Source organism: Pelmatolapia mariae, linkage group LG1, assembly GCF_036321145.2.
Source record: "Pelmatolapia mariae isolate MD_Pm_ZW linkage group LG1, Pm_UMD_F_2, whole genome shotgun sequence".
In the NCBI taxonomy this organism is placed as follows: domain Eukaryota; kingdom Metazoa; phylum Chordata; class Actinopteri; order Cichliformes; family Cichlidae; genus Pelmatolapia; species Pelmatolapia mariae.
In genome coordinates, this window is record NC_086227.1 from 21,825,485 (window position 1) to 21,897,402 (window position 71,918).

At 39.8% G+C, this 71,918-nt stretch overlaps 3 protein-coding genes across 5 annotated transcripts; 2 read left to right on the plus strand and 1 right to left on the minus strand.

The window, feature by feature from the left end:
- Positions 1-13,424: 13,424 nt before the first annotated feature.
- On the plus strand, positions 13,425-15,674 carry zgc:162592 (uncharacterized protein LOC561993 homolog). The gene is made up of 2 exons (XM_063497035.1): positions 13,425-14,226; positions 15,379-15,674. The coding sequence occupies exons 1-2, from the start codon at positions 13,425-13,427 to the stop codon at positions 15,672-15,674; spliced, it is 1,098 nt and encodes a 365-aa protein (XP_063353105.1).
- A 6,487-nt stretch (positions 15,675-22,161) lies between these two features.
- LOC134644261 (cytochrome b5) lies at positions 22,162-26,850 on the minus strand. 2 transcript variants are annotated; one of them, XM_063497256.1, is made up of 5 exons: positions 26,391-26,850; positions 25,307-25,435; positions 23,985-24,011; positions 23,848-23,879; positions 22,162-23,715 (listed from the first exon to the last, which is right to left on the minus strand). In XM_063497256.1, the coding sequence occupies exons 1-5, from the start codon at positions 26,586-26,588 to the stop codon at positions 23,625-23,627; spliced, it is 477 nt and encodes a 158-aa protein (XP_063353326.1). In that variant the 5' UTR covers positions 26,589-26,850; the 3' UTR covers positions 22,162-23,624. The 2 variants fall into 2 exon arrangements, with proteins under 2 accessions (XP_063353326.1, XP_063353236.1); XM_063497166.1 differs by having other exon boundaries at positions 22,162-23,718.
- A 1,312-nt stretch (positions 26,851-28,162) lies between these two features.
- dhx38 (DEAH (Asp-Glu-Ala-His) box polypeptide 38) lies at positions 28,163-46,349 on the plus strand. 2 transcript variants are annotated; one of them, XM_063475593.1, is made up of 27 exons: positions 28,163-28,424; positions 29,300-29,628; positions 29,875-30,068; positions 30,330-30,491; positions 30,584-30,746; positions 31,106-31,227; positions 31,317-31,393; positions 31,477-31,632; positions 31,809-31,970; positions 32,090-32,197; positions 32,907-33,031; positions 33,135-33,272; positions 33,518-33,704; positions 34,058-34,243; positions 34,324-34,464; positions 34,653-34,763; positions 35,009-35,125; positions 35,214-35,321; positions 35,421-35,533; positions 37,432-37,640; positions 39,310-39,464; positions 40,112-40,267; positions 40,550-40,684; positions 41,077-41,202; positions 41,290-41,385; positions 42,990-43,111; positions 45,125-46,349. In XM_063475593.1, exons 2-27 carry the CDS (start codon positions 29,303-29,305, stop codon positions 45,204-45,206), a joined length of 3,777 nt encoding a protein of 1,258 aa, XP_063331663.1. In that variant the 5' UTR covers positions 28,163-28,424; positions 29,300-29,302; the 3' UTR covers positions 45,207-46,349. The 2 variants fall into 2 exon arrangements, with proteins under 2 accessions (XP_063331663.1, XP_063331654.1); XM_063475584.1 differs by having other exon boundaries at positions 29,872-30,068; positions 45,125-46,348.
- Positions 46,350-71,918: the final 25,569 nt, after the last annotated feature.

Consider the following 71,918-nt stretch of genomic DNA (forward strand, 5'->3'; position numbering starts at 1 on the left):
TGTCTAGTCCAGTGGTCTAAGAAATAAGAGGTCTTCATTCAAGTGTTTTATCCTTGTCTCCTTCACTTTATTACCCAGCTCCGCTATACTTTGCTCGCTAGCTTAAGTTCCCTTTCAATCTAATCAGCAAGGTAAACCAGCATATGTATTTGTTTAATCTCATATTCATTTTTCCTGCCACTGCTATGATAAATCACAGGTGCTGGGTGAGTGGAAATGACAGTAAATGGAGGGAATGAAAGAGAGTTGTCAAGTCTGTGACACATGGGATGCAGCAGTCAGAAACACATTTCTCTCTGTGTGCCAGCATGTCCATATTGAAGCCTCCACTTGACAGAAGTGATGTTGCAAACATCCATATTTATCAGCACCACTGCTGCCATGTTAATGATTCATAGATGGAGTCATTGTTAGAATATCAGCCCATATAAGACATTTGTGAGCGCTTTGAGTGCTCAAACAAGTAGAAAGGCGCTATATAAGCACCAGTCCATTTTAGATTGTTTTTTGTTTAGCTTTTCATTCATCATTATTATTTTTTATTATTTTTAAATAGATTTAGTGACTTAGTAAGCTGATCAAGACATGACTGATTGTAAACATGAATTATAAATAGTTAAATTTTCCAAAATCATAAAATCACATCAAATTTAGTCTAGATTTTTTAAAGTTTTATTTCATACATCACTTTATATCTTTTGATAAAGTCAAATTTCTGATCCTTTAGCATTTATGTATGCATAATTATGTTATGTTTTCTCTTGTTTTTTGTTTTGTTTTTTATCATTAGTAGCAGTAACTAGTGTTTCTGTTGTGTTTCCCTTGGGCTTGTTTGTGTCTTGGCTTCTCTCTGTTCCCTTATTAAGTGTTAAGACTCATGCTGTTCATCTCCTTTTGGCTCCTTTGTCTTTTAGTTTGAAGGTTAGTGTTCCTGTGATGTCCTGTGATAGTATTGCTTCCTGTCTGCCATTCCCCACTTCCCTGGTTGTTTTTACCTGTAGGTGATTGCGTGCCTCTGTTTTTCAGTTCCCTCCTGTGTCCAGTCCTTAATCAGCCCTTAATATATACATAAAGTCCTGTCTTTAATTGTTGTGTTGTACCGTTTATGGTCCTTGCTTTGTTTCTCTGTGTTTTCTTCTTTATTTGTCCCATGTGTTTATGAATTTTACCCTTTTTGGATCATTTGTTGTTTAAACGTAGAAATCAGCTTTTATAAAGAGCTTGATTTTTGTTTGCGCCCTCCTACATTCTGTGTCCACTGCTTAACTGTCCACATGGTTACATTGTGACACTGCTACTCATTTATCAGATCCCAAAATTTTATTCAGAAGAATTGTATTTAATAAATTCATGTATATTAGAGGTAAGAAGGACCAACCAGAACTAAAATTCTAGACTGACAAATAACACCTTTGCTAAGATTTATTGTCATTTATTGTACTGCCGTAAAATACAGCATGCTTCAACCCTGTCTTCCCCATGTCTTGGAGAACCCAGAGAGAACACAAGCACAGGGAGACCCAGCCAACTCAAGTCATATTATACTGCTCAAAAACAAAAAAAATAAAAAACCAAGGGAAGACTTGAATAACACATCTGATCTTTACAAATAAAACATTCAAGTTAAAAGTCTTTACTGACATAACTTGTGTAATTAACAGTCAGTGTAAGCCAAAATCATCAAATCTTTAAAGATTTGAGTCAAAATTTCACCAGAAATCAAATATAAAAGTGCTCTTTTAAATTCCTTTGTAAATTTTATACACCCCAAAAAAGTCATGCAGCTTACCATCTGATTAGGCAAATTAGTTTCCAAACCTGAGGGCTGAATAATACTGTGAAACTTTTATTATTTCACACGATGCTCCAGTAATGAAGGAGCACTGCCTCTGTCTGAACTAAATCCTAATCTGATCATTAATTCTACTATTTTATCTTCTTCCTCAGTAACACTTGGTCACTGCCATTATTCATTATTTTTCACGGAAATCTGAAAAATTCTTTTAAATTGTGATTTAAATTTTAACCAGTTTAAGTCATTTCTGTTGTTAACAAGCTATTCTTAAGCCTGCAGGTTCTTAGGTTTGCCATTTATGCCATTTGTCAGCTTATTGGAACAGGACAGGCAGGAAAAATAAACAAAGATAGGAAGTACAAATAAAATAAAATCTGAAATATACTCAATAAAATTATAAATGGTTAAACAGGAACACAAAATTTTACAAAATTTAAATAGAGAAAGATATAGACAAGGATGTAGAGTATGTCAATAATTTCTCCACGAAAATAAGAGTCACTGAATGGTTTACGCATTTGCCTAACAAGCGATCAATCCTGGGAGGAGGTTGTATCAGGGAAGGCATAAAAATGTGCCAAATCAAACATGCAGCGCTACCTGCTGTGGTGACCCCATTTTGAATAAGGGAGCGACTGAAAGTATTTTTTTAAGGCCTTATTTTTCTTATTAGACAAATTGCTGACGTCATGTTTACCTCTGGAACTGTCTTCATTCTGTTGTACACGTCTTATATGTGGATTTTAAATGAAAATGACTAAGTGGGTGTATTCAAAGGTGATATGACTGTACAACTCCCCATCCGGTAAAGCTATGTTTTCACAAAACACAAACAGTGGCATATTTGTGAATATTAACATCTGCATTCAAGTGAAGATTATACCAGTCTGTGAGTCTTTGAAAATAAAAAAGCATAAATATTTCAAGTCTGCATCCACACATTTTTGTTAGTGATTATGCTAAATGGTTTGGCCAGACCCTCTCATACAATAAAGACATATTCATTCTGAAAGGTCTTCTCATCCACTACACCTCTGTTTAGTCATATTTTTCGAATATTGTTTTGGGGGAGGGGGACTAGGAAGACAGTATATATTTTGCATGTCGACTGATGCAAACCTCTGAGATTAGAAAAATTCCTATGAATTAAGAACATCAGTGTACACAGAATCCTTGTGTTACCTATGGTGCTTTCAGATAAAATGTGGTCTGTGATTCACCGTCTCATAAGGTAAGACACAGACTCCTTGTACCTGTGGTTTTTATGCAGCCTGACAGTCAAAGATAGCGGTAATATAGCGGTTATGAAAGAAACAGTAGAGAACGGAAGCATGGCAGTAAAAGAAATGAATAAATGAAACCGAATGTCATTTATCAAGCAACAAGGTAGATTGTAGTTTCACACCAGCAAGCTGTAGTGCACTATTTGTACTGTTCTAGTGTTCCTTTTATTCTTTTTTCAGCGATAAAATATGCTGTGTTTGTGATGTTTGGATAATAGATACCCATCTTTTCCTGTTCTTCCATTTAGTTACACCGAGAGAGAAACCGAGAGCACAGGGCACCAATATGTGAATGGTAAACAAGCTTCATATGAGGATGAAATCCTGGGGGATTCTATGGCAAGTAACTGCCTCTACTTAGATAAACAGCAGTGAATCCAGAACAGGAGGGAATGTAGACTGAGGGGGAGGGAAGCAAGCATGGGGAGAGATGTAAGCTCTCCAAGTCCAGTGCTCCATTATTCAACAATGATAGTTGTCACATGTAAAACGGCCAGTTAAAGAGCTAAACATCAGATCATTGAAGATTTTCAATGTGCAAAAATTGGCTGTTATGATGAGCCAATGAGCTGCCTGTTGTCTCAGTTACAACTTTAAAAAAAAAAAAAAAAAAAAAAAGATCTTATTTTTTATTCAATAAAGCTGCATTGTCAGACGGCACCATTTGTTAGTCTTGACAACAGCCGGGATCATAATAAAGCAAAAACATTTGTGCATGTGAGCCCGACGGTGGCTGTCTTGTGCTGAAGACGATTGTGTCAGATGAGCATTGTTCTGCTCATTCATAGGCTTTTAAATGCATCCTTGTTTTCCTCAATAAGATTTCATCTGTGGCACCTATCAACTGATGTTGCCTAACCTATTGTTAAGCTTGATAGAAGTCAGACTACAAATTACAGTCTGTACAGTAATTCTGTTTTCTTTTTCTTCCAGCTGCCCCCTTTAGGGTTCGCCACAGTGGATCATCTGCCTCCATCGTACCCCATCACCTGATCCTCCTTCATCACACCAGCCGTCTGCAGGTTCTCTTTCACTAAATCCATGAATCTTATTTGAGATTTTCCACTTTTCCTTCTGGCTGGCAGCTTCATATTCAGCATACTTTTTCCAATATATCCACTACCCCTCCTCTGCACATGTCTAACTGTCTCAAAACTGCTGAGCCTGAGCTGTGTCTCTGATATATTCATTTCTAATCTGATCTGACCATCTTCAACTCTGCCAACTTCATATTCAGCTCTGGTCTCTTTATGTGGTTCAAAATACAAGATAAATATAAGCTATAGGATGATTCTGTGTCTGCAGCTCTATGTGTGAGGGTCTGCTTTCTGCATAATGGCAGGGCCAACAATGCCAAAATCATGACAGTATTAGTATAATAATTAGTATATGCACTTATAAGCATGCTGTATCTGTATACATAAAAATACATAATGAGCTTTTCTCATTATACTTACAGTGTTGATTTTATTACATTCATTTTAATGCATAATTGTAGTAATGGACTGGCTATAATTGGATTTTATGGTCTACTAAATGTATTACACTGTCAGTGTAGCCAATCCTCCTGCATCACTCCAGAAATGGCAGTGCCAAGCAGCTGAATGATCCACCAGCACCACTTTGATTGAAAAGGCTCTTCTGGATAGAAACCTTGTAAGATATATCCTAAGGACACAATCTACCCCAATTTTTTTTCACTAGCAGCACCATGAGGTTGAGGTTTTAATTTGTAAAAATGCTTCGATATGTAACCAAAATTGTACAAAATAACAAATAGGCCTCCAATTTAGGATCCAGCTCGAAGCAATTCTCAGCCAAAATGCATTCTCAAAGAGCCAATCTTCCTCTTTTTCTTTTTTCCCCCCAATTATTCCTTCAGCCAAAGTTGCTTTTCTTTAATTTATCCATGTACTATTTTGTGTTTTGCTGGCATTCTTGTGGAAAACATAGACTTTATAAGAAATCAAAACCACTGATGTTTCCATTAAGACCTTGAATGTGACGTGAGCCATACAAAACTCCACTGTACATCAGTATCTGCTCTACTATTTTGTTTTTCCAAAGACCTGAATTCATAAGTAACTTCATCAAAAACCAGCATTTTAAAATGAAGAGTGTTTGGCGCTGGTTGCCGGATGCCCAGAGAACTTTTTTTTAAAAACCACTTGTGTTATGAATGCTGAATGTCGGCATATCTGGCTGCTAATAAGCTGCATTTTCTGAGGTAAGTACAACTGCAGGAGGAGGAGAAAAATGCTGCCATAACTGTAATTGCCAGGCTTTTCAGGCACAGTTTTCCCCAGTTGGCTCATTCTTATTCAACCCATGTTACTCAGCATCAAAGGTTTGACGCACAAATAGATGACGTCACATAATAAACATTTCTCTGCACAATCAACAGGAACCAACTGATAAGAGAAAGTCAGCTATGCTTGCAGACACACAAGCCAAGGAGACTTTGATTAAAACTGGCCAGTTTTAATCAAAACATGTGACCTGAATTGTGGACTTTTCACACAACATGTAAATAATGTTCAGGTCTTATATTATATTATTTACTGTTTGGGGGATGCCTTAGTTTTTTAATTGTTGCACTTGTATCTCTCTTATCTGCCTGACCACTCGGCCACATCTGAATAAAATACCGGAGGCCCGCTGATGTCTAGAGCAACAAATATTGGGAATGTAAAAGCAATAAAAGATTAATAGTTTATCCTGGATTTTCCCATTTGTATGCTTTTAACAAGACTGGTACACACTCCATTTGATTGGCTTATTGGCCTTACAAATAATTTTGTCATCCTGCCAAGCTTTACCATGGTGAATAATCTTATGATGGTTTAAAGCCTTTGTGGCCAAGGATGTGCTATAAAGATGAAAGCACAATAATTCTGAGACCTTACTTGCTATTTCAGCTTTCACAATTACTCAACCACACAAGGGTAGTTAGTGCAGTTATATAACTGTAATTCTGTCAGAACTTAGTCTGGAGTAGAATGAACTAAGCTTTAGAGCGAGCACAGGTGACCTCATCTAACACAAAGACATCAATTATTTAAATTTATGATATTCTTGGAATTGAGCACATAAGTGTTTTAATTTCAGTTTCCAAGAAATACCGTTCACTGGCAGATTTCACAAAAACTGTGGAGTAAAAAACATAACATTATACTGTGCAAAAGTCTTGAGCTAAACCTCTTTTTTTATATATATATATATTTTGCTTCCAAAAAGGCTAATTTGTTATTTTTAAACTAGCCCCGAGGAATAGTTTTCCATTTCTGAATAATTTAAAAGTTTCCCTTTGGAAATTGGCTGCTTTTTCACTCATTTTCAGTCCAGTTCTCATGCCTGACCCTTTTTAGAGAAATGTGTTTCTATGTTAAGCCACCTAATACTGATGTGTGAATCACTCCATAAAAAAGGCACCTAAATCAAGGGATGAACCAGTATTCTGTCTACATATAACATATAAATCCCAATTTTAAACTGTATCTTTTAGCACTTTGTTGCTAGCAGATGTTTTTAAGTGTTTATTTAGTTGAATCTACTAAAAATGTCAAAGGTATCACAGTTTCATAGGCATAAAATAATATTTTTGCACCAACAAAGTGGTGTGCTATTGGTGCATATCCCAGGATGGTGTACAGTAAGTGCTTAAAAAAATCTGAGCAAACTGGACAAGAGGAGGACAAAAGAAGAACTGGCAGGTATAGTTTTAGAGGGATATCTATAGCAGATGAACAGAATCTGAAATTCATGTTCTTAAGAAGGAGAAAATATCCGGCAAAGACCTGACACGGGTCCTGTTGGATGGATCTGGACCTTCAGTTAATCCATCTACTGCTCAATTTTAATCAGTTATTTTAATTTATTTATATAGCACCAAATCACAACAGATGCTACAAGGCCCTTTGTATTGAAAGATAAAGACTCTACAATAATAAAGAGAAACCCCAACAATCAAACGACATTGACGCCTCATCAGAAATGGCCTCAGAGGAAGGGTGGCTGTCAAGAAACCTTTTTAAAGAAGGGAAATGGGAGAAAGGGATGTGGTATGCTAAATTACACAAGACCTGTGTTGAAAATCAGTGGCAACAGGTTAATCCAAATTAATCCAAATTTGAAATTTTCGGTTCAAATCATCATCTGTAAGGACGGGGTCAGGAAAGAAGTATAATGTGGAGTATCTACAGTAATCTGTAAAACTTTGTGGAGGCTCAGTGAAGCATAAGATTTTGATCCACAATGCAGATGTCCAACCCAACTGATTGGAAACTGATTCATTTTTCAGCATGACAATGATCCCAAACACACTGTCAGTGCAGAAAAAGCATGCCTGGATAGAAAACACACAGTGCAACACTATCAGTCATGGACTGGCCGTCACCAGAGCCCAGACCTCAACATTACTGAAGCAGTGTGGGATCATCTTGATAGAGAACAGAACAAAAGACAAGAAATGCAAAAGCCAACATCTAGAGAAAAGCTTTGAATGTCCTTCATGAAACCTGGAAATCTATTACTGAAGAATACTTACAGATATTGCAAGAAAGCTTGCCTAGGGAAGTTCAGGCTGTGTTGAAAAGTAAACAAATAAGTGACTTTCAAATTCATTAGAATTGTACAAACTCAGTTTTTGCTTCATATACTGTGATTCCACGGATGACTGCCTAGCTCAACATAAAGAAATGAAGGGTGGGTCAAGCTTTTGCAGACTATTGTATTTATTCCTGATAGATCTATGCTACTGATTATTTCTTGTTTGCTAAAGTTTTATAGCGTATAACAAGAAACTCCTAAGAAGTATGTATCTGCTTTCTAACCAAAATTTGTAACAAGAAAAAAAGAACATGCCACGTTGACCCAGTGTGCTGATGTTTTGCTGCACTATCTAACAATATGCTTGAAATCTCTTCCAGATATTTCTAATGTCATTCTTAAATGTCATATCACAACAGAGGAAAAAATACCAAATAAATAAAACTACTTCTTTAATTTACTGAGATATAAGTCAGGAAATGTCAGTATTTATTCAACACTAATATCTAATTTGGTGCCTTATCTTTGACCCAAGGAATGGAAATGGCAGCCCAGATAAGCTACAGAGAAAGGTTCACATTTTGGTCCACGATAAATATGATTCAAAGGTTAAAATATTTATTTGATTTCCATTGTTTAGCTTTGATCTTTTTACCAAAGAGTTCTCTATGACTGAAAAAAATGTAAAAATGTAAATAGCTCAATATTATTTAATCTGTTGTTCCTAGCCAGTTCTGAAGCTAACTTATCATTCTATACAGAACTTAATAGTAATTAGAGACTTCAGTATGGTTACAATATGATGTATGATTCCTAAAAGGCTGCTGTATATAACAAAAGCAGCCTTAAATACCTTAGAATCTGGTCAGGTCAGTGGAAAGCAGCTGGATTCAAAATAAAGCTCCCTTACAGAAAATCAGCAAGGCTACCAAGGGACTGTGTGGTTTTCTGCTTGTGTGGTTCTGTGTAAGTTGCAACCACTGGTGAAAAATTAAAGGTCAACACCAAAGCATAATATACCCTCTTAGATATTCTTTTCTTTTTTTTTTCAATGTCTGAAAGACCTTTTTCAAAAAGAGAATGAGACCCCTGTTGTGTAAGACTGGCTGCAAATGCAACATAGTTGAATTCAGCTATGATTCTGGGAAAACAACTGAAAGCAAAAAGAGCTTCAATGATATTCAATAGTCAGGCTTTTTAAATGGGAGGAGAAAGGCTCTTATGCGAGGCTGAAATTCTAGCCTCACTGTAGGTATTTTTGTACATGGGAGTGAAGCAGAGGCACTATGACATACAAACATTGTGTAACCGGGTCAAAATGTGCTGCTTAAATTGCAAAGGATTGTTTTGGGTTTTTGTTTATTTTTATTATTTCTTTAGGAATCTATAGCACCCGATTTCTGTCTTTCACTTCATGCACAATAAAAGATGTTTCTCAGATCATTATATTTGTACTAATAAGTCAGACTTTATTAATAGACTCTCTCCAATGTGTATTTCAGTGCCCATGAAACACAAAGGAAACCTCATAAATACGGTCCTCATTTTATAGTGTTTAAATCACTTGTTATATTAAAGCATTTTGTTCATGAATGGGAATATTATGAACAAGCAGAGCCATATAAATACCATTTCAATGATATTTGTATTTAATTTGCAGTATGATTCATCTACACTTTTTCTCTTGCGATTTGGTTTCTGCACTTCTTTCTCTGCACTGTCCTTCTTATTTGAGTCTAAAGGGGGAATGCATTGATGTGTAGGTCCAACAAGAATATACTGTATGTCTGACACCGCTTTAATAACGTCCAACCTGCCAGGTTGGTTGTGTCAGTGCTGGCGAAACCTTGTTATCAGTTAGACACGGTCAAGACAGACATGAAGTTTTCACACAATCGCTCATCAAACCTCGTGCTATACTATCTCCCCTAAACATCATCCTTGCTGGTAGAATTAGATAGCTTTGCAGCCCACACAAACACCCTCTCTCTCACACACACACATACACACACATGCACAGACAGATCAAATCAATGGCTACTTTCCCCTACATCAGGAAGTACTGTACAGTAGGTGGCCAATGGAGGAGTCCGCCCACTCACAGGATATTCAATTGCACACATGTAGAAACTCATCCTCTCTGTATCTCACTCATGTTCGCCTGAGATCAACTACATTTACAGATACAGCTTTGGGCAAGAAGTGCTTGCGTGTGCACGCCCACACATGTAGACCCGACATCGAAACACGCACACAAACCCTCTCTCTCTGTCACATGAAAACACTTTAGGATTTGACCCACGCAGAGATGCTCCAAAGACACAGATAGATTTATGAATGAACTGTGAGGATATGTGCATTTCTGTCTTTTCTCAAAAATGTGCACTGAATATTTTACTGCTAGCTCAGCGAAAGATTTCATGTGATAAATATATGGATCTGATATTTGCAGATGTGGTAAATAAATAAAGTGCATTTAATTGAGTACTGTACTGAATTCACTCAAGTAAATCTATTATAGGCTACTTTGCACTACCTCTTGACAGCTGAACATTTCAAGGGCCCATATTACTACATGCATTAACAAGAAGTACTCTGAGAGCACAAACCTACCTCAAGGTAACTCACTCTCTTTGCAGTATTTATTTTTAAAGGAATAATACTGTGTTTTGTATATATCGTTTTATTTTCTTTGTTCTTTTTAAATGTACTTTAAGAGGTTTGCAGTGCGGTAAAAACAAGCACAAAGTGCAGACTTTTGCTATGTAGGAGTTGGTAATGGATATTAGGTATTGATTTGCAAATGAGTGGACATGAATAACTTAAGTTTATTATATAATGCAGCATATTTCTAACTAACTAGGCAGCTCATCCTCGTCCTCTTGACAACACATTTTTAAAGATATGATATATTTTGGGGTCAGCTTGAAAGAAAGACAGATGTGAAATGTAAAAGTGAGATCAGACTTCAAATGTGACATAACATTTGGATATGGCCTAAAATGTGATATTTAGAATCCCCATACAAGAGTATCATTTGGTAAATGTTGCCAATAGAAACAAAGGCAGTAGAATTTTAATTTTAAAAATAAAAGATAATTTATGAAAGTTTGACCTTAGTTTCCTTTGAAGAAGCAGTCGGAGGTCCAAAGGAACATGATGTTTAGAATCCCCATATGTCTATATACTGTCAGTACAAATGTTAGCAGTATGAAACATATTTTTAAACGGCTATAGCATTATTATCACTTTGACCTTCAGATCAATCTATTGCCCTTGAAGGAGAGGTCAGAGGTCAAATATGGCATGATGTTTACAATATTTATGTTGACAATCCACAACACACTCCTAGTTGACCTTGAACACCTCAGTGGATGTAAGTCAAATTTTAATGAATTGTTAACATGACCCAACTTTTTCTAGAATTCATTCAAAACTTTTAATGCTATCATGTTTCCAGGCAGACAGAATAACATGCACGCATGCAAATGATACCAGTTCGCATTGTTTCTGCTTTGTAAATAGATGCTTCATCGCTAACAATTCATATTATACTAAAATTAACAAATAAACGATTAAGCTTTATTTTTATATCTACATCAAATGCCACTTTAAAGCAATGTTGCTTTTTTGTTGTACTTTATTTTGAATATTATATTCTTTTGATTCCACTGAGATAAAATGTTAATACAGAGAGACAGACTACAGTCACGTTCACATCAATTTAGAATCACCAGTTAACCTAATCAAACTAAATGTATCTCTTTGGACTGTTGAAGGAAGCTGAAGTACCTGGAGAGAGAGAGTCCAGGGAAACATGGGGAGAACATGCAAACTCCACACACCAAGGCCCGGGCCAGATGGTGGAGTCAGACGCATGACCTTTTGCTATTAGACAACAGTGCTAACCACAGTGCCACTGTGCTGCAGTAGAAGAGAATGGATGGATGGATAGACTTTTACCCATAACAGAACACCTGTATAAAGTGACATTGCTCTTTTTAAAGATCTGAGAGCTTGCACCCATTGATATTGGAATTCTACATCCTTTGAAAATAAGAAAGCATCAGGTAAAAAGCATGCAGTCGAGGGTGCAATGAATATGAAGGAGTGAAAAGGGAGGAAAAATGAGGTAGAATATTAATCACAGACCCTCAGTCCATCTCCTCCTCCAGGCTTTGCATTAAATAGAGAGAAATATTCTCATTAGGACAATGAGAAATACATATATCAAATATAGCTGTCACTTCTACTGTGGAGGATCTGTAGGGGAAAAAGTGTGTCACAGGCAGTTCGTCTTGTAGATGTGCTGTGTAGCTATTGCAGAACAGATTTATCCCATGTGCAGCAGCTTCTCTTCAAAATTAATAACATGTAATGGATTCTTAGGAGAGGAAGAGGATTGATGACTGTAAAGCCAGTGTAAGAAAATTCATTGTGTAGTGTATTTTTAGAAGTCTACATTACAAATATCGCATCTTAGTTCCTACTCTAGTTTCACATAGCAGAGATTCACACAGAAGAATGTTGCTGAAACAGATGGTTACCTAAGTGGGAAAGGTCGGTGACACTCTTTCCAGCCCTTTTCTTAGCCTTGTGTCATGTAGTTGCTGTATGTCTATTTATTTATTTGAAGAAGAGACGATGGCACAGATTTGAGCTTGAAAAGGAGGTGAAGGAATGCTTGACACTAATGGTGTGTGATGGTGAAAATTGGACCATGATTGGTAGTGAGACGTCAGGCTGACAGTGTGTATGTCTTCTGTGGGACCTTTCTGGTAGTGATGAATTGTTGTCTGACTCATTGTTATTTCAGGTGATGAAACCTGCCAAGATGGGGTGGCCTGGAAGCTAGACGGAACAAGTTGACGGAATAGGCTGTGAATAGAGTCAGAAGTGATATTTTTACTTTCTTCCACCTTAGTGTACAACAAATGGGGACAGTCACTGGTGGAAAGATGCATACCTGTTTTACAGGCTATTTTGTAGTACAGTGTTGCTGTCATGTTAACTCAGTTCTTTTCAGTTTGATTCACATATAGTGCCAATTCAGGACAATAGTTGCTTTATATTATATTATATTATATTATATTATATTATATTATATTATATTATATTATAGGATTAGGACATAGAACAGGAAATGTGTTTTTTGACCTGCTGTGCTAATGTTAAGTGGTTTCCTGGTATTTTGCCCTAATGTGTAGGAGAAATATCTCTGCACATAACACTCAATATGTGCACACATATTAATAGATATTAGGAAAATTAGCTCACTTAAATAGAATATAATAGAAATGTAAAGGTTAGATGGTTTTGGGCTGATAAAGGAATCTTTCACTTTATGTTCCTGAATATTTAGATTTATGCTAACACTAGTAAGAATTCCATTTTTAGATCACTTTAAGTTACAGGGTATAGCAATGATGTGGGCAATACCTGATCATGTTGAAGAAACACAATAATTTCAGCTAAACCACCTATGATTAATATAAAAAAAATTAGATGAGAATAATAATAAAAAATAATAAAAATCCACTTAGTTCAAAAAATATTGAAAAGGAAACCGTGATTAGCCTGCTTCTGTACTGAAGCATCGCTGCAGTAAATGTTACCACCCAGCGCTAATTGTCCCAGGTGTGCTGCTGCTGATTGTTGAGTTAGCCTAGCAGCGAACGGCCACATATTTTGCTCATATTTTTGATTTCTTTAGAAAATTTCGTCAACTTTTTTCCTTTTCTTTTGTGTGTCTGTGGTTTACTTATGATTTGTTTCCACTTGTATCACCGTGTAGAGCAATGTACACAGCCCTTAACCTCTCGACTTCGGACGACTTCAACATGTCAGAGTTTGACTCTCAGAGACAGCAGGAGCTCTCCCACCGCTCCGTCAAAATAAGCATAATAATCGTTTTGGGCGTCGTGGTCACGTTGGGAAACATTGCAGTTCTCCTGGCTATTACTTCCTCGGTGTCCGGCTGGTCGAGAAACTCTCGGTACTTTCTCCTCTCCCTCACTGCAGCAGACTCTGCGTTCGGACTGCTGGTCATGCCCTTGAATCTCTGGGTGAGTCTGCTAAAGGACTACACTGAAGGTCCAGATGCTCTTTGTCACGTTGTGGCCTTTTGCAATGCCACCGTCTACTCCACCTGCATGTACACAGTGGTCACGATAAGCCTGGAGAGGTACATTGCGGTGTTTTACCCGCTGCAGTACTCATCTCTGCTGACAAGGAAAAGGACGCTGTTTCTGATTGCCTTCGCCTGGTGCTTCCCTCCCATTTTACTGTCGCCGATATCATTACCAGATGGCATCATCCAAGTTCATTTTTCCACCGCATCACTGGTCTGCAACCCATCTTACTCTACAAATGTTGGATACTCCCTAAGCTTGACATGTGTAATATTTTTCCCTTGCTCCATCATCATGACATTTGCAAACCTAAAAGTCTGGTGTGCAGCCAAGAGACAGAGGTTAAAACTGCGCAAATATGACAGTGCGCGGCGCAGTAGGCTCAATGTGCCTTCCAGAGTGCTTGTGCCTGTGATGGGAGCCTACTACATCTGCTGGACTCCCTGCATGGCAGCAGTGATCTACAATGGTAAGCAAAACATCACTCGATATGTAAAGTGAGTGTGTGAGGATGGTGGATGATTTTCTTCCACCATCCTCATTTCATATATGAATATATCCCATGTAATATAGTCTGTTTATGTCTATAATTGTGGCACTTACTGTCACAAAATATCTGAGAACTACTCATATAACTGGCTTATTTTGTAGCAAGTATGCTTTGCTTTTTTAGGTTTAGATAGTTTTTGATTATATAAGCTTAACTGGAAGAGGTAAACTTCACAGGTACTTGTTTGTCTTGGTGTATTTCTTATTTGTGGTTTCAAAGGCAGTAAGAGAATTCAAAAGTAAGTATTTGATTGTGTTTATTAAAAATTGTATTAGATGGCTATTGATAGGTCCATTTCCCTTTAAAAAACAACAACAACTTTTTTCTTGTTATTATTATTGTTGTTGTTGTGTTAGTATTTTTATTAGTAGTGTTATTATTATTAATCCAGGACAGTGCTGAAAGAAATAGCTCTGAGTCATTTATGTAATTCTGGGCATGAAAAGCTGATTTGGGGCCAGTTATATGACTCAGACCTTTTTTGACGTTTCTCATTTACCCCAGCCATGTGCTGTCTTGGAGTAGTCAAGACTGAAAAGTCACAGCTGAATATTTTTAGAAGTGAAGACCTTTTCCAAAGAGTGCTGTAAATGATCTGATATTGGATGAATATCCTGCGAAACGAAGCCGACGGTTTAGCTTAATCTTTAAAGTGTGCGGCTGTCTAAATGCTAGTTTCACTGCCGTTTCCACCTGATCAGTGAACTTTGTATTTTCAGGTCAAGACTACAAATGTTAGTTTGATGGGTTATATCATTGCTTTCAGGGGTAAGGCAAGCACCTCCAAAGCAGATTTTTGTTTAGTTTCTCTCATAATGCCAAGTGAAATATCCCCGGCTCAGTCTCAGGAGGTTCCTTTTGCAGTTATACTAACACTAATTATACTAACACTTTTAGGAATTTGTGTCACGCCATGAAGGGCCTCTGGCGTGAAAATCAGACAAAGAAAACATGCAGAGCTACTTGCTCTGTAAAAAGGGAGCAGGTCAAAGTAGCCGCTGTCTTTTGCTAGGTACGTTGTTTTCACTTTGTTGATACTTGCCTTAACACTCATTGTTTTCTGCCTTACAGCAGTCACAGGTAGCAGTGTACCAGAGTGGATTGAGTTTGTAGTGGTCTGGCTACCAACTTCCAATGGTTTCCTCAACTGCATCTTCTATTTCTGGATAAACCGATGCTTTCGCGAGAAATTCTATCTAGTCCTTCAAAAACTAGCTCTGGCCCTCTGCCCTGAATTGGCCAGCACCTTTGGGTGTTGTACCACATCAAAGATGCAGTTTGCATCAGGTATTTTGGATAACAACAACAGTGTCCATGGGCGTTCCTCCAGTGTATCATCTACCTGCACCCTGCTGTCTGTGGCGTAAGACCTAAAGAGCACCACCGGCATGGTAACAAACATGGCCAGCAACCTCTGTACTGTGCTGCATTGTCTGACTGAGCTAGACAACTGAAGCCATGTTTTGACATAGTTCCATACAAGGTAATGAGGGTGAGAACTAAGCTTTAAAAGGGTCGCATTACGAATGATTTGGTTATGATAGCAAGCATTTAAAATTTCCTCTCTGCAGATTAAATCCAAATTTTCGATATCTTGATTGTAATATATATTTTTATTTTTTATCAAACTTCAGAATCAGTATTCAGTTGATTGGAGCAAAGGATGAATTTAGAACAGCTTTGGATTTTTTTTTCTTTTACTTATTCACACTGCTGCAGAGATTTAATTTACAATTAGAGACAGTGTCTTAAAAACCATCTTTTAGTTGTTTTATAACCAACCATCAAAGTTCTCTGTGCTCCAAAAAATTGACATTACATACAATGATATAATCAGTCTTTCGGTGTCAACCTGTTTAAACCTGTTGCACAGGTCACGATTAGCGAATTAGTTCGTTTTAAATTCTTTCTATATGAAACATTTCTGAACATCAGTATCTGATAATAAGCACATTGAAGGACTGAAACCATCTACCTCTTCTTCAATTTAAACTGTGCGTCAAATACCTTGGCATATAACAGCTTGGAGAAACTAACCTTTAAGTCACAGCTTTTCAGTGGGTGCAAGGAGGAAAGTAATTAAGCATCTATACTGTAGAAAGGTCACCACATTTGTGCTGGGAAGAGATAACTTGGATAAGTTCTGAGGCTATGGTTGTTTACTTTGAGATATTAAGTCTAAGATCTTCCTGACACTATCTGCACTAAAGTTTTTGTCACGCTATCGGTTTATGTACATTTACAATGAATCGAGATTAGAATTCAGAAATTCCGTAACGTTTTATGCAGTTAATTTTAGCCTTTAGGTTTTCTGCTTGATTTACATCATTGAAGTTTGTGCAAGGGCAAATGGTGTTTAAGGATCAAAAGTGTCACAAAATTGTAAGTTAAAAAAAAAAAAAAAAAAATCTGAATAACGTAATATTAACCTTTTGTATGTATATTGTTTGTGATTTATAAATTCCTGATTATAAAAGAATTAATGTATTGATATATGGATAATCTATGAAATAAAGCATGATGCCTGTGAGTTGTTTCTTTTCGAATCTTCAGTTTGAGTTTGATATTTACAGATGTATCATTGCAGAACTGAAATAAAGTTGAAGTGAAAAATGTTTGCTGATCCTTTAGCATATTTTTTTTCTAGCTATGCTTCGTCTGATGCTCTACATATAGTCAGCATTGTTAGCTTCCAGTTAACATCTCTATGCTGTGGTATATAATAAATGCTAAACTGTACTATATGCTGTCAATGTTTTACCTGTTAATGTTTTTGTTTCAACTTATTGAAGTAGAGTAGCATTTTGCACTCGCTAGCTGTCTCACTCTCTCGCCCTGTGACAGCTGGGGTAGGCTCCAACGCCCCCGCTCTGCTCCCCCCACCCCTAAAAAGGATCAGCGGAAGACAATGGATGGATGGATGCATGGATAACTAGCTTTCCTCAGTAAGAGGACTAACTAATGAAGATACAAGTTTGGTTTGTTTGATATAAATTATGCAGATCTTTTTTTTTTTTTTTTGAGGATTAAAACAAATTAATGATGATTATGTATAGCCTAGTCTATTATTTCAGTGTGAATTCCTTGTTTTGAAGCGGTAATATTAAAGCAGGATAGCAAACGTGGATGATTAACAAGCTCAAAATGAAAATTCTTGTTTGTGGTCATTAGATAAACGTTCTTTTCACCCAGAGAAGAACTCAGCAAGTTAGTCTATGCATGAAAAAATGACATGTCATTCTATTTTGGTAATATTTTCACTCTGTTTTATACTTCTGGGCAAATTTTTGAATAATATGAGATGGATTATGCTAATTGCTACCTACCAGTGTCATGTTAGATAACAGGTTGAGCCGTAGATACGGAGCTTTAAAAAAACACGATCAAAAATAAGCAGAAAATGATCCTTTGGCTTATGCATAATAGATGGATACAAGTTCGACTGATATCGTGCCCAGTATTGCTCATGACAAAGGGCACAATAATGAAACAACAGCTCGATACATGCATAATGAAGGGAGCAAACTGTGAGGCAGCTGCAAGTGGTCCCATAAGTAGTTTTGCAAAGAATGATATTAGAAAAAAAACCTGATGAAACATGACCTGATGAATCTCATGTCATGTGAAACCATCTCAGCATCTCAGACTTTGTCTCCATACGGCTCAACCTGAGCTGTCCTTCTGATATACACATTTCTAATCTTGTCGATTTTGGTCGCTCCTAAGGAAAATCTTAACGTCTTCAACTTCACCGAATCCTGCTCGGTGTCTTTTTTACAGCACCGCTGAATCTAAAACATACATGATGGAGTCTCACTACCATCTCATATTGCTGTATAATACATAAACTCAGGCTTGGGTGAATTTAGTGGTTTCATCAGCAGGTGTCCTTCACAAAAGAATTAAGTTGTTCTTCAGCTAGAGTTGAATGTTTTTGATGATTTTTAACATTTAAAAATTCTTTCTGACATTGGTTCTCCGCATGTTTTTGTCACTCATCTCTCTTTGCACAAGAACAAGATTTTAATGTCCTTCTTTGTTAAGTCACACTAAAAACGTTTTCTATGAATATGCGACCCTTTCAGCTAACTCAAACCCTGTCAGAGATCAGGTGTATTCCCGCATTACCCAGAAGTGATTTTCGTAGCGTCTGAGGTGTTTGCCAAGCAGGTCTCTTAAGACACTGAAGTGTTGTGTATTAGAAGCCTCGGCTCTTCTTAAGCCTTACTGCTGCCAGAAATGACAAGTGATTTGGTTTGGGGAATGGTGATTGTCTTAGGGATTCACACGCAGTATATTCATACAGACACCATATGTCATCTTATAAGAGCTTATCATTCTCTCTGGTCATAATTCCTGCCACAACAAGAAGTGGCTTCACTAAAATATCTAATATCTAGCTAGACAGAACACAGATCCCAATAAAGTCTAATGCATTGCTTCTATGGCTTTGTAAGTACAGTGCTTGAGACAATACTGTCAAAAGCTCCCTATTATAAAATTATTTTAATCTGTTGTTCATCTACATTAGCCTCATTGCAGTTTTGTAAGCAGAATATTTTTACATTTTACTTTAAACTATTAATATTGTAAAGTCTTTAAGGGTATTACATGTTCAATCACCCTCTATCACACCCTGTTATTGTGTTTCTTTGCCCATAAACATTTGGAGATGTATGCTACAGAACTGTGTTTATGAAAATGAGAGAACAAGAGAGATTAATGATTTTAATATATACTTTGTAATGCTGTACCCACAATATTAAACCACATGTTTAATATTATGTAGGTCTCTAGTGTGCTGTCAAAACGGCTCTGAGTAGCGGAGAAATAGACTTGTGACCTCTGGGGATACCGTCATCTGGTATTGAGACATTGACAGCTGATCTATCGGGTATTACGGGTTGCTGGAGGATGCTGACATGGACTGGGTTTGCTCCAGTGCATCCCATGTATGCTCAAATGGAAGATGGTGAGATTTAGAAGCCAGGTTAGAACCTTGGATCCCCCTTGGGACAGGTGCATGGGGCACCACATTTGGATGGAGGCCGCTGCTGTAAGAGAGTATGGTTGGCATGATGGGTTTGCTGGTCTGGACCAGTACCACACACATAATTTTTAGGTGTGTGATACATGTCAAAGTAATGTCCACATATTTCCTGGCAGAACATTTCACAGTCACAGAATAATCACTGGTCTTCATTTTTAATGTAACTGGTTGTAAAGTTGGAGCTGAATGGTGTATAGTTTCACTGTTTCTGGCAAATGCTTAATCCAAGACTTGCCATATTATCATCTTGACATGGTACTGCCATCTTGTGTTTCTACTAAGTATAACATGGCAAAAAAAATCTATCTATACTTATATATATATAGATCAATATGTCTATAATGTTGCACAAAAGGAATTGGTGTAATTTTATACCGTTGGATTTCTTTTCTGTTTCAGGATTTAATGTTTCTGTCCTACTAATTTTAAGTTTCATGAAGCCCAATACCAGTTACATGCACTATTCACGTAGTATTGGAGTCCTTTTTAAATAAACTACAACAGCATTTTGGTTTCTTGAAACAAGCCATACATTTATTTAATTAAGGAATCTGGTTCTTTAAAGTCCCACCTGAGTGAAAACCTGATTAAAAAGGATTAAAAATCAAGAGGCGTGGATTTATGCTTTATGTGCTGTGTACTCTAAACTGTGAGGGCTCTTGTGGAGATTGTAGACAGAGAAAAAAAATCTTTAATTTCAATCACCCTTTCTGCTCTTTTCCACTTTACACCTCTCATGCTTCTGGCGAAAAGTAGCTACACTATATATAGTAGTTACACTATAAACTGCCTAGGCATAAGAAAATCAAATAAAAGTACCCGCCTGGAATTTTAAATTAAATCACAATGGGGCCATGATTACATTTCTAAGAGATACTATAACATTTTCTCTCACCTCCATATAAAAAAATTAAATGACTTCATGTTATAAATCTGTTGCTTATCATCACACTGGGCTACAGTATTAGATTATAAGGGTTTCAATGGCATCTTTCCAAGGTAGTTGTGATGTTTGGTCCTAATTTGAACCTATGAAAGAGTATCCTCTGCTGCTGTGTTAAATAGCAGTTATAATTGTAAATGTTTATCAATTATCACATTTAAACAGCACTAGTCAGAGATATGAGGAACGATTTGCTAATATAACTGTGGTAAACACATAGCATACAAAGTTGCATTCAGTAAAGCTGCCTTATTTAATGATAAAGCCTTCTCAGAGGCTACCATTTAAGGTGCCAGTTGAAACAGAAGTATGTGTCTGTACTGCATGTTGACTGAATTCTTGTTTTTGGGCTGTTTCCATGTTCCCAGCATCCTCCTAGCACTCAACAATAACTGAGGTCCAGCTTTTGGCTTGAAAGAACCCATTTTGGCCATGTGAAGAGTGGAACTTTCCAAGAATCAAATTGCTTCAAACCCTTCATCAGAAAGCATGCCTCATCCACACAGTGCCCATTGACTGAAATTGCTTTTCTTTCACCACACTCCAATGTATCAAGAGCAAAAGCTAATTTATTATCGAGCAGGATTTACTATTGGCCACAATGTGACGCTGAAACATATGTGGAGGAAATAGCAATCAGCAAAGGAATTAATTTTCTAGTATTTTGTGTATTAAATCAGGACCTAAAAGTTGTGACGTTTTAGAGCCTTTACTGTGATGATAACATGTTTTACTAGCTTGTTTTGGGGTTCTTTCTTTTATTTTTCTATATACATGTTTCTCTTCAGTCACCAGAGTTGTTATAGTTTTGTAGTCTCTATTTGGCCTTTTTTTAAATTTCGTTTAGACTTTTTGCTTTTAATTCAGCTTAGTTTCAACCAGTTTCCACAATGTGTTTGCTCTAGTTTTTGAAAATGTTTAGGTTTTTTTTATATTTTTTCATTCTTCATTAATAAATATTATATGGAGGGAAAATGTTTCTAGCAGAATTTAGGAAAATCAGTACAAGTATTACAATAAAAACAGAACTTTTTGAAAGCAATTGACTAAGTCTTGTAGACAGCCAAGGTTTCATAAGGGCAGTTAAATAAACTTTATTTACCAAAGTAGCAAAAACTAAAACTAAGGGTGTGTGTGTGTGTGTATATAGTTTAAATGTTGTTTTCCATCTAGTTTTAGTTTTTATTTTAGATTTAGTTAAGTCAGTTTTATATATATGTGCTTTAACCATGGTGATTTTTGCAGTAGGAGTAAGATGAGAGTGTGAGTGCATCAGAGATCTGTTATCAGCCCCTTCTTGTTTGCAGACTGACAGTTGAGGTCAGGCAGGAGTCTCTGTGGCCTTTGATGTTCATAAACAACACTGTAATCTTTGCTAAGAGTAGGGAGCAGGTGGAAGAGAGCCTGGAAAGGTGGCAGTGTGCACTCGAGAGATGAGGAATGAAAGTCTGTTGAAACAAGACAGAATACATGCAGTGAAGCAAGAAGTAGTGGTAGTGAAGGTCGACGAGTTTGACTACCTAAAGAGGCGTGACCTGCTACGATGCATAGTTTGGAGATGGTGGCACTGACAAAATGACAGTGAGCTGAAGATGTCAAGATGTTCACTGGGAGTGACCAGGATGGACAAGATGAGTACATCAGAGTGGTAGGGAGACAAAGTTATGGTTGAGATGGTTTGGGCACATGCAAAGAAGAGAGGGTGGATACACTGGACAAAGGATGTTGAATACAGAGACGGCAGGCAGGAGGGAAAGTCACAAATCACACAAATTAAAAAAGAAAAAAAAGGAAACAGAAAACTTATATACATAAACCCTGATTTACATTTAATTATTTTCAGGAAGTAGTGACTGGCAAATTGCATGTCAAGACCCATTTTATTGATAGAGTTTCAAAGAAAGGAAATGGCAGGTAAAATGTATAACAATGACATGTATTCATCTTATCTTTTATAATCAACCAACTTATTTTGGACATCTGCAGTTTTGTACTCACATGTAAAAATAGCAGCAAGTTCTATTCAGAACCTTTGAAATGACAGCTGACATCAATTTGTCTCTATTTGGAAAAAATGTTTTGTTTTTTTTTTTTTAATTACCATGAAATAAATTTAAATAAAGAATTTGAAAGCTTACCAAAACATATTTAACAAGACCAAATTAGCAACCTAGACAAAGGTTTAATAAATCAAATCAATAATAAATATAGGCCACGAATAACCATTAAACATGTAAAGACAACTAAATGTAGACTGAAAGATACCCATCTATAGCTCAAATGCCAAACCCACTGATTATAGCCAAAGCTGCTACACAAGAAACACAGACCAGATTTTAAACTCTGCTGAATCAGCTGCTTGTGCCATTCACCCAAAACTTAAAGTTCAGATGCATTACAATGAACAAAAGCTGTGAAAAAGCACTGGTTAAATAACAAACGGCATAGCAGAGGGAACATTAACAACTTGAAATAGAAATGTACTTTCTTTCAAGGGTATTCTGTCATTCGCTGTCATCTATTATACCTGGGTAATAAGTTGCATTGTATTTCTCTCTACATTTAAATGATTAGGTCATTTGAACATTTATAAATTCCTGAAAAGAGAACATTGGCAGAAAGGGACAACTCCAAAAACAAATCAATGATGCAATATAATTAACTGCGATTTTCAAAAAGGATCCAACACAGAGACTTGAAAATGCATTCATAAAAGTGGAAAGATTATGAGTTTGCAACCGAGTGATAAAAGCAATCAAGCATTGCCTAACAGCTGAACTGTGCATAAAGGAGTGAATAAAATAAACCCTTTTATTGAGAGCTAACTGGCTATTCTGACTTTATTAAACCCAAGAAAATGCACTGGAGGTTATGCAAGTTATTATCCAATAAAAAAAGAAGAAGAAAAAAAAACAGGCTGGAGGCTGTTAACTGTGAACCTCACTTCATCATCGCCCTGCATAACAGCTCCTTCAGCCTACCTATAGCTCGTCTAATAATGGCGTAATGAAGATTCAAACTGCGGAACGTGCATATGAAGGTTTAGGGTAAAGACAACATGTGACATTTATGACAACTGGCACAATGACCACGACATACGAAGAAAGCGAAGGCTGACAGTTTCGTAAAGTCTCTGCCCAACTATCTATTTGGTGCACCGAGTAGACGGACAAGGACAAAAACACTTAATCAAACTACTCCCTCCACTCTTCTTGCTGCTGAGGACGCTGACACTACCGTGCGTGTCCAGGGTGAGGAGGTTTTGGTCAAACATTTCAAGGCCTCCGAGATGAAAAGACGAGGACGAAAACACGATGTCGCCACTCAAGAGGACCTCTGCTCAAAAATGAAGTAGCGATACACGATACCAATAACAACAGCAGCAACAGCAGGTAACAACCAAATGGCCCAGGAGCTGCTGAAAAAAAATATTACACAAACATTAATTTGAAAACATTTTCATTTATACAGATATAAGGTGTCATTGCACTCGCCCCTCTGAAACAGTAGAAAGAGAGCCTGAGACACATTCATCAGAATGACTAACCTGCTCTCCTCAGACTTTGCGACTTCTGCTTTCTACAGCACAAATAAAAAAAAAAAGAGAAACACAAGTTGGGATAATGTGGAAAAGTCGAAATACTGTATGGTTTCATGGTGCATGGAACGGCCAATGACACTTACCTTTGCAGTGTCCTTTTTTCTGTCATCCTATGAAGGAAAACAAAAAAAAAAATCAAATGATCGTTTTGTGATGCTGAGTAGAACTTTATAAAAATAAATACTGAAATTTATGTAACCATCAAGTGGGACTGGTGAAAGAACCAGAAGGCTAATTATCCCTCAAACATTCATTGATTTGTTGGAGGTGGGATCCACCAATTAAAAGTGATGATTTGAATACGGTTTGTGTGGTGTGCTGCCAGTTTCTATTAAAAGACAAATAAACCAGCTCAGCGATTTTTATTATGTGGGAACCTAAGCAAAAGTCATCTGAACAGAAAGACAGCAGGAAACTTTCTTTAAACTCTGCAACTTCCTGTTGCACTGGAATGTTCATCTGGAGATAAGCTGGATCAATTTGCAGCAGTCCAAATTAAACAATTAATCGCATGAACTGGACATCTTCCAATTTTTGTAATTTTTTTTTTTTGCAAGGCAGACCAGTCTTTGTTTCTACAGCCATTTTCTTGTGGCATTAAAATTAGCAGCTCACACAAACTGTTTTGTAAAAGACCCGTAAAGATTGATTTTACAAATAGCTTTCACATTTGAAGTCTAAAGAGACTTTATATGTGAAAGCACTGGATTTGTCTAACTGAAACTGCTGGAGATTCATTAGCGCTCAGTGGAAGCACAATGGATAAACAACAGTATGAACAGAAAATCTATCATCTAATGGTATAATTATGGTAAATTAGTAAATTTAACCATGTTTTAAAGTATATTATAAATATTGTGAAACTGTTGGGTGTATAATAGAGTGGCTGATAAGCTACACTAAATTTCCAACAAGCATAACATAAAATATTGTTACTCATGTTTAATTGGATTGTATTTGTATTGTATTTTTCTGATGCTTTTTATATTTATGCTGTGATCTCTCTAATTTCAGTATTTCTTTATGCTCAAATTGATGTTTTTCATATTCATTCAAAACCAAAATATTGCCTCACAGGAAACAGAAAATGTGAACATCAGACTGAATGTGATATAGGAACTTAAATAGAGAACTACTGCTCATGTGATAGACTTGGTAACAAATCAGTTTCCACCCACTTTACGTCATCTTATACACGACACCATCTGGATGTGACTCCAAACAACTTAGGTGCAAATGACTCAATCTTGTGACATTATTTACTTACTCTGTTTGATTTGGAAGGGTTTAAGCAACAATAATAATGAAGACATAATAATAAAGACATTTAACTTCAGTAATTGAAAGACTGGTTTAGACGTGTGAAAGAAACACTACAGGCAGACAGGCAGTCTTTCCTCCTTACCTCGTGAAGCTCCCCAATGTAATACTGCTGGAGCATCTCCCTGGCATCCGAGGAATGACCCACATCCTCGAAGCTCTCTGTGGCATCTGCACCCGCCTGCTCCAGTAAAACCTCCTCACCTCCTGGATGCTAAAATCAAAAGTGGCTGACCTGGTTACTCCGAAGCACCTGACATGCACAACTGTTTTAGTATACTTGTTTAAGTTATGAATAATGACAGTATTACAGCTGAAATCACAGACAAAACAGTGAAATGCACTAATATTATAGTCTTCCAGTGTTGGAATGCATACGTGGGTGGAAAAGACGAACCCCGGGACATTGTCAGCCATTAGCTGGCATTCCCAGACCTGAACTCAACATTACTTTCAGAAATTACAAGAACATATTATAACAACATTTGGTCATAGCAAATGTTGGTTTTCAAGATTGTTACAACTATTTAAACTCTATTTTCCTTCATTTACAAACCTGCACCTACTCCCCATTTTACTAGCAAAATACAAAGACTATAGACGTTTGCACAGTACTGTACAAGACGTCACGTACCACTCTAGGAGGGACCGTTTAGTATACATAGTAGGCTACTTGGAATAATTTTGTTGCTTAAGCAAAAAGTTTGTCGGGTTTTTTGTTTGTTTGTTTTTTTTTTTTTACACAACATGCAACTTTTAACTTGCAGACTTTTTACACATTTTAGCCAGATAAAGGATCTTATCACCACCAGCCCACTGATTTATATATCACATTTTTATCAGCTGTGTTTACAAAGCTATAAACATTCAGCCCAAAGGGTCCGAAGAACTATCATAGGACAGGGCTAGCTACTACTTGTTAACCAAACTTAGCTAATCTATCGTTTATACTGGCGGTTTTGAGTTTAGGATTGGGTCGTTAGCAGCAAATTAGCCGAAGACAATTTGCAAAGCTTACACGTCAACACGTAACGATAATGATCACGCTCATCCTGTACTTCCAGGAAGCCCAGACAAATGGCAAAACCAAGGGATTCACGAAGAAGAATTAATAACGACTACTTTAATGACAAAGCATGAGCTACCAGTTAACAGAAATTCTTTCTTACCTCTTCAAGGAAACTTGAAATGTCATATACTTTATCGTGGATGATAAGCCATGTGTCGTTGCTCATATTATGTACTCTTACGTCTTCTAACGTGTAACATTTTACGCCATCGTCTACTGTTTCGCAATTTTGCTCAACACTGGAGTTACCAGCTCCACTATTCGCGTTAGTGAGATTTTCTTTATTTTCCTCTCCCATTGTAACGTCAGTGCGACTTAGCGACTAGCTAACCTTAGCTTCTCTTATCTAGCTATGGACGTAAAGATGGCTATAGCTACGTGTGCTGTTTGATTACGGTCAGCAGTGCTCGAAAAGCCCCTGATAACACCGCAGGGAAAAAAGTTAAAAGAAACACAATTTCAGTGCTGAGCATATATATGTTACGAAAGCATTAGACACCCTAAACCGGTATCAGCAGACATGTGAAACGAACCAATGCCACCGTGTGTTGTTTGATCGTCGGGGCAGTAACCAAAGAAACTGTCACTTTCTCAGCAGTGACCAATCAGGTCGCTCAACTGATGATCACGAGACCATGGTGCAAACCAAGGTTGTCAAGTGTGCGCTGTCATTGTGCATGTAAGGGACTCCGGTGACATAACATGTGTTTTACCCATTTTATCTGCGCTTAGATAACACTTTCTTTGTCCCGGTAAATACTGCAGACATTTCTTTTTTCAGAAAGATTTTATTTCATTTCCAAAGTTCCTTAGCAGGTTTAATACTCCTTGGTACTCTCTGAATAGGAATTTTTATATTTGGTATTTTTCCTTTATCTTTTCTGTTTTTTTAAAAACCCGGATACAACCCACAGTGACACTATGTTATCTGCCTGTTGATAAACCCTGTGAAGCACATGTATTCTACTGATAGATCACCCACAGTGTGCTTGCTAACCCTTTTTTTGGGACACTTGTCTTAGGTCAAATCTTAGACATGGGTTTTTACTAAGCTGAAGAAAATTTTTAGCCAAACTAATCCCAAAGTTTCAGTATTTCCACTTATGCCTGCCCTTTACATCAAAAACACGTTTGTTGTAGGTTCAAACTTTATCATAATCATTTGTATAGTCACTGGACAATGCTCGTCAACACCATAGTTTACTTTTTTGGAATTTTTTGTGCTTTTACCAAAACTCTGCTGTTTATTTTATTGTATCAAGGTACTCTTTTCTATTTTCGTTTCCAAAGTTATTTTTCTACTTCATTTTTCTTGACATTTACACTCTTTCCTCGCCTGTAACTCTACATAATTACAGAAATCCCATCCCCGTTTTTCCTCTATCAGCACATGTTTGAATAAAATTATAAATATTTTTTCGTAATTACATTTTAGAACTGTGGGATGATATGTTTAAATACAGCTCATGTAGAAAATGAATGAAAAGGAACTTCTAGATTAATACGGATACAAGCTTAAAGGGGGGTTATCAAGAGAAAAACAAAACAAATACAGGCCAAAGAAGCTAAAGGGATGTTATGCAACCTTTACTTAATGGGGGCTTAGCACTTTTCTTATTTTTATTTATTTTTTGTTTTTTATTTAAGTGTTTGTGTTATAGTATGTTTCGCACTGAGTACCGCAGCAATTTCCTAACGTTGTAAATCTGCTCAACATCTGGCAGTAAACCCTTTTCTGATTCTGATTCTGAACATAAAATATAGAAAAAAATATAAGAGATGTAGTAATCACTTCAAACCAGAAGCGGCGCTTTTTCATTTGTACGGTTTGGTATCGCCGTGCAAAGAAGAAGAAGAAGAAGGAGAAGAAGAAGGATTGTGGGATTGCAATGGCTGCTCCCTCATCTGTAAACATACGCGTTGAGTTTACGAAATCCGATCGTTAATCGTTTTCTCTGACGCCATTAGTGGTGGTTTTGTGATTCATTTTGTGGTCCATAAGTTGGCCCCAGATGTTTACGTTCATGTGAGAGTGTTTGTATTTTACGCTGACAGAAACACGCGGCATTTTTGCGCCTTCTCGTCTGGACACTAGCAGCTCGAAGGCTAGCCGAGGCTAGCCGCTCAGTCTGAGGTACTTGATAGTTAGTTTTTTAAATGAAACTGATACTCTTACCCACGAGCTCTTTTATGGATCAATGTTAGCTGCTTAAATATAATGCGTAGAGCTTACGTAAGCATGTTACCAACTACAGCGGAAGCGTGTAAAGCCTCAAGTTAGGTTTTGATACTATTAATGTGATAGGTACTAATACATATGTGACTTATTTCCCACCAAAGATTTATTTATTTCATTTTGGATCGGGGTAGAAAGTTATTATTGCTGCTTCATATCCTGGAGTTTTTTTTCCCAAACATCAGTAATCGGTCAGTGAACGTAAATTCAATAAGTAAATAATTCAAATGTTGTTACTCTGTGGTTTGGATTATTGATTGGAGCCTAGCTTGGACTCTGAGTATGACTCTGTGTAATGACGGCCTATCGATACAGTGCTGTGAAAAAGTATTTGTCTCCTTCCCGGTAAATATAACCCGAGTAAATACACACGATTGGAATCCAATCGAGATGCTTTGCCATGACCTTAAAAAGGTTGTTTATTTTGGAAACCCCTCCAATGTGGCTGAATTAAAACAGTTCTGGACAGAAGTGTGGGAACGGTGATTCCTCTGGGATGATGTGAAAGACTCATTAGTAGTTATCACAAGCACTTGATTGCAGTTCTTAACAGTTGTTAGATTTAAGAGGCAATTACTTTTTCACATAGGACCAGGTTAACCTTTTTTTCCTTAATAAGTAAAATCATCATTTAAAATTTAGTTTGATGACCTGCAACATAAAAGTGTAATAAATATGCAAAAAACCTGAGATAGAATGTAATTATGTTATCAATGGTGAAATCACCAGCAAAGATTACTAGCACGCCTTCTCATATCATAACTTCTTCACAGATAATGGATGATGACGTGTCAATGCATAGGCTGGAAGGATCCGATCCGACCGTTCAAGTTGGAGGTCTGATTGTAAAGAAGAAGAGCGCTGCTGCAGAGCCCCATGTATTTCGGGCACCCACTCCACGCACATCTTTACTGGGCTTGGATCTTCTGGCAGCACAGAAAAGGAAGGAGCGTGAGACTAAGGAACAAGCAGATTCTAGCAGTGATGACAGGAGTAGCAAGAAGTCAAAGGTTTCCTCCTACAAAGACTGGGAGGAAGGTAAAAGTGACTCTGGATCTGATGAAGAAGACAGTGATAACAATAGCACTGCTAAAAAAGAGAGGTAAGTGTGAACACTCTACAAAGAATAGATAGAAAGGTATTCCATTCATTTTATGAGCTTAAAAAGCTTTCATTGTGGCTTGTGGAAAAAGTTTTTACAATGTGCTGTTTTATAGTTTATTCGTATATGGGATCGTGACTTGGAAATGGTGCAGAGAGCAAAAAGTCATGGTATACTTGACTGAGGAATTCTCATCAGAAATCCTATAATGTAATTAAGAATCTTTTATTTTTGTCTCGCTAGCAGGAAGTATCGTGTGACTGGTTCAGAGACGCCCTCAAACCCTGGAGGGGTCAGCGAAGAGTTCAGACGCAGACACCAGCAGAGGGAGAAGGAGAGGCGCGAGCATGGAGTCTATGCCTCCTCTAAAGAGGACAGAAACAGAGAGAGAGACCGAGAAAGGAGTAGAGATAAGGGCAGAGACCGACGCAGTGAAAGAGGTGACTCCATAAATCACTTGGTTTTCTAATAGTCATAAAAGTTGACTTTTGGTTTTAGTCCATCCATCATGATTTTAGTGTGATATTTTTTTTCCTTTTTTTTAGTATTTGTAAGAAAGAACCACTCAAAACTCTGGATATTCCTTTGTTGTTGTTTTTTGGTTTGTTTTTTGTTTTAACATTGTAGATCAGGTGATAATGAAAGCAAATATTAGATCAGTTAGATGTTGAGATTAACTCTCCTTTGCTTTTGTCTGTTAGATGACCGCGAGAGCGGCTATAGCCGTGGCAGCAGCAGCAGTCGGTCGGAGCGTTGGGAGCGCAGTGAGAGGAGTGAACGCTCACAGAGGGATGGGTGGTCCGATCGCATCAGCCGGGGCAGTAAGAGAGATGAACCCCAAACTCCACAGAGTCGTCCCAGAGGTTGTTTTGTTTTTATCTGAATTTGTTTTATTGCCATGTACAAAATGTTGTGTATTCAACTTGATCACTTACCTGCTTTTGTTTTTACATAGATTCTTTCACTCCCTCCCGCTCCAACTGGGATGAGGATGACAGTTGTTTTGGCAGCTCAAGGCATTCCCAGTGGGAATCTCCTTCCCCTGCCCCGTCTCACAGAGAGTCCGACCGCTCGGAAAGAAGCCAACGCTCTGGCCGAGAGAGTGAGAGAAGGGACAGGTGAGCAGCTGTCATGTATTGTAGCTTAAATTTTTGTGACTCAGGACCTGTAATTTTTATTTCTTTCTTTGTACTGATCAAAACTGATATTATATATGTAACCCCACACAGAATACAAGATATTGAATTGCATTTAGAATTATTTTCAGCTCTAAATGTTATTTGGCAGCATGGCTATTTGTATTTTATAAAAATAAAATTCGCAGCTCTTTGCTGCATATCACCTTTTTGTATCACCAAGTGTTATGATCATACTGTTATCATCAGTTTCTTAGATTCATCAGAGGCTTTTGTAAATATGATTGCACTTTGTGTGAAATGCTTAATTAGATGCTAACATCCCATTTATCTGCTTTTAGATCAGTTAGATCAGGTCGTTATGCTGACGACACGCCCCTGCCTACCCCATCCTATAAGTATAATGAATGGGCCAATGACCGAAAGCATTTGGGGTCCACACCTCGTTTATCACAAGGAAAAGGTACTGTTAAAAAAAAAGAAGCTAAATTGAACCTTCATTCAACATTTATAATATGCCGGAGAAATGTAATTTCTTTGTCTTTTCTTCAGGGAGGAAAGAAGAAGGTGGTGCAGGAATTATGTTTGATAATGAGGACGAGAAAGAACAGTGGGAGGAAGACCAGAAGGTGAGTACAAAATTATCACTCCTTCATGCCTTATACATAAGCATTTTTTTTTCTGTTATCTGATTATTTAACTGAAATTACAGCAAGCTGACAGAGACTGGTACATGATGGATGAAGGCTATGATGAGTTCCACAACCCTTTCACTTCCACCTCTGACGACTACGTAAAGAAGAGGGAGCAGATACTTCAGAAGCAGACTCAAAAAAGAATATCTGCCCAGAAACGACAGATCAATGAGGTACAACCATTCTGCTTCAGTATTTACCAAAATCAGAACTGTACACCTGCATGCAGTGGCACATGTTCTGTGTATCTGTATACATGACGTGCCACTGCATGCAGGTGATCTTTGTGTGTGTGTGCATGTCTTTTGTGTGGGTATACCTTTGTAAGAGGCTGTGATTCCTGTTAAAGGATAACGAACGGTGGGAGACCAATCGAATGCTGACCAGTGGTGTGGTGCAAAGGTTGGAAGTGGATGAAGATTTTGAGGAGGACAATGCCGCCAAGGTTCACCTGCTGGTTCATAACCTGGTCCCTCCCTTCCTGGATGGAAGAATAGTCTTCACTAAACAGGTAAAGCCTCTCGTCATTAAGATTTTCAATCTCTGAGATGTTATATTTGTCTCACGATTATGCTTGAGGAATTTCTTAGCAATTTTAGTGTCAATATGTTTGTGTTTCTCCTCCCGCAGCCAGAACCTGTCATCCCTGTGAAAGATCCTACTTCTGATATGGCCATCATCTCTAGAAAGGGCAGCCAGCTGGTCCGTAAACATCGTGAGCAGAAAGAGCGAAAGAAGGTATGCTGGGCATGCAATTCCACTCAAACAGGTTCACAGAAAAGGATTTAGTGACCCTGCCTCAGACTTCATGCTGGTTCAGTCTGAGAATGGTAATGGCATTTAGTGCAATACACAATATAACATAGTGTGCAAAAGTATGTAATGCTGCTGCAGGATACCTTGCCCTTCTGAACACTGAAGACATTTCTTTATAACTGGCTTTGGTTTTGGGATTGTTGTCTCATGCTGCAGAATGAACGTGGGACTGATGGGACACCTGCCTCATGGAATTACAAAATAAAGAATCTAGACATCTAAAATGCCTGAAAGTGTTGCACAGTAGATACATTATATAATAATAATATGATAGTAACAGATCTATGATCATATTAGAGATTCATGATTAAATGCTCTATTATTGTGCAAGGTGTCATATACATTGTGTAGTTTGGTATTGCACAGTTGTGTAGGAAGCCACATACGATCCAAATCTCTAACAAATGGAATTAATATGTAAATAAATTGTGATAGGTTTACAAACACATGTCTTATGCTACTGTTGTCTAACATTCCTTCATTAAATGAATAATCACAATATTTTAATCCATGTCGGTGTGAGGAATAAATCATTAATGAGGCAAAACTATTGGATGAATCTGACACCAGATGCTGTGTTCGCTCTTTTTCTGATCTGAATATGTATACTTGCCCTTAATTATGTTTTCAGGCACAGCACAAACACTGGGAATTGGCGGGCACCAAGTTGGGGGATATCATGGGTATTAAGAAGACGGAGGATGAAGACATGCCAGGGGGCAAAGCTGTAGGAGAGGACGGCAAAGTAGATTACAGGTGAGCTGACAGACATTTTCTCTTTTATTAATAATCTGGCTTCTAGCATTGAAGTCTGTTTGTCTGATCTACCGTATTCATTTTTTTGTTGTTTGCTTTACAGAGCAGAGCAAAAATTTGCAGACCACATGAAAGAGAAGAGCGAGGCCAGCAGTGAATTTGCTAAGAAGAAGAGCATTCTGGAGCAGAGACAGTACCTGCCTATCTTTGCAGTCAGACAGCAGCTTCTTAATATCATAAGGTATTGATACCAAGACTATGTTGAGTGTTCTCCACCTTTAAAATGTGTTTGGCATTAAAAGACAGAGGGATGTGGTTGATTGGCTGTTTGGACAAATATTTGTTTATACTCATCAACTAAGCAGTTCATTTGATTTGCTTACTATTTAATGGACGATGGAATTAGTCACAAGAAACCCGTATTAAAACTGAGATGAGTTCTTTGAGTATAACCTTCAGTTTTTAATTGTTTACTGCAAACTGCAGGGACAACAGCATAGTGATTGTTGTTGGGGAAACCGGTAGTGGGAAGACCACCCAGCTGACCCAGTACCTGCACGAGGATGGCTACACCAGATACGGCATGGTGGGTTGTACTCAGCCCAGAAGAGTGGCTGCCATGAGCGTGGCCAAGAGAGTCAGCGAGGAGATCGGCACCAACCTCGGAGAGGAGGTAAAGCCAACCCACTGGAGCCATCTTGCATATTCTGTGTAACACTGCCATCTAGTGGGCAAGAGGAAAATATCAGGTTTGTTAGCGACCTGGAATGTGGCAGTGAATGAAATGATCAACTTCAAGTGCTGAAAAATAGTAATAGGTAAAGGGAGAAACTATTTTTTTTAGAGGGTTTAAAATAATTCTGTTTTACTTCTGTCAGTAGGTACTATCTTTGCTTTAATTGCTCCCCCTTCATTTTTATTAAAATGAATATCTGTGCATGTCACACAGTAGTATTGGGTCTGTGGTCATTCTCTCACATTTTTTTTTCCAGTTTCACTTGATTATTTTGACAATGTTTCCTCTAGGTTGGTTACGCAATCCGATTTGAGGACTGTACATCTGAGAAAACCCTGATAAAGTACATGACAGATGGAATCCTGCTCAGGGAGTCACTGAGGGAGTCGGACCTGGACCACTACAGTGCTGTTATAATGGACGAAGCTCATGAGCGCTCACTGAATACTGACGTGCTGTTCGGTCTGCTACGTGAGGTCGGTACAACATACTTTTATGAGAAGAATACTTGATGATGTCAAGCAAGCTCTTCACTTTTGTTTGCTTTTCCTATCAGGTTGTATCTCGGCGCACCGATTTGAAACTCATAGTTACGTCTGCAACCATGGATTCTGACAAGTTTGCATCATTTTTTGGCAACGTACCTATATTCCATATTCCAGGGAGAACATTTCCAGTTGACATTTTGTTTAGCAAGGTATGTTTATGTTTTTATTCCTTATTTCGGGTATAAGAGCCTATCTGTGAACTTTGTATCATACGTGTAATAAACGTAAATTAGGTTGCCATATTTTTACCTCAACATGAAGCTTTCAGTTTATGAAATGCAACTAGTTCATATATTGTGCAAAGTCTGGATGATTTGTTGTGTCTGGTGCTTTGTAGACACCTCAGGAGGACTACGTGGAGGCAGCTGTAAAGCAAGCATTGCAGATTCACCTCAGTGGGCTGGTGGGAGACATCCTCATTTTTATGCCTGGGCAAGAGGACATTGAAGTAAGCAACATGACCGTGATACATATATATATATATTTTTTATTTATTGTTTTGGTTTGTGTGCTCTCACCAAAGTTATTCTAGTTTTAGTAAAAAAGAGAAAAGCAACATTTTTGAGAAAACTAACTGAATCAATTTTGTGAACTTGGAAAACTAAACTAACTAAAATAAAATGAAAACATAGAGGAAATATCTTAGTTTTAGAGTCTGGTATTTCTGGTATAAGTATTTCCTTGTTATTGCAGGTGACATCGGATCAGATTGTGGAGCGTTTGGAAGACTTGGAAAATGCTCCTCCTCTAGCTGTGCTTCCCATTTACTCTCAGCTTCCATCTGACCTCCAGGCCAAGATCTTCCAGAAGGTTTTTATCACTTGTGAATTAATTTAAATAAAAATTTTACGCAAACTAATAACCTTCAGCTGATTAATTTTCTTTCATCGCTTGCTAGGCTCCAGATGGTGTGAGAAAATGCATAGTCGCTACAAACATCGCAGAGACTTCCCTCACTGTGGATGGCATCATGTTTGTTGTGGATTCAGGCTATTGCAAACTTAAGGTAGCTCAATCCTGCTGAAGATTTTTTTATTACTGTACAGTATTTAAGGAAAGTGACACCATTGATATTTACTTCCCTTTTTTTTTTCCTATTCAAAAGGTTTTTAATCCTCGCATTGGAATGGACGCGCTCCAGGTTTATCCTATTAGCCAAGCTAATGCCAACCAGCGTGCTGGTCGAGCAGGACGTACAGGACCAGGGCAGTGTTACAGGTAATATTCAGACCCTTGTCTGCTTTATGCACACTCGGGTTTTGTGCAAACACATTCACATGGCACATTCCAGGATTTCTGAGCTGGAATTAGTGCATAGTTTACAGTTTTAGCAGTTTTGTTTTTTTTAACTCAGGCTTTTTCTTGTTTTCAATACTGAAAGTCTCTTGATCCTTTAAGAGGGAAGATATTCTCATTCTGCCTGTTTTAAAACCTTCTCACAGTAACTACATGCAATCCAGTTCCACATTACAATTGTAAATGTATTTTTGGCTGAATGGCACATATTCAGAAACAAACCACCCGGGGTTAGAGTCAGGCTTTTATTCTGCTCCTGCTTGTCTAAAAAGCTTGCATCATTCTGGATGAACTGTTTGTTAATGTGTTCATGTGTGCTGTGGCCATGCCTTCAAGACAGACAGAGGCAGCAAAGGAGGGAGAGTGCCAGGAGCCTAATCTCTGGAGGATTTCATGCAGTTTGACTGTTTGTACGGCAGGAAAGGAGATCCTTTTAGAGGTTTTACTTGACCTCTCGCTCTTTGGACATATTATAACTTATTATAACATATTATAGAGACTTGCTGACGTGCCTACACATAGTGAAGCATTTTGTATTTGAAATGAGCTGTGAGGCCCACGTATGCTGAGATAAATCCTACCCACCTGCTCTTAACACACAAGCTCACAAAAATATACAAAGAATCGGTTTTGGAACAGCTTTACACGGCGCAGTCGAGGCGTTTGAGCAGCTGCGGATGTGAGAGCGCACAGAGAGATTCACGGTGATTTACTCAGCTCGTGTGGAGAATTCCCTGTTCAAAGATCCTTTGAGCGTGTGTGGGTGCCTGCAGTGGGCACCCACACACGCTCAAATCCCTCAATGTTCAAATCATCCTGTAATTGTAAGCACCTACACCAGACTGCTGTAATTGCTGAAAAAGATACTTTAACCCATGCTCAGGAAGTTTCCCTGATTTCTAACTTATTGAGTTTCCCTTTGCAGTCGTTCTACAGTCGGGTCCATAAATATTTGGATAGTGACACTTTCTTTGCCTCTGTACATCACCACAGTGGACTTTCAATAAGATAAAAATGTAGACTTTTGCTTTAATTCAAGGGGTTTGATAAAATTATTGCAATTACTGTTTAGGAATTCAAGACCAAGTTAGAGAATAAGTTCACTGAAAGGAGTATCATGACCAGTTGAGGCCTGTTCCCTTGTGCTTTAATGACTGAAGGATGTTAGGCTGAAAACAAAAAACTAAATAAACCTTTAAGAGACAGCAAAAACTTTAGGAGGGGTCAAATCAACAATTTGCTATGTTCTTAAAAATAATGATTATACTGACCAGGTCAGCAGCTTCACGATATCTAACAAAGTCAAAAACACCATCAAGTAGGTGGGGGTATCAAGAGTTTCCTTAATGAGGTGCAGACCACTGTTTAAAGTCAAGAATGGGAAATCCAGATTAGAGTTTGCCATAGAACATTTAAAAGAGCCCGCACAGTTCTAGGAAAAAAATGTAACAGCAAAATTAACTTGTACCCAAATCATGGGAAGAGAAGGGAAAAGGAAACATTTTCAAACTGTGTGAAAATGACTGAATTGTAATAGCAGTTCATGTAAAAAAAATAAATAAATAATCAAAATCTTCCAAATTAAAGCTGGAAGTCTGCATTTCAGTTATTTGACTGTGTGATTTTAAAATCCACAGCAGTGGCTTGTGTTACAGTCCAGAAGCTTATGGACCTGACTGTATGCTCGGTACTTTCCTAATGACGTGTGTCCACATAATAAGATGAACATATTTCATGTTCTCCGTTCAAGCTCTCAATTTGCTTCAAAAACAAGCAAACCAGTTTTACCGTTACTCTCTGTGTCTCCTCCGCCCGAACAGGCTGTACACTCAGAGCGCCTTTAAGAACGAGATGCTGACCACCACCATACCGGAGATCCAGAGAACCAACTTGGCCAACGTAGTCCTGCTGTTAAAGTCTCTGGGTGTTCAGGATTTGCTCCTTTTCCACTTCATGGATCCACCACCTGAGGATAACATGCTCAACTCCATGTACCAGCTCTGGATCTTGGGAGCTTTGGACAACACAGGTTTGTGTCTAGTGTCCAACCGGAAATCCTCCCCCCATTTAAACTGATTTCTAGTATGTCGACTTTTTAAAAAAGTGTACAATCTAATAATAGTGACGAAACTATTGAGGAAAAAACGCGTATATATTGTTTATCATGACTCTGGTTTTACGTGGCGTATCAGCACAATTTAAAAACCTGTATATATCACCTTGTTGCTTTGTCATCCTTAAGTGGTCATGTGATTGGCTTACCACACTACTTTATTCTTCCTCAGTCAAACAGCAGCACTCATGCGATTGTTTTGCCCCCTAGCTTCAGGTATTGTCCCAAAAAGTGATCGTGGTTACCGTCCGCGGGAGCGCGCACAGCTGCTTAAAGCTGTTGTCCCCAGATTGATTACAGCTGTTTCCGTGAAACTGATATAAGGTGCGGTAAGCTGAACACAGCTTCAACCGTCTGTTTGTTGAAAAATAGTAACGCGACCGCACCGGATTTTCTTGTTGGTAACGGTAATGGCGTTGTATCGATAGGAGTAGTAATTAGTTAGATTACTCGTTACTGAAAAAAGTAAAGCCGTTAGTAACGCCGTTACTTGTAACGCCGTTATTTCCATCACTGCTCACCATGATATTCTAACATTTTATAGACAAAACAAATAAGTGATTAATTGAGAGGGTTACTGGCAGATTAATGTATAAAAAAACGATCTGTATAAGATGTATATAGATTGGTCTCAGACTCAACAGGGCACTGCTGTTGATACAGGTATTCCATGGCTGATGAATTAAAAAGAAAAGAAAAAGCATTATATTTTCCGATTAGTGATGACATAAAATAAAACTAAGTCTAAATTTATTTCTATATCCTCCATCTGTGTTAAATGGACATGCAAAATTATATACCAAATTTGTTGTAGCATGCTGGACTTAGCCCAGGTCAGTCGTTTTTTTCCAGTAGGGCCAAACAATATAAATCATTTTCCTGAAGTGATGACAGAGGATATTGGGTATTTAGGAATTGCATTTCCCCTCTGAGCGCTGCTTTGAGCTGATACATAGTGATTGTGACACCCCAAACACAGGCACGAGACCGGCTTGTGTAAAGGATGCTGCATTGATAGTGCAGACGCTGCAAACAGGCCTGGAGGAGACAGTTGTGAGGTTTAGCCAGTGGAGTAATTGCCTAGTAACTGATCCTGTGTTTGATTTGACTGGTCGGGTCTCATTTTGGTCTCATCCTTAGCCAGATTCCAGGGGATTTAGGGATTTGGGGATAAGGGGGGACTTTTGATGATTCCCTGTATGGTGTGTTAACAGCAGATTATCTCTGATTAAGGCTTACCTGCCCCAAACTGGCTTCTCTGCTACTCTGCTTTTCCTCCTCGTAAGCTTCTTAGACTCTTTCGTCTAATCATTTAAATCAGAAACTGCAAAGTTTTTTGATCTCACACTCTATTTTTTCCCCTACAAGTATTCTCAGCTGTCAGCAGTTCATTCTACTCTCTCACAGTGAAAGATAAATAAGTGTCACACAATGCTGCCTTCTCCCTTACGCCAGCAGGCTTTTGATGGAAAAGCAGCTTATCCACTCATCTTAATACTTGTCCCTCCTACATTCTTTACATGTCATGTACGTTTATATTTCACACACGCTGAGTTTGTCACGGTGTCCTCTGTCGTCCTTTCAGGAGCTTTGACACCAACGGGACGTCTGATGGTGGAGTTTCCACTTGACCCCGCCCTCTCTAAGATGCTGATAGTGTCCTGTGACATGGGCTGCAGTGCTGACATTCTCATCATCGTCTCCATGTTGTCTGTGCCAGCTATCTTTTACAGACCTAAGGTACAACTCCTTTTTCTTTTCTTTTTTTTTTAAGAATGCGATTTGTTGTTTTTTCTCAAAAATAAATATGAGCTCCCGTCATATGACTTCTTGAATGTGAAAAGGTTTGCTCTAAGAAGCAAATGATGACATGAGAATCGCATCAAAAGCCTGACATCTGCACTGCTTTAGTATATTTTGGTCCATATAAAGCCCAGGGAGCTCTTCGGAGTTTAAAAGCTTTCCTTTTTTTTCCTTTCGTATCGTTTCCGCCTCAGACGCGCACTGTTCTGGCTCACTCTTAGCACCCTCATGGCATTATTTTTAGTTGTTGCCTTTTCAGTGGAAAAGCTAATTCACTGTACCAGACAGAAGACAGACACAGTTGGTGACTAGCAGCTTAAAAGTCTGATAATTCCCTCAGGAATTAGTGGAGACTTAAAAAAAAAAAACAAAAGTAAAGGAAAAAGTGAAGAAAATGAATGTTGGACTGTGCTACGTGGCGGGGAACATAACTCCATCCAAACGATAATGTCGTAAATATGCAAATGTTTGCTAACAAATTTGCCGTATAATATTAAGTTTCTGCTACACGCTGGTTAGCTGTTGCATTTTTAAACACTAATAAACACTTTTAAATATTAAACTTTGTCTGTGCGATTTTACAGGGTCGTGAGGAGGAGAGTGACCAGGTGAGGGAGAAGTTCTCAGTCCCCGAGAGTGACCACCTCACCTACCTTAATGTGTACATGCAGTGGAAGAACAACAATTACTCTAGCATCTGGTGCAACGAGCACTTCATCCACACCAAGGCCATGCGCAAGGTCAGACTTGCACTGCTTCACCTATTCTCTCTCTGAATATCGTCTAGCATTGGATGGAAATCTCTCATTCACTTTGCACTTGTAAACTCTGTTATATGAATATTGTGCAGTTTTAATGGTTAATAGTGTCAAGTTTGCTGTTTGGGCAAAGTTTAAATCCTGTGAGATTTTCAGGGTGTTACATTATACAATGATATGTATTTTGAAAACAATTGTAAGCAGCCAGGTTGGACTTGTTTTGTCTGTTGGGTTCTACCTCCAATAAATAATGTGTTTGTGCAGGTGCGTGAGGTACGCTCCCAGTTGAAGGACATCATGGTGCAGCAGAGGATGAACCTGGTTTCCTGTGGTTCAGACTGGGACATCATCAGAAAATGCATCTGTGCTGCTTACTTCCACCAGGCTGCCAAGCTCAAGGTACTTTCTTCACTTACGGTTTCCTTCAGTTAATATGTTACACCTAGTGGCGACTGGTTGTGGCAGATTTATAGCAGCATAATTACAGAGTGGTGAAATATCCCCCCTGGCCTCCCATTAATACAGCGGTAAAATCTGAAAGGAAATTTGAAATCATGACTATATAATCAAGGTTCTCAGTTTGACTTATGTGTAGGCAGCTAACCCAAGCAATCATAGTAATGCTGGATATACTTTAAATTTATTTTCCTGCTGTCTAAGCCAGGTGGAGAAGCAAATTAGCCCAGATGACCTGCTTTGCTCTGACCTTATAGTGCAAACATAGACACAGGCACACTGCAGGAACCAGGATCCTGAACATTTAATTTATTTATGCATGTGTTTGCTCCCAGGGCATTGGGGAATATGTGAATGTGAGGACAGGTATGCCATGTCACCTCCATCCTACCAGCTCCCTGTTTGGTATGGGCTACACTCCCGACTACATCATCTACCACGAGCTTGTAATGACCACAAAGGTAAGAAGACTGACTGCTGCAGATTTTTGGCAAAAAACAGTTGATGATTTTTATGTTGCTGATGTTAACTTGTGCTTTGTGTTGCAGGAGTACATGCAGTGTGTGACTGCAGTGGATGGAGAGTGGCTAGCAGAACTGGGACCCATGTTTTATAGCATCAAACATGCTGGAAAAAGCAGACAGGTAAGTCAAGACATGGGTGGAGCAGCATACAGGTGGATGCTGGGGTTATGGAAGGGGTGAAAGAGCAGGCAGCTATGACAGGAACGTCAGAAGGAGAGGTGTGTAAATATAAAAAATACATTTTTGTGTTGTTTTTGTTTGACCCCTCAGATTTACCTTGTAACCCGTAGCTGTGGTCCTTATCAGCTTTTCGGTGTGGTGGCAACTTTTCTTAAAAAAAGATTTTTTAGACTCAGGAGTAATGTAGTTTCCATCCTAGTTGTGGAACACTGGACGGGCTCTTTATTCACCTCAAAGTTGCGTGAGGGAGCGTGGGAGTTTGCCCAACCAGTCTACATGTGTTTTGTGGTCCGTGTCCCTCTGAGCATCCTGTGAGTACACGCTGACTGCCCCGTTGCTATGAACCATTTATTCCCTGTTCAGTCGTAGTGAGAGCTTGGTTTGCATTGCCAGCAGTAAATCGGATCCTTTCCCATCAGGCCTGCCCTTGTTCATAACTTTTATGGATAGAAATCCTGGTCGCAGCCAAGTGGTGTCAACTTTGACAGACTTAGGATCATGTCTCTGCTCTTCGCAGATGATGTGGTTGTCTTGGTCTAATCAGCTTCCACTACAGTGTAAAGTGGTTGGGATAAGAATTGGCACCTCCAAAGATTTATTTTTAGGGGGTTTTTTTTACCTTTATTTTATATTTTTAGCAGCAAAGAGGAGAAGAGAAAGACGGGCAGAGAAAGCAGGGGAAGACACGCAGCCAAGGGCTGCAGGTCAGACTGGAATCCAGGCCCGCTGCATTTCAGCTGTAGGGCATTCGGGCACCTGCTCAACCAGTGAGCTAAATCAGCATCCAGCACCTACAAGTCTGAGTCCATATTCCTCAGGGTAGATTGCTCACTCTGATTAAGGGATGAGCTGTTGCCCCAAATGGAGGAGTTTCTGTGACGGGTCTCACAAGTAAGGGGATAAGGAGGCGTGAGATTGACACCTTATGAACACAAGCTCAAAAAAAAATTAGATTATGGATACAATCGGCAAAAATGAGCTTCCTCTGAAGGTGGCTGGGGAATAGAGACGGGGTGAGGGACTCAGAGTTGCTACATCTCAACATTGAAACCAGCCAGTTGAGGTGCGTTGGTCATTTGACGAGGCTGCCTCCTGGACGCCTTCCAGGTGAGGTGTTTCTGGCCCTAGTGGAAGAAGGCCCCCGGGGCAGAGCAGCACATGCTGGAAAAGTTAACATCTCAGCTGGCTTAGGAACGCCTTGGAGTGCCTCCGGATGAGCTGGAGAAGTTGGCCTGGGAGAATGAGGTCCGGCACCTCTGTTTTAGACTGCTGCCCCCACAACACAAACCTGCTTATCCATCTTCTGGATAAGCGGCAGTAGTAGACAGGTGGAGTCTCTTGTTCCAACCTGGAAATATCCTCAGGCAGAAAGACAGATCTATAAGTGAAACGAACTAGACTTACCTGCACCATAAAATTCTCTTCTCAGAAGAGCGGAGACTGTTAATAGCACTGATTTTAGAATAACATGTTAACATTGACTTGTGCATGTAAACATTTCTGTATTTTTCTTTTTAAACCATTTGTCCGTGTTCGACTTGTAGGAGAACCGTCGCAGGGCCAAGGAGGAGATCACCAACATGGAGGAGGAGATGGCCATGGCCGAGGAGCAGCTGCGAGCTCGTCGAGAAGAGCAGGAGAAGAAGAACAACGCCGGCAGCGTGAGGTAAGGCAGCAACAAATCTCCCCTCCTTTTGGTTCTCTACACGGGCCTCGTCCAACAATAGTTCCCTGTGGCCCTCATTTTCCATACACAGTCAAGATTAGAAACGTTTAATTTACCTACCCTGCTGCCAATCCCCTATCTTCACCCTTCCCTCCCTCCCTCTACTCCACCTTTCTCACTCTTCATGATGAGCTTTTCTCACCTCTGGTCCCTCCAGACGAGACAAAAAGAAATAATATTGACTCCTGGCTGACCCCCATTACTGCAGCAATTTAAATTGTGCCATAGCAGAACAGAGAAAGGAGGGGAATGTTCATTTTCAAATTAGACCAAAAAAATTAATTTCACACCCATCTCCGAGCTTTACATAGAGAAATAGGGTTATAAAGACAAATTTAAAAAAGTCCCTTTATTGTTAATTAATCAGCTGGTTTTTCTGTCTCGAGCTTAGTGTGGCCACATCTGTGACAGATATGTTGAAAATAATCACACTCGAGGTATAGGATTAAGAATCAGATTTAAGAAGAGGAAGCTGGGCGTGTGATAATGAAGTTGAAGGCTCTCCTGGGCTCGTGGCTGTCTTTGTCCTCTGGCGGGCCTCACGAGCGTCTCCTCTCTGAGTTCAGTGTGACTGGGATGAAATATGTTGTCGGGCGTGCTTTCGAGTGGCAGCTGCTTATCACCCGTCTCCCTGCTCAGCAGCGCAGATCACTGCTGTGAATTAGTAAACAGCCCTGTTGCTTGTGTTGTGTATAAATGGGGAGCATTGAGTGTTTTTGCCATCATACCAGTTGTTACAGTGTGATTGGAGCCTGTGTGTTTGTTCTATATGAAATGCTTAAGAGACAACGCAACAAGTTTTAACTCTCCAAATGTAGTCTCGCAATGGTTAGCACCATCACCTCACAGCAGGATGGTGCTGGGTTGGATTGTGTCTCTCTGTGTGGAGTTTGCATGTTCTCATTGTGTGGCTTCCTCCCACAGTATACACGGAGTCAGGTGAATCAGCGATTCTCAATTAACCCGAGGTGGGAATGTGAGTGTGACTGGTTGGTTCTCTGTCTGTGTTAGCCCTGCAACAGACTGGCAACCTGTGCAGGGTGTATCCCGCACCTCACATGAAGACAGAAGAAGAAAGTGGTTGGATGGTCTTAAAATCCAAACCATATGTTTTCAGAAATAGAGATTGTGACAGTTTCCTGTTGAAAAGCATTTAGTAATAGTAAAGTGTAAATTGCACTTTCCAGCAGGTTCAAGTTACCACTTCTGCTGTTTGAGAGCGGGGAGCATTTAATAAACAAACAATATTTATCAGACAAACTGAACATGTGGTAAAAATCTAATTGAGTGCACCAAGAAGATGTAGTTATCTGTCATATAGTGCAGTTGCACACCAGTCAGAAATGATTACATTTTAAAACTTTACATAACATTAAACATTAGCTGGAACATGTTAGATCAAGTATTCAGATATATTTAGTCCTTTAGAAATGGTCAGTGGGCCAGCTGACACTACACTAAAATCACAGTGTATCACTGTTATAAAACATGCACCACCAGTCAGACATTCATGTTCATTGAGCTTAATGGATGAGAATGAGCGTGTGTGTTAAGGGAAGCACAACATTTTCTCCCAAAGTGACCGGTAAGCCAGAGAGCGGGGACAGATTGACAGAACGAGGTTATGGCCTGATTGTTGTAATTGCTGCAGGTGTGTGTGTGTGTTAGCAGGAGGGAGACACGAGAGAAGTGTCAGTGTCACACTGCTGTAATTAAAGATGATAGATTGCACTGTCAGAGGCGTCAGGCTTCCCAACACTCTTCACAGAGACACACCGCTCTGTCTTTTCATTCATTCTCCTCTTCATGCAGCTTTAAAAAACCCCAGCTCTTTTAACCCAGAGTAGGAAACATTCAGCGTTGACCAAACACCGCAATAAGGAATAAAGCTCTTGTTGTGTATGTTGCCACAGGAAGTAACTTGTCTGCACCTGCTTCTCTCTCCTGATTCAGGGCGGTGAAAATCTGCACGCCAGGAAGGAAAGAAGAGGTCCCCATGACACCCAGACGCACCCCTGCCCGCTTCGGACTGTAAAACGGCTTCTGGAAGTAAGAAGCTCCCGATCCATTTCCGCTTCTAAGCAGTCGCTGTCATCGAGGCTCGGACCACACCAGCAAAAGCAAAAACAGTGCAGCTTTCAGCCATTTCTTCCTCCCAGTGTGGCCGTCAGCTGCAGTTCATGTTCAGACCACTAGAGTGAGAACTTGTATAAGGCACAAGAATCGGAGACTAGCTGGGTGGATCAGAAAGCCTCCCTCCACCTTCATCACCTTCACTAGCTGTTTCCATGATGCATTTTAAGGAAAAAGGACTGTGCTGTATTTTTTTTTTTTCATTTTTTCTTTCTTTCTGTTCCCCCATAAACAGTATTTATATGTGCTTATTATTGAAAGGCTTTTAGAGAGGTGTTGACAATAATTGTACCTCCACTAAAAACTCAAACTTAATTTTCTATATTCCTGACGGTATTGTCAGAGTGCAGCTGATAAATGGTAAGCTGATGTAAGTGTTACGTGTCTTCATGTCCTTGTATTTACTAGTTCTTGCAGTGTTGTGACTTGAACGACACGTGCCACCTTGAAGTGCTCCTCTACAGACTGAAGCACTATTGAAAATGTACTTGCAGCACGAGTGTCTACTGACTCTACAGTCGTATTGTCATACGCCCTAATACTCACAACACTCTCATGTAGGCTTAGGCAATTGACCTTTTTTAACTCCTGTTGACCTTGTTCCAACAACGTACTGTGGCTGATCATCGCTTCATTATTTCACCACGCTGGATTAAAAATATAATCGGTGTCATTGTTATGGCAAACATTACCTTTTTGGTTTTCCTTGAAACAGATGTTCAGAAATGCTCATATGCCTTTGTTGGCGTGCACCTTCCTCTTTACCCTCAGCTGATCAGAATGCCATGCAGCTTCACATAGACTGGTCTGTCTTTTTTTCGTCCTTTTACATGAAACTCAGCTTATGTTTCTTTTTCTTTCTACATCTTTTACAAATGAGGGTGAATAAACATTAGCAATTTAAAAAATTTTTTTTTAAATCCAGTGTAGTTCTGATGCGTTTTTCTGCACATTCATGCAAAACATTGGTTGGTTTTGCAGTGCTGTGAATAATGATGAGTGAAAATGATGCAACTCAGTTTTTGCTTATGTATCTATTAAAACTAAGTGGCAAACTATTAATTTAGAAGTCATTAACTGTGATCATAAAGCATGTCCGCCGTTAAATCAGGTTCCACACCCAGAGGTTGGGCACTGAAAAGGTAACAATGTTCTCTGTTAACCAACTAGTTGAGTCTTTATTAATATTTTTCATCATATTTTATCAAAAAATACTCCAAAAGTCACAAAGGAGCCTAAAGGAGTTGTCTGGTTAAAAAGGAATGACGAAGCCGATGACAAATTTCAAATGACAAGCAGCCAAGTGGTCGCAACCTCAGAACCTGAACAAGAGAATGTTTTAGAACAGCTGACTTTTCATTTATCACAGGTTGATATCAATGATGAACTGATCTTTTTAAGAGTTATAAGTGAGAAGTTTGAGAAGAAGATGGACCATGACTGGAAAAGTTTGTGTTCATAAGGAAGCATCCAAAAAAAGCTTAGGTAACAGCTGATTAAAACAAACTGGAGGCTCAGAGGTTTGTCTGCACGTTGTCCAACTATCCAAACGCAGCCACATTGCTGATGATGCGAAATTTCCTCCGTCAGCTTCACATTTAAGAACTGAGGTGAGTGAAACTGATCAAAGGGAAACAGAAAGCGACATCTACCGCTGACTTGTGCCTCGCATCTACATGTGTGCTGATATGTTTTGGATGAAGAGCTGGGCTATTAAAGCTGTATGTAAATCTTCAGGTTACAAGACTTGAACAACGCCTTGGATGGAGAGCCAGCGTCTTTATCACAGTCACACTTAGATTTTTTTTTCCCCTTGTTTTTTTTTTTTTTTGATGTTTCTTAGAGGAAACCTCTCCTGCCAGCTGGCATCAATGTGCAAGGAAAGACTAAACGAAGCTCGGTCTGCTTGTGAATTCTACAAATGCCAGCAGTGTTTTCCCTCTCAGCTGACTTCCTTTTCCACAGGCCTTTCTTGTTGGTCAGTGATCATCTGTCTCACTGTAACTCTAATGCAAATAAGCATATTATGAGTCCCCTCAATCCCCTCATTTCTCCAAGTCATCTTGATTGAGTGTGGCAGGTGGAGGAGGGGATGGATATAATGGACTCCACCAACTTTAATGAGACAAATCTCAGCTATGGGCTGACATTTTGAAATTGTCCTTGTGAATGACAGTGTCAGCAGTCACCTTTACTAAAGCTTTCCAGGGACGGTGCCTGTAATGATGGAGGAATTAAAATGGCCTCCAAGGCGCTGCACGTAGGAGCCACAGGATTAGGGCGTAAAGCCACGCCTCTTAAACGGGCTCTCCTGCCACACCCCGAATAAAGCAGCCGCCTTTTCATGAAAGTAGCTCATCCTCCACGGACTATACATCGTCACCCCAAGATGTGATGGAGGGATTATGTTAGCTGTTGACCACTGTGAGATTTGTTGAGATGCGCTGTCTCTCACATTAACTGCCCCGCCCTCGCCTTCCCCTCATTCTTCCCCTCAATCGAGCGTCTGGTGGCTGACAGGGACAAGCTCCGCTGTCATTACAAACTTAATAAGAGCAGAAGTGAGATTGATGAGAAAAACAGAGGCATCAACTGCTCTTTTAATTAACTCTTGTCCCATAATGGTGCCAGGACAAAGACACTGAGCAAAGAATGAGACATTTTCTTTCTCCTTCTACCTCTTTCTGTTTTGTTGCCTCGCTCACCCACAATAATGAACAGCCTTCTGGGACCCAATTACATCCAAGGCTGCATTAGGAACACAGCAGGCCCAGTGGAAACTTCAGCTGAGTTTTCCCTCCCCCCACCCTGCCTCCACACGCTGTTACCCTGCTGGAGATGGCCTTCACTTGATTGAATTTTGAATGTTACACACCCCACACCTCACCCCCGTTTTCTGTAGTCCCTTACCTTCAACAGCTCTGAACCCACATGTGGTTTGTGATGGAAACAGGAGGCAATGTATGCTTGTTGTTAACCGTCCTTCACTTTAAAATGGCTTTCGCAGAGTGCCTTTGTATGCAATGCAAATGGGCAGCGGCAATTGATGCACAAAAGCCTGTTTGTGTCTAGTGTCCCTGTAAGAAACTGGGGGAAAAAAGAGAGAAGAGATTTAAAATAAATGACCTGTGGTGTCTTTAAACTACGCAACCATCGATTTGCTGTGATTTTTATACATTTATTTTTACAGCTATTCACGTTAGCGCCAACGATCATGCCAAGTTAGTTGTAATTGGGGTTTTTCAGCACAAAAAAGGGTTTTTTAATCAGTTGCAAATCAATTTTTCCCCTAATTGCTATCATTATAGCAAAAATACTTACTTTTGCTGTAAAATTCAGTTTAAATGATGTTTAATGTCAAGAATGTCATACCTGACATGGCCTGCTCCAAAATAACAGGTGTCATTTACAACATGAAAATGGTAAACAAGCTCAGTAATGGCTGAACTCAACCCTAGCGCAATGGTGCTAAATGCTAAGTGCCAGCGTGATGCTGGGAGGATGCTTACCAAGTTCACCATGTTATGTTTGGGTTTTGACTCTCCTAATGATAATGTGAGTAGATTAGTTTATGTTGGACAATTCAAAAATAATTTCATACTTTAACTATATATTGTTATTATATATTATTTATAGTCGCTCGAAGGCAGTTTGGATCGTCTCCAGTCCCCTCGTTTCCACCTCGCTTTCAGCCAGCCAACTAGGTGGGGCTTCTTTGCTCCCAGTTAGAGATCATCATAGAGATCCTAAAAAATGGGGGGCCAAGACTGACCTCCCTCACTATTTGAAACACTATGTTCAATATGAGCACCCACCACTGTAATAGTTATACAGGCAGAACTGTGCAAAACTCTCGAGTCACCTTCATTTCTTTATATTTTGCTCCAAAAGGTCCAAAGTTTTTCTCTGAACATTGGATGCTTGTTTATTCATTTTTAGACCACTCTTGTACCTGACCATTTTAGACATTTTTAAGCCACTTAACACGGACCTGTGAATCATTCAAGCATAAAAAGGGATTCAACTCGAGGGATGAACCAGTGTTGTCATTACGTGAAACTATGCACACAAAAAAAAAATTTTAAATAGCATGTTTAGGCACTTTGTTAATAGCAGTAACAAAACACATGATGAAAATCAGTGCCAATTTTGAATCAAAATTTGAAATTTTTGGTTCAGATCACTGTCAGCCCATAAAGACAGTCAGGAGAAAGATACAACAGTATGTATTTGAAAAATGAATCAAAAGCACAAAAGGTCCTCTCTAACCAAATCAATGGACAAATGAACTCATACATGTGACCATCTTCAAGTGGCCGTGAATGCACTGGCTAGATGTTTGAGTTCCTCTTTGTGTAAAAACACAATTACTATATAATTGGTCCATTTGCGGTGTTGACATTCCTGCACACAGATATTCACAGACGGGGCGACAGGACCTTTGTAGGTTATGTGCATGTTATAGTTACATTTGAAAGCCTCTAAATACAATCCTTTGGGAGATCCATGTTATTAATAACAATTATTGGTCTTCTTTAGTTTCCTCAGACACCTTAAGCGTTGCATATTGACCGCTATGCTGGAAAGAATGTTGTCCATTGATTTGACCAAGACAAGAACTGATGATGTCCTCTTGGTGTAAAGCAGGAGTGAAACCTTCCATATTGCCAGTGAGTGAAAATCTTACCAAGGAAAAATCTATTCGAGCTCACGCTGCATCCTCAATGATGCTCTCTAACAAATCAAAGGAAAAGATGGACACAATCTGTTTGGAATGACTGAGCAGTGCAGGTGCAGGTAGAAGATTCAGTTTAGGTGGGTGAAGGGTTTTTTTTTTAAAGAGGGTGTTTTAATGCTTTTATAATAATGAAATTACCTTTAAACAGACTAACCTTTTTAAAGAGAGTTATTTATTTTTTAATTTTGGTGAAGCCAACCTAAATATTACCATTGAAACAAACATATTTGCTAACAGAAGCAAATGGTGAGAAATTTAAGTGTTGCGGCATCGAGTGATGTTTTTACTGGTCCATTGTCTTATCCCTAACCAGCACTTTGTGTATACTGTACTACCATGCTTGGTCTAGATCCCTGTGGACTGCATGGCTACTAACAGCTCATCCACTATTGCTTAGGGGTTATATTTTATTCTAGAAGAAAGACTTTATACTGTCAAACTCAGACATCCCATGTGATTGAAGGCCGATGGGCATGGAACTCTCAGAGCTGCCCTCAAAGCTGCAACAATGCCTGCTTGTGGTGGGTGGAGTGGAAGAACAAAGACAGGCTTGTTAGGGTTTAGATGCCTTTATTATTCTTTTATTTGGATGCAATTTCTTGTCTATCTGGGTACACTCATTAAGATTTTGGAGTTTGGCTTGTGGGTCTATTGCTCTAGGAGAAGATGCTTTTTGTGACTCCAAACAAAAGTGCTACACTTTTATAGAAAACAGTGTAAAGAAACTTAACCATGAAATATAGATTATTATTACTTTAAGCCAATAATTTGTTCAACTTAACGACACGAAAAATGTCATTCAGGACATTCTGACTAGGAAAGGAAAGAAACACATCAAACATTATAAACATTTATATTCCACCTTTAGAGTCTGGTAGTACAGAATTGTTGAACTATTTACTTTAAATAGGTAGTATATACAATTGAAAAAAAATTAATTAACATGTTAAAGGCCCCTCACATTGGAGTGATGCAGTCTGTTCATTTCAAGAATTGCCTTCTTAAGGGTGAAGTAACTTCAAGGACAAGCTCTTCAGCTGAACCTCCATCCAGCTGCCATGACTGCTGGCCGCTGGATGGACAAATGCTGGCAAAGGTTTTCGGAGTGATCCTCCTCCTCCCTCTGCAGGCTCTCTGCTCTGCTAACCGAACACTGCAAAAGCACAAGAAAGAGACATACATATACAATCAGATTTCTCATTAAGGATCCGGTGTTTTCAGAGCCTGAACTGTATTTCTCCCTCAAAAATAAGGAGTCTTGGCTTCTGCTGCTTCACATTGTTTTCAGTCTTACCAAAATAAATGACCCAACTGTCAGAGGACCTCTTCATTAAAAGAAGCAAAAATTCTCAAGTGTTAAATGCTCAGCTACATAAAACTTCCTTCAGCTACTTCCTTGTCACAGTAATTCACATGTTTGATTTTGTACAGATGTTTGTGCCAGGTAACCTCCCTGACACAGCTCTTCCATGGATTTTTGTCTCCTTCGGGTCTCAAACCAGAGATCTTTTGAATGTGTGAACCACTACTCTGTGGAGAGTTACTCAGGAACATAACAAGGGCTTTATTTTTTAAATTATTATTACATGACAATGAATCATCCTGTAGTAGATACGCAAACAATCCGTGTACCCTTCTATTTGTGTTGATTCATGCTCAACCGCCCAGGCAAGAAAATCCAAAGAGTTGATTCTGTTCATCCAGACGTAACATTTTCAGAAAACACTACATCTAGATGAACAGAATCAACCCTTCTGTTTGTTTCACCCCAAATGATACTTCATATGCATTACTAAGCTCTGCCAGTCACGTCTTTTTAAGCCTGTCACTTGCACAAATCTTATTCTCAAGTGACCCAGCAGCGCAGCACATAAGCCTCCAGCAGGTGCTGTGTCACTGAGGCCTGGTCGATATACAGTAGCTGAAGGGAGAAAACATCGACTGTCAGCTGACTAAATTACAAGAGCTAACATCCGTCTGTAACAATGCCGTCCAAATCCCCAATCAGCAATCACTTGTTATGGTTCTTTTTGTGTCAAAACACTCCCTCATTACACGACCGGACAAAAAGGTTGATGGCTTTCTCATTTGTAAAACGGGTCTCTAACCAGATGGAAATTCTAACCAAATGCAAATTTGCTCTGCTTATTCTGGCCAAGTTTCGACAGCGTCCCAATCCCTCTTAAGCTTCTTGTTGACCGCGTCTGCCAACTTTGTGTACACAATTGGCTCCTCAGCTATCCCAACTGCATTGTTAATGTCTGCCCTTTTGTACTGCTCAATTCCACCAGAATAAACAGAATCGCACGTGCAAAATTATTTTCCAACACAGATAATTAGCTGAAGAAAAAATCCCGACTATGAATAATAACGTGCCTCGGTAACATTATAACTTTTAAGCATGGGAAAAGGAGGAGTTTGAATGCCAAGGGAAATGAGCTTATCAAATAAAGCTTGAAAATGTGCAGTGAATGAAATGAGTCAATCATTTTAATGTGAGATGGGAGCCCTGAGGAGAATAAATAAGCAATCGTCACATCACGCAGGGAGAACAAATGAGCATGGTACACAATTAGGCAGGGTCACATTCTGCTAGAGCTGTGAGCGTGGGATGGGCTAATGAGCTGTGTGAGGGAGTGTGTGTCTGTCTGTTTGTGTGAATGTGAAGAGAAAGAAGAAGCAGGAGATGAAATACTAAAAATAAAAAAATAAAAATGTTGATGCACAGCGCTCAAAATTCTGATGTGCACACCAAGACAGCCAGACACACAAGCGGCAAGTCAGGGGAGAGACAAAGATTAAAGTAAAAGGAGCTGGTGGAGAAACGGGTGGGCTATCAGTTGACTTGGCATCTGGGCAAAGTAGATGTGCAGGTAGACAGAGCAATGGGCAGGTACAGCAGCCAAACAGACAAAAAGAAGAGAAGTGCCTCAGAAGGACCACGGCGCGCCTTTCAAAGGCGACTCATAGTTATTAACTATTCAATCACATAAAGGAGAGCTGAAGGCGTGAAAGGTTGCGGACCGAAGCACTTTTGCTTCAGTGCATTAAGAGCCTGGTCCAGCACTCGGGCTGCGTGAAAGAGAAATAGATTGCCTCCCAGGAAGATGACTGCTCAAAGGAGCTGGATTTTTCTCCTTAATAACAGCAATCTGCTGTGAAAATCTAATCCCAAGTACCATTTACACTGAATCTAGATAACTTCTGCTCGAAAAGCGCACAATATGAATTTTTCATTCCCTGATATACAAATAAACAGAACAAGCCCCCCATCAATCAGGGGACGCTCTCAAAGTAAGTGAACTGGAATAGCAAATTGTTAATGAATACCGCGCTGCTAGAAATGCACATTTTAAAATAGCACTGCGAGTACATTGTACTGTGCTGAAATGAAAATGCAACTCTTCTAAAGAGTGTAAAACACATTTGATTGTACAGAAATGGGGGGTACGTGACCTTTCTGGTCATAAAAACAGAAAATCTTAAGTGAAATTCTTGCAGTGTTGATAACCATATACAAAAAACAAGCCAAGCGTGGATACTGTCCCTCAATTGAAGTAATAGCTCCGTCTCTGCCATTAAAGTCAGATATGGATGCACCCTTTATGCTCCCCTCCCCTCTTCCTCTCCTCCTCGCTGGCCTAATTCCCCCTCCTCAGTGGTGGATAAGAGGGATCAGAAATGCATCCATATGCATGGCAAACTATCTGTAGAGGGGATGTTAGGTCTCAGCCTGGCCAGCTTTCTGAAAGTACTGGTAATGACACTTAATGAAAGCTAGGGAGCTGGAGTATGAGAGGGAAAGCCTTTCCCCAGCCCCCCACCCTGCATCCAGACCAGGCCTTCAGACGCCATAAATAAACAAACATGCTGCGTGAGAATAGATGTGCTATTTTCCCAGCTTCTCCCATGCCATTCCATCCCTTATTTATCTATGTATTATTATTCCCTGTATTTCTGCTTCGCTTTTAAGACTAGCTCTGTAATCCCGGCTCCCCGCAGGCATTCTGAATGGCCCGAAACATTAGCTGGACGTTGCTCCAGTAACCCCGCAGCCCCTAATGGGCTCAGTTTTGCATCTGTACTCTCCTGCTCTCCACAAATACGCACAAATGCACAGCTGTCCGACCTAAACTCAGTCAAGGTTCTGATGTGTCATACATCTCCTCACATTACTAATCACTCTACTTACTCTACCTTTCCTAATGGATTGGCAAACTCTAGCAAAACCCCCTTCTAGCCCTAGTTAAGCTGTCATCTTTTTAATTGTACTAGATGGCATTCAAAGTAGTGCTTGTGGCTCATGTGATACATTTGATATGGAGAAGTGGAGAAGGGATGGATAGAGAGGGCACTCTGCAGTGATGCCCGTGTAGAGGAGGGCGGTGGGGTTCAAAGTAAACACAAGGAATGAAGGGATAGAGAGGCTCTTCTTAGCACAAGCCCCTAATCAGTACAGTCAACACATGGCAGATTGGGTTCACATCTTTCTCCCCTCCCTCTTGCGCCGCCTCTGTCCTTCCATCACCAAAAACGTATCCCCTGAATCAGCCCCAATTTCCCTGCTTTCAATTTGAGAGGATGTCAGATAAGAATGTGTTGCAGGCAAATACCGGGCAACACAGACCTGGCTTACTTTGAGGCAAGGTGATATTGGTTGAGAAAAATGAAATGAGGCTTCATCTGGGAGATACCATTCCAGCACCAAATAACTATTTCCCAAGCAACACATAAAATTCATATTATATTTAGGGAATGTTCCAAGTTTCCATGGTGATAGCTGAGTGACATGTTTACTTAAAGCCTCCTATGGGGTCCTGGGGAACACTAAGAGCGACCAACACTCATCTGTCTGTCTGGCAAGAGGAGAGAATGTCCTTGGGTTAGTTGTGGGGGAAAAGTTTGCCAACTCTGGAGGCTCAAACCGCATCAGGGATGTGAGACCTCTTCCGCCGCCGCCTTTCCATGTCCTCTGATCACCACCTGTCCCTTTGCCACTCTTAACATTTCCCAGCTACAAATGTGTCTTCAGTGTTAACAAGCTTTAGCCATCAGTCAAGGCTGGGCCACACAAGTGAGGTGCACACAAAGTGGGTAGAGGGGTAGATTAGTGGAGTGGGGGGAGTGCTAAACATGGCTGTATGTAAAGGAGAGCCCCTGCTCTGAGACGGAGACAGAAATATGCTGGGGCTGCATTAGCAGCAGGACCCAGAGGCACCACCCATGGGGGAGGCAGACTTCAAACACTGTTGTGCAGGCTGTTCTGGGCTCTCGGGCTGCTGATTTCACAGCCGGGAAAAACACAGACCATTAGTCACACCAACACACTGAGGCCTATGCTAATCCCAGAACAAGAAAAAATCAACATGACAGCCAATAAAATCTGGGGAGTTATACAGCATCTTTGTTTTTCAGTTTGTGTGATGTGCTGGTGAGTGTTTCTATTGACCCACGTTTCAGATGAGCCACTCCAGGAACACTCGTGCTCCATCTGAAAGCTTGCTTCTTTGTCACTGACACCGTCTCTGGAGTCAACCGGAGCAAAAGCAGAGAGGGGCTTGTATAGATTTGCTGCCCCTCATTTTGAAGAGAAATGGGGTCTTTGCAAGGAGTATCATTTTCAGCCGGTCGTGGGCCGTCTCACATTTGAGTTTGCAATGTCTTGGTTGTCAGCTCAGAGAGAGGATGTAGAGGAAAGGAAGCACACTAACTTGCGGAGGAATATTCTGGCAGGGGTGGTGCTCGGGCAACCATACCAACAACTTTTGCTCAAGTTTTTAATGGAAAACACTAAAAGGTCTTGTTTGTCGGTGAAGCAAAGCAGGTGTCAGCTCATATCATGCTGCTGAACTCTATTTACTGCAATACCTGTTATATAGAGTATCAGCTAAAGTGTAGCTCAGCACCAGGCTCACCGTATGACCTCTTCTGATTTATTTCTGTTTCACATACTGAAGCTGCAATATTTTTTCCTCTGTCGTAAAAAGGCTATTTAAGGTAGTTCAATTAAGCGTTTACTTTATATGCTCGTAGTTACCGATCCTTCACAGCTTAAGCCAAATCAAAATCACCTCTTTTTCTTTACATTTAAATCAAATTTAAACCCATGAGTGAAAAGTGGAGCTGGCCTTCATTTCTAGGGAAAATTCACATTTTATATAATGTCAGAATTTTCCAAGACAAAAAAGTACAATTATTCAGAAGTACTGGAATTAAAAAAAGAACAAAAAGAAAAAAACCCCAATGAGATTCAAACTGGGGCCTTTCTTCTGTGAAGTTTGCATGGATTCTCTCTAGGGACCCAGGCTTCCTCCTACATTTCAAAGGAAGCTTAGGTTAATTGGTGATTCTAAATTGGTCATAGGTGTGAGTGTGAATGGTCCTCTGTTGGCCCTGCTACAGAATGGAAACCTCTTCAGGTTGTCCCCAACCTCTTGCCTTATGGCAACTAGGATGAGCTCCAGCCTCCTGCAACCCTGAATTTGATAAGAAGGAAACAGATGGATAGATGTACCTAGATCTTCTCCTCTGCTGTCTTCTCATTGAGCGTAGCTTTGACCTCAATTTGCCGATTCCCCGCCCTCTTGCAGGTGAACCTGTAAACACAAAGAAAAAGGTGCACTGATTTTCTGTTTCAACTGAGAATAAACTACATAAATATAACTCTCCTATCTCTACTTTCTCTCTCTTGGCGTAGACAACTGATCTTAGTTCTTTGCTCCTTTAGTTTCAGTGCCAGCTTTTCATTTGTTTGCCTGCAGCAACGTTGGGATGCGATAAAATGTGCATTAGCTATTGTTGGGATAAAAACCAATTACTACGAAAGTTCAGAAAGATCTTAAGACTAGGAGTGTTTAATAAAGCAGACTTGGTTAAATTTCAGGACTGACTGGGTGACAGTGGAAAGCTTCTTGTGGACACGAGAACAGTCTAACGCAACACAAAACCTCTACCTTGTACTGGGACTGAGACAGAGGAAGCGAGAGATGGGGAGTAAAGGACAAAGGCAGTAGGAGGCAAGTAAAATATAAAAATCCCAAGGAGCTGGTTGAATAGCAGCGATGCTGCTCTGCTGCTCTGCAGTACCCTTGTTTTTTTGTTTTTTTTTCCAGACTCAAGCCTGTGAAGTCTTATAAATAAGGCACAAAGGGGCACAAAGGAGCATTTAGAAAAACTGGTTATGATGTGGACTGAGAAGACCTACAGTGATAAGAGTGACATTAAGGGCATAGCTGAGTCTGGGAGATGCTATCATTACCTTTATTAAAATGACACACAACTCCCACACTGCCAGCAGTGCAGCAACCAGACCTGGCCTGGTAGCTGCACTGCATGTTTAAAACTGCAAGACCCAAAGCAATGCGAGAGAATAATGAATAAAAATTATCAACAAAAAACTAGTATAGCAACAGACTTTAACTGAGTGCAAGTGTCATGTTTGTTATAGCAGGATTAAAAATAGAATGCTGGTATACAAAATAAACTAACATTAATAGTAATTTGGTGTTGTGCACAGGGAACACAATGAAGCACGAGCATGTCTCAAGGGCCATCACCTCTTTAATGCTTTTGCACCAACACACTGACATTGCCATTGACACCCCTGCACACCCCTCCTTTAGCACACTGATAATAATCTTTTTTTAAAGTAATGTTAACACTTCTTTATTATTTTAAACTGATATATACACATATATATATATTTTTTTATTTTAATCTGCAAACCCAGGGCGTGGAGCTCGACTGAGGTTTCAGAAAGAAGGATCCTGTCCAAGTTACCGTCAATACTGGACAATCCCTCTCCACCATCTCTCTCATGTTGCACAGCACCTTAAACAAAAGAACTCATTTAACCACAATGCATCACAGAACGCCACGAGAAATCACTCCTGTCTGCGGCCATTGAACTTTTTAAGTCCTCCTCCATTTCACTTGTATTAGTCGATACTCTACATAGTACTGTTTTGACTTTGAAATGTTTGAATAGTTCTTTATTTAAGCATCTGTAACAAAACAATTTTTTTTCTGTGATTAAGTATTCTGATTGAATCTGATTAATGAATGTCACACATTAGTTGGCATTTTAAACTATTATCCTAGTTTTGACTTCCTTTAAAGACTTCTTTTGTTATAATAGCCTTTAATAGACTTTAAGGCAAAAATCTATCCATAGCCTGTCAGTGGCCATCCTGATGTGTCACTCATTTGCCGAGCTTCAGCCTCCGCATCATCATCTCCTGCTATTCAGAGAGTCAGTGGCTGTGAGCACACCAGCGCCATCACAATGACCTTTCCACAAGCCCAGGGAGCACGCAAAGCAGAGGAGAGGCAATAAAAGTAATGAAAGAAGCAAAGGCAATTAAAGTGGTATGTGTGAGGGGAGTGTGGCGGAGATGAGCCTAACTGGAGGCGGGCCTGGAATCAACTACAGCTCTATATCCCCCGTAATCCCTATGTGATCGCAGAGCAACCCTGGTGTGCTCCCAGTCTGATCATCCTCTTGCAGCATTCACCAGCTAATCCGTGAAAAAGGACAGCCGTGCACATACACGCCACATGCACATACATATTAAAGTCACAACATGTATGCACATACCATTGACGTAATTATTACAGTCTGACACAATATGCACTAAACAACAAAGTAAGGAAGCTGCTAAAAATATATTACCCAAACACACACACACACACGTTTAGTTGTACTGTAGAAAATGAGTTGCTCTCTCTCCTGCCCTCTGCGGCACAGTGCTTCCTCACGGCCAGTGAGAATCATTAATGCCCTTCCTCTGATGCTGCCACACAACCAACAGCAATTATTTCTAAAAGCAAAAAGTGAAAACAGCTAACACACAAATGTACACAGCACATAATCATTATTTTTTTGTTGTTGTTGTTGTTGGGCTGGCTGTGTGGGGTTGACGAGGTGGCAGAAGCTTGGACTTAATTTTCTCTAACGGAGTTTACTGACCGCAAAATGACAAGGATGCTTTTGCTAAACTAATTAAGAGGCTGCAGAGCTGCTTTTACCATGTGACATTGACAGCACTTAAGGAAGCTGACGCCAGGCCTTCCAGATAAGCCGGAGATGTGCTCCTGGCTCAGGACTCGGCGCATACATAAACATAAACACACACACACACACACACACACACGTGTGGAGGAAATAAAATACATGCGTCTAAAATCATGCATGGAGTCACCAACATGGATATAAAGAATGGCACTGAAGAGCAAAGAGCAAGTAACAATGTGTACAACAAAAAGTCCAGACCAAAACAAATATAAAACTAACAAAACAAATACAAATGCAGCACTGAGGTCTCTGGTGGACTGAAACCATGTGCTCTTCAGCTGTTAATGTGGGGGGAAAAAAAAACATTTAATACTACTGCTCATTTACGCCTTGAGCCCAGAAAAAGACCTCATTATCTTATCAGCTTTAGGAATACACAGAAGGGCAAAGTTACGATTCTCCCCTTTTCTTGACAACAGAACCTGATCTTGCCTGCAGTGTACAATTAGTGAACAGAGTGACCTGTGGAGGCCTACTTGAAACAGGCTGTGCGGTCCGCGCTAATGACCAAAATGCTCTGCAAGGGGCTGGCATCGTGCCCCTCCATCAGCTCTGGCCATCTTAAAAAGATACCGCTGTTGAGAGAAACGAAACGAGACTCCTTTTCTTTGCTATTATAAAGCACTCACATCATTGCTGTGCTTGGGGCTTGTAGGGCACTGGCAGCTCAAGGTGCTGCTTAAAGAAGGGAGAGCTGGTGTGTAACTAGACCTGATCAGTATCAGCTGTGGTCCTGGCTGCTTGGATGCTGAGAGCAGTTCTGGGCGAGTGTGATTGCTCTGAATCGTCATGTTAGAGTCAGCTGGTGGTCTGTATTTTGATCACCTCTTTAGTTTTAAGCTAGCCCTCTTGTGCTGGCCTTCGCTCTCAACTGGAAAATCCTTTGCTGCAGATGAGACGTAACACGGGGAAGACTCGACACCCCACGATTCTTCTCTGCCTCTCACTCACACAGGCCAATTTATAAGGTACACCTTAAACTCCAATGCAATCACACAACAGCTTTTGCATTAATTTTACTAATTCTACTACAGTGAGGTGAACCTTCAGCTACCTAGACAGGATTTGCTCAAACAGAACATCTAAAACAGCATTAGCCAAGGCGAATATGGTTTATTAATTTTAAGCTCCAGGGTATGAATAGAATAGAATAGAATAGAATATTGTCATAGCACATGTACAACAAAAATATGGGTGCTCCATGCCAACTGTGCAGGAATAAATTATAAATAATAAAACTGCAGGAATAGATAACAAACAGGAAAAACAGAAATAGAGGAATATATACAATCAAGTGGAATATATACAAAACTAGAGAAAGGCAGGGTATCCAAAAGTTCTTCTAAATTTCTCAAAATTAAGCCTGTCTTGAAATTATAAAAGCCATTCTCAAAGATAAGCAGACTCAAAATTTGGTTTGTCTCTTCTTAAATTGGATCATTTGATTAAAAAAAAAAAACAAAAAAAAAACCTGGAGCAAAAGGAAAAATTAACATTTTCAGAGGTACATTTTTGTGGCTCTGCTCTGTACCTTTGCTTGCAGCTGAACCATACCAACCTCTGGATGGCACTCTGCAGCTCTATGACACACTCCCACAGACTTCTTGCATTCCTCTACCAGCTACAGAAAGAGATAATGGATGGCTGTCAGTTACGCACCTCTGTCCTCATCTCCCCTAATCAGCTCTCTCATCTCATGGAGCCAGAATCCCGGAGTTTCACAAAGGACTAAGTTTTACAGTCACGTTCCATCTTAACTCTGTGGCGAACATTTTAAGCGCATAGGTGGGCAGATGAAAGATACCCCTTATATGCATGAAAGAGATCAAATTGGGATTAAGGAGATTAATTTCTGATGGTAATTGAGAGAAAAACTTTTTCATCAGATTTATCCAACTTTCCAAAAGATGTCAAATGTGGTGTGATTTAATTTGCTAACAGATGAATGGTTGGTAAATTGCTGTGCTTCAGGCTTGTGTCCCTTTGGTTGGTGTTAAATCATATATCGTCAAATTTCATGACTTCAGAAAATCTGACTCATTTCTCTTGGCTTCCTCTGGGGTTAAAAAATAATTACTAGTTTTGAAACACAAATTCAGACTGAAACTAATTCAATTTGGGAGCATGGCTGGAGGGTGACTGTGAGTGGTGTATAAATGGTTCTAGCTAGGCTTCAATCAGAAGACGAGCATGGGGAAACAATCCCCCTTCAGAGATCACAAAACGACCTTGGAAATCAAACAGTGCAGACGCTTGGATGCGATCGTGAAATCAGACCGTATGGCTCGCCATATGGTGAACGTCATAAATGGATAAACACATAAATATAGACAACATTGTTTTCTTGTCACAAAAGTGGTAAATTGTCAGGACTAATGTCTCTTTATGTTTGCAAGCAATTAAATTCACAGATGGCGTTGGAGTTGGGACATTGTCTGAAGTTGCGATTTGCTGCCAATATTGCAACAAGATCAGCTAAGTCATGTTACTGCAAAGTGGAAGTGAAGTAGCAGTCCACATAAAGTTACAGAGCAGGCTGACAAGCGCTGAGGCGTATGGTGTGTAAAAGTCAACAATGCTCTGTTGACTCAATATAACTACAGAGTTCTGAACCTTCTCTGGCATCAACATCAGTGCAAAAACTGTATACCAGGAGCTTCACGGCAGACTTTTCCATGGCTGAGGAGCTCCTCTATGTGTAATAAGTAGATCCAGTTCTTTTGTCCATATAGTGCATATCCTGTACCATTGAAACCTCATATTGTTCCAGTAAACAGACACTACATGCAAATCAAACAGCTCAATTCCAAATCATTTTGTTTTTAACTTTAAATAAAAGAACAGGCCATGAAACTGCTTTTTAATTAGATGTCAAGTTTTTTTTGTTTTTTTTTTTAAATAAAAATGTTTAACTCTTAAACAGCTAATGAAATATTTCTGGTAAACCCCTTTAATTAATGTCTGCATTTCAATTATGTCTTGGTTATTTGATTTAAAAATACTACGGTACTCTTAAGTCCTACTAGATGTACCAATGGCAGGAATTTTAAAATCCTGAGTCGCTTCATTCTGAAGTCATTACATTCACAAGACTTTCAGAAAACTTGACCTATGATGTTAAGGTTGAGGTCACTGAGATTCACACTCCCCTGAGACTTTTAGTAGCTGGACCTATTGTCCTAGATGACTTGCTTCTCAGCTTATCACAAACTTGGGTGTCCATGCTGCCTCCCTGCTCACTGGAAGCGATTTGCTCCCCACATGTCGCACCGAAGCTGACGGCTGGATAACTTTGGAGGGGCTCCGAATGCCTAGTTAACGTATTATTACCAGGTCATACGTTAATCGATGGTATCCTGCACGGTCATTGTTTTTTCACCTGGAAGTTGAGAAAAGTTTATTTCGGTTCCTGCCCACTTTATGTTGCTAACAGTTATTTCGCCTGCAGCCACTTGAAGTCACCAATGTCATTAACTTTCTTCTGTGGCTACTCGCCTCGCTGTTGTGACTTGGTTCCAGTTTGGATGCAGCTTTAGCAAACAAAAACTTGATAACTCCAGTAAGACAGCACATAAAGTCACTGTCCTCTTCATTTGTCCCTCTGTCCCATTTTAGTGAGTATTCTGACCCGTTATTCCTGTTGCCTGGCTTGTTTTCAGTACATAAGTACATCCTTTAAATTTAGAAACAGCATTTGGATTAAAATGATTTAAAGTAATTGTGTACTGTATGTGGAAATATCACAAGGAACTGGAAAAAACTGGGGGGGGGAAATTGCACACATTACTGAAAGGAAACCCAAAGCTAAACACGGCAAAGGAGGAGTGATTCAAATCCTCGGTTCAAAAGCCAATATTGCCACAATTAATGGAGCAGAAGAGGAAAAAGATTTAAATCCTGATAAGATTCAAGCAGATAAAACATGCACAGCCAAACCAACTGTGTGTTTACAGAGCAGTACACTGAGACACTTGCTTCAATCAATATATTGATGCTTTGTAATAGGCTCTAAATGACTCAGGCTAGAGACTGCTGGGTAGCAAACCTCACTGCTTCTGTTTCTGCACTTGATTTCGGCACAGACATAAAAGACTACCTGAAATTGCTTTGAAATACTAAACATTGTCAAACAGCAAATTACAAAAAAAAAAAAAAAAAAAGTTTGTTGACTCAAATTACAAAAATGCCAGTGGCAGAGTGGAAGTGTCAAAGACTGTCCCATAACACACTGCAAGTTGATTTGATTCCAATGAGTGTCATACTGAACTGTGATTGGTTCTCTGTCAAACTGATGACACATTGATCCTTAACTGTCATGCACAAAGGGTGAGATTATTTGCTCAATCATTCAAAGTGTGTCTGACAAAGGTTCTCCATGATAGACCAGCAACATGTCCAGCCTGTACCCCACCTGTTGCCCTATGACAGCGGGTACAGGCTCCAGCGATTAAGAAAATTGATGGATGAAAGGTTAACATTAAACATGTGCTATTTCCCTGCCTGAAGACAAACTTGAGTGTGTTCTAGTTGCTTAGGTATATTGTCTTTCACTGAAGTTTCTTTGTGGTCGGTCCCTAAAAAGGATACGACAAGATGCTTCTAATGTGAGCTTAATAAACATTGATTGCAGTGATCCCAGACTGTAAACACTAAACAGTATATGAAAGCAGCTGCACAGTTTATTTTGTTATACCAAAAGGAAGGTAGACAAACATTAGGACGTCTCCATTTTTATACACAGGAGATCAATATTTTCACTGGATAAGTACAAATGATCCCTCGGAATTAAATAAAACGTCATTTCACCAGAACTGGAAATGCAAGCTGGAACCTGCCAATTCTGTGAGCTTTACTGGAAAATAATATGATGGAGCAAAAATATTTTAAGCAGGAATGTGACCATAACTCTTAGGGTTAGGGAGTCAGCCATGTACACAAAAAAAACCTAAAGACAATAATTTCTTTTCAACAATAAGCCTAACTTTACTCAATACTGACAAATCAAGATCTTAAAATTAACTTCTTTCACGCATCTCTTAATTGATTTCTTCTCTATTGAGCCCAACCACAGGAATTAAGTGCTGTAAGTATGTCGTGCATGGAACTAAATCAATACAGAGAAGTGTGTGTGTGTGTGTGTGTGTGTGTGTGTGTGAGTGAGACAGACAACGTTTTAACATTTCTTGAGTCTTTTTTAAATAACTCTGGCCATTATGATATTGTGTACCAGATGCGTGCTATTGTTTTTTAAAGATCATGTGTCACCGGAGGCTGAATTAAAAAAGTATGTGCAAGTGCTCTGACCAGGATCTCTTCACCAGGTGAAGAAACGAATTAAATATAAGAGAGTATGCAAACTCAGTGGCCTCTCTCCCTCCAACACGAGGACCACAGAGACAATTTAGAGCCCTTAAAAACCCACAGAGACTAATTTTGAGGAAAAAGGCTAGTGAGCCTTCTGCAAAGCCCATTTCTGTTTTCAGCTTTACTTCTAGATTTCCTATGAGATATCATTTAGCTATGGAGGAGTTTAGAAAGCACTTCTATCACAATATGCTGTGTCACTGACCGTGTACGCAAGTGTCAGGAGCTACTGGTGGTGAAGGATACTCTGGGAAAAGCCTGGAGCTTTTCCAATGCTCACCTCCCTGTCTTCCATTGACAAGCGAGGTGAAGTAACAGCTAATCGATGGCTAGTGAATTCCCTGTGCACCCCCCTCGCCGAGCTGATCAATATTACTGGCAATTAGAATCCCCTATCTGCATGGCTGTAGGGACCTTGGGGTGGCTCACCAGCCCACAAACACCCAATTTAGTCCTCAGCCTATCACTTAATTACTAAATCCTTCTTAATGCCTATTGGCAGGTGGCGAGCATACTCACAGCAGCCCCGGTCGGTTGATTGAACACGAGACCTTTGGCAAGGTGCTGGTTAAGATGCTCGCGTCCCCCTTCAGCTGGCCAGTTAAACATCTGATTTCACACGGGGCCTCCGACCTGAAATGATCCGCCTATTGAGTGACTGGTCCACACACGTACATGGCTGGTTTGGAATGGGATGAATGGTGGGGGGAAAAAAAGAGAGAATGGAGAATATTATGAGTCACAGTGGTAGCACAACAGTCTGCCACAGATCTGTGAGATCCACAGCAGAAACCTCAAGTAGTTTACAGTAAGATCATTTCCTCCTGCTTTTCTTACTAAGTAGGAATAAAATAAGATATAAATGAAATGTAATCTCAAGATAATACTGCATGAAATACAGCATACCTGCAGCTTTGCAGTTAATGCCCTGGAGCTACTCAGTTGTCATAACTTCTGCCAGCTCCTCCTGTGGCTGCTGATGCTGACAACAAAGACCTCTCCATCTGTCAAGCAAATCCCTGTTTAGATGTACATCTGCAAAAGAAATGTATACAAAATGAATGTATAGAACCTTTCACTCAAACACATATCCTAGATAAACATTTGTCACTGCTGGAAACCTTTTCTTGGATAACACTTAAAAAGGTGGTTCCCAGAGTCTTTACAAAAAATTCACTGAACTGTTTTAAACAGACCCCCAACCTGGTGCATTTACCTTTTGAAATAATTCAGTGTATCTGTTTGACCACAGCTTCAGTGTCTTTATTTGCATATGTATTTCTTTTTCCATGTGCACCTTTGCATTGGGAGGATAGGCATATTTTGTATGTACGAAGAATGCATTACCTAAAAAAGGCCCCAACTGAAACTCATGGGACATTTCCATGCCAGTGATCAGCTGGGGCAACTACCATCACTCAGGTGAATGTTTCTCACAAAATATTAAAGCCAGGGTTGGAGACAAGCTGAGTGGACACAAAACTTATCACTGTCATTCGCTTCCCTTATCCCCAAGTCCCCAGCTTCTAACATAATCAATCATCCTCTCTGTTTCAATGTCTTTGTCATTACTTTATTTGGGAGTTTAATAGCTTCTTTTAAAGGAAAACCTCTCCACTAAGACAGGATAGTAAGTTATTGATAGAATAACTTAGTTACAGAAGATTCTAGAACAACATGAAATGTGATGTGTCACAACTGACCTAAACACATAAGCATACTGCCTTGGACCACTGCAGATTTGACACAAACTACTGGGAACTATATGACAACATTTTCTCAAACAGTTAGAGAAATGAGCTGCACTGCCTTTGCTGACCTGGGTCTTTGCAGGGGTCTTGTCCGAGCTTCTGTGTAAACCTCAGTGGGTTGACAGTAGAATATGTTGTGCCACTGTGTGTTGCATCAATGGAGTACTCCCAATCAGGCAGTATGCCTCTTTGCTTTTGCTACTGTGCATGCACAGCTCTTTTCTATAGAAACGCTACTGTCTTCAACAGATCCATGAGTCTGCTCCCTCATTCCATCCACTGCACTCCTGCGGAGGAAGTGAGAGGACATAATGAGTATAGTGTGTCAGAGCGTATGTGTGTGAGTTAATTGCTCAATTCATTTGGCGGTAAGGTGCCCAGTTGGTACCTGCCTCACTGGTTAGGCTGTTGCTCCTTCTGCTAACCCTCCCATCTAGAACTGTTACCTCCATTTGACTGCACTGCCCCTTAACAGGACCTCTGCCTGCAGCCGATCCCCTTTTCTCTTGAAGGTGCCTGAGCAAATGTAACCTCTTACAATTTTACAATTTGTGAGGATAGAAAGTAGTTCGATAAGAAGCTCTTTTTTTTTTTGGCAAATGTCAGTCTACCTGCCAGACAGCTGTCTTTACCTGAATCTAGACACTTCCACTCAGGTGGCCCCGCGTTTGCACGATGCGTACTCCACTGCTGGATGCCTTGAGCACACCTCTGGGGGAGAGCCTGCGTACACATGCACGCACACACACACACAAACACAAGGAGCTGTCACTTTCCTGTCACATAACCATGGAAATGGCCTGAGGTGAAGTGAGGACAGGTGCCCTGAGCTTTACAAATTCTCTTGAAGGACAGAGCAGAGGAGCGCCTTCCTTCTTCCACCCCCAAGCTATCTCCACACCTGCTGAACTGCACTCACTCAGTTACCTGCCCCTAATTTGGTATTTCCACAAAGATGACATATGTATCAGGCAGAGCAGGAAATGTCCTGGGCAGGGAGAGAACAGCTTTCTGACAGGTGTCACCTCCAATCTGCACAGGCCTGCTTCTGATGTGTTAACTATTCAATTAACCATCATATCACACTGAGTGGGTGCCAGCACCTAATTACCTATGAGACCTTGCCTGTGAATGGGCTGAAATACGTGTGTGCTTGTGTGTGTATGACAGGTCACATATCATGTTACTGTTAACCACCTCATGATTCACATAGAATATATGTAGATTTTTTTTTTGTGTGTGTGTGTGTGTGTGTGTGTGTGTGTGTGTGTGTGTGTGTGTGTGTGTGTGTACTCCTTTCCATCCTTGGTTGCTTCCCAGCCTCATCATCGTTACACCTCTTAGCACCAACTAAATACTGCAAGAAAAGAGCCTTTTTGCTCAGAGTAAAATATGAGTGCAAACATTAAATGAAAATAAAAACAGTATCATTTAGCCTGTGTATTAAAATTACTCCTGTCGTGTGGCCCCTTCATCTCACACCATTAAAATAACGAGGTGTCACCGAGCTCTGCTTCCACAGCTCCGATGTTGACACCCATCAAGACAAATCTATATTTCATGGCCACTTACAGATGTATAAATAGCCAAATGAGGTGTGCTAACCATCTATAAAATGGCACTAAAAGGTTGCCAGAAGATGGCGAGTGTCATGAGGCAGTTGCGCTGGTAATCAATCTGAGGTGAGAGGAGAGGAAAGGGAAGAAGAGGAGAGGAATGGGCTGCACTGCACGGCTATGAGCAGAGGCGCAAGGCGGCGCAACAAGCAGGGCAGTAAATCACATCTGCACGGTACGCTCGCCCCACTGACACACAGCCACTTCAACTGACACGGGGCTTGCTCGACAGCCTGATGGATCACCACACTACACTCCATTAAAGGCAAACGGGCACGACGAGCACTGACACAACAAACAATTAGTCACTGCTGTGGGCATGGTCTTAAAATGCTGAGGGCCTTTCCCAGTGATGGGCACAAACCACCCTTATTTGGCATTGAAGAGCATTAAGTCCTTGTTATTGTAATACTAATAAAATAAAAGTGTTGGATAACGGTATAAAAATGATAAAAATTATCCAGTCATTCAAATGTTTTTCAGTAGAAACAAAGAACTGGACTGCTAAAAAGAACTCTGAATGCATGAATACTACAAATGGAAACCAGACACAATATAGATATTACATCTATGGTACAGAGGATATGTTAAAGGAGGCACAGTGATAATAACTGCAATAATACAAACTTTGTCTGATTGGTAAACACAATCACTGGCCACTTCATTAGTTACACCTTGCTGGTAGCAGGCTGGACCCACTTTTGCTTTCAGATATTCCCTAATCCTCACGGCACAGATTCAACTAGGTACTGGAAACATTGCTTTAGTGCATCCATGATGCAAATTTCCCATTGGACACCAAAGGTGGTATATTGCACTGAGATCTGATGACTATGAAGGGCAATGTAGCACAGTGAATGCATTGTTGTATTCATGAAATCAGTTTGAGATGATTTGAGCTTTATGACATGGCACATTATCCTGCTGGAAGCAGCCATTAGAAGATGGGTAGATGATAATAAAAGGATGGACACTGTCAGCAGTAGAGCTGGGCGATAAAACGATAACGATATGTATTGCGAAATAACTTTTTCTCGATAGAAAAATTAAACTATTGCGATAGACCTCATCTCTCTCTTGCTCTCTTAAAAAAAAGAAAAGAAGAACAGCCAATCCAAATTAAGTAGCGCAGAACCGAACCAATCACAGCCGCAGCGTCACGTCACGTGACTTGTTACGTACAGCACAAGTGCCAAGCCGCACATCATTATTATTATTATTAGTAGTAGTAGTAGTATTTCGTAGTGATGTGTCGGTCGCGAACGAAATGGCTCTTAGAGCCGGATCTTTGACGTGAACGACGCGAGCCGTGGGTTTTTTTCTTTCTTTCTCTCACCCTCTCTCTCGCACTTTTTTTCCCGCTTCACTCTGCACACGAGCCTTGCGCTTTGCGCTGGGAAGAGGGGGGAGGGGCGGTAGTTACACTCGCAGTAGCACAGGAACAGAGCGGGAGGGAGAGAGAAAGAGAGCCAGGGACAACAACGTCACATTAGAAAGGTATAGTAATCATCCACAACTATTTTCAGTTGCGGATGATAAAGGATTCAGAAAGTTCAGAAAGCTATACAACAAGGAGAGATTGAAAATTTCCTTTTAGTTCTCAGTTTATTTGATATTGACAAAAGTTAGTCAATTTTGTCTGTTCTTCTGTAAAACAAACTAAGATTTATTTTTAGAATTGATATTTTGTTTCTAAGTGGAATTGACAATTTAGTAGTCTGTTTTGTTTGTTCTATTTTGAAACTTAAACGCTTTAGCGGCTGCCTTTTGTGTAGTTTGCAATATTTGCCTTTATTTATCTGAAAAAGTCTCATGTTCCTTAAGTACATCTACCCTGTTGAACTTATTATGGGAAATAAATAGTAAAATCAAGACAAGCTGCAGATTATTTCACATTTTACTTGTGAGCAACGGCACATTTAAATCTTACAAATATAGTTATTTGGCTTATATCGTGATATATATCGTTATCGCCTGAAATGAAAAAAAAAAAAACATATCGTGATATGAAAAAATCTTATATCGCCCAGCTCTAGTCAGCAGCAATACTCAGGCTGTGGGGTTTAAACTATACTCAGTTGGTACTAAAGGACTTAAAGTCTTGCCAAGCAAATATCTCCCACACCATTACATGACCACAAACAACTTGAACTGTTGATACAAGGCAGGATGGATCCATGCTTTCATGTTTGCACCAATGTCTCACCCAGCACCTGAATCTCACAGCAGAGACTGAGACTTATCAACCCAATCTTCTATTGCCCAACTTTGGTTAGCCCATTCAAATTGTAGCCACAGTTTCTTGTTTGTAGTTAACAAGAGTGTCACCCAGTGTGGTCTTCCGCTGCTGTAGCCCATCTACAATATTTAAAGGTTTGACATTCATAGATGCTCTTCTGCATTCCTTAGTTGTGACAAGTGGTTATTTGAGTTACTACTGCAGCTCGAAGCAGCCTGGCCATTCTCCTCCTATCTCTGACATCAACAAGGCATTTTCACCCAGAGAACTGCTGCTCACTTGCTATTTTCTCTTTTCACACCATTAAACTCAAGAGATGGTCGTGTGGGAAAATCCCAGCAGATGAGTACTTTCTGTAATACTCAACCCGTCTGGCTTCAACAACCACACCAAAAGTTTAAAATCACTTAAATCATCTTTCTTTCCCATTCTGATGCTCAGTGTTGACCATGTCTACGTGCCTAAATTCACTGAGTTGCAGCCATATGATAAGCACCTGCATTAATAAGCAATTGAAACAGGTACATCTAGGTATATCCAGCACTCCTTGTGATGATAACAAAATATAAAAGAGGATTTTAACAACTGTTTAACTGTCCGTGTTGGATGTAAGTCATATGAAAACAAAGGAACAATGTTTCAGTATTCTTAATCAGGTCTTGCATTTGACGGAGATATCTGGATACTCTTCTTACAAGAAGAGTCTGTTTATTAGGCTTGTGGGTTAGAAGAAAATGACTGTGAATGTAAGTATGTGAGAAGCTGCAATTCCACACTTCAATCACAGATGGAGGTGAGCTCCAGATTAGACCTATAGCCACCTTCACCTTCTCTCCTACTGGTCTCTACTGGGTGCCAACACCCATTATTTATCAATCATCTTTCTCCCTCAGCATGATGTTCCACTTTAGACCATCTGTGCTCTGTGATGATGCCTCCTCATTGTCTCGCTACAGGCTTGTGTATGTGCAGATACTCCTACAGTAGATAAAGCCAGTGATGCATACAAATGTATGCACAGAAAACCTGCAGTTGCAAATTCAGTCTCCATCTCTCATATGTTTTCAGCACATGCAGGTTAAGTTGTCACCTATAAAAACATTGTTTTAAACTTTTTGTAGCCCAAAGCCTTTCTGTAATACATCTCCATACATACATCTCCCATACTCTGAAGATACCCTCTGTTACATGAAGATATGAAAGACCACAGAAGACAACTAAAGCGGCTGATCATAGAATTATTTCCATGGTTAAGAAAACTTCACAACATCTAACCAAGTCAAGAACACTAGCAGAGGTAGGCATCACATTGTCAAGGTCTGCAATCCAGAGATACAATGAAAACATCGAAAAGAGCCTGACTAATAGGGATGGAAGGCAGGAGGAAGAAAGAAAAGTTGATACAATGTAGCATCACAATCTTTTTGCATGGCAATATTATATCAATATAGGGACACTAATTATAAATAATTTCTTACATAAATTGCAAATTACATCTTTTAGTAGTATCCATCTATCCATCCATCCGCTTCTCCTTTTCAGGGTTGCAGGGGGTGCTGGAGCCTATCCCAGCTGTCATAGGGCGAGAGCCGGGGTACACCCTTGACAGGTCGCCAGTCTGTCGCAGGGCTAGCACACAGAGACAGACAACCATTCGCGCTCACATTCACTCGCGCATTCACACCTAGGGGCAACAAGCTGCATGTCTTTGGACGGTGGGAGGAAGCCGGAGTACCCGGAGGGAACCCACGCAAACACGGGGAGAACATGCAAATGCCTGATGGCGGAATTGAACTCAGGACCTTCTTGCTGTGCGGCAACAGTGCTAACCAC

What these genes read in the sequence shown, in the direction of transcription:
- zgc:162592 (XM_063497035.1), top strand. Translation starts at nt 13,425, where the DNA reads ATGTACACAGCCCTTAACCTCTCGACTTCGGACGACTTCAACATGTCA. An exon ending in GGCAGCAGTGATCTACAATG is followed by an intron (nt 14,227 to 15,378) that starts GTAAGCAAAACA and finishes TCTGCCTTACAG; the next exon opens with CAGTCACAGGTAGCAGTGTA.
- dhx38 (XM_063475584.1), top strand. Translation starts at nt 29,303, where the DNA reads ATGGATGATGACGTGTCAATGCATAGGCTGGAAGGATCCGATCCGACC. An exon ending in ATGCTGGAAAAAGCAGACAG is followed by an intron (nt 41,386 to 42,989) that starts GTAAGTCAAGAC and finishes TTCGACTTGTAG; the next exon opens with GAGAACCGTCGCAGGGCCAA. An exon ending in AACAACGCCGGCAGCGTGAG is followed by an intron (nt 43,112 to 45,124) that starts GTAAGGCAGCAA and finishes CTCCTGATTCAG; the next exon opens with GGCGGTGAAAATCTGCACGC.
- LOC134644261 (XM_063497166.1), bottom strand. Translation starts at nt 26,588, where the DNA reads ATGGGAGAGGAAAATAAAGAAAATCTCACTAACGCGAATAGTGGAGCT. An exon ending in TTTCAAGTTTCCTTGAAGAG is followed by an intron (nt 25,436 to 26,390) that starts GTAAGAAAGAAT and finishes TTTTGATTTTAG; the next exon opens with CATCCAGGAGGTGAGGAGGT. An exon ending in GAAAAAAGGACACTGCAAAG is followed by an intron (nt 23,880 to 23,984) that starts GTAAGTGTCATT and finishes TTTGTGCTGTAG; the next exon opens with AAAGCAGAAGTCGCAAAGTC.